The sequence below is a fragment of the Phyllobates terribilis genome, unplaced genomic scaffold (genome assembly GCF_046119375.1).
Source record: "Phyllobates terribilis strain yellow unplaced genomic scaffold, ASM4611937v1 Scaffold_3__8_contigs__length_932513732, whole genome shotgun sequence".
Taxonomy (NCBI): domain Eukaryota; kingdom Metazoa; phylum Chordata; class Amphibia; order Anura; family Dendrobatidae; genus Phyllobates; species Phyllobates terribilis.
The window spans coordinates 114,870,515-114,942,603 of NW_027362763.1; positions in this window are offsets into that span (position 1 = coordinate 114,870,515).

Below are 72,089 nucleotides of genomic sequence, written 5' to 3' on the forward strand. Positions count from 1 at the left end.
AATGTTGATCCAGAGGAAGGCAAAAAACCCATGGGGCAGAGATTAATAGCTCCATATTAGGGGAAAAATTCCTTTCCGATTCCATAAGACAATCAGACTAGCTCCCTGGATCAACGCCCCATCACAGAATCTAGTGCCCATATCATGTAATGTTATATTTCTGGAAATTGCAGTTGGAACCAGCTCAACACACCGGAGTAATTAAAAATTTGCAAACTCTTTATTGGAAATCCTTTAAAAATTAAATTGATAAAAAATTGGGCATCTTAGACAACAAAGAGGGGTGTAACAGGAATCAATCCATACGCGTTTCTAGCTACATGGCTCTTAAACACAGTGTTCAAGAGCCATGTAGCTCGAAATGTGTATGGATTGATTCCTGTTACACACACCACCCCTCTTTATTGCTTTGTTGTCTGAGATGCCCAATTTATTATCAATTTCATTCTTAAAGGATTTCCAATAAAGATTTTGTGAATTTTTAATTACTCCGGTGTGTTGATCTGGTTCCAACTCCAATTTCCTCAACTACCTCCAGCGCTGTGCAGCAGCGGGGACGCCGTGCTCCTCCCGGACTGGAACAGCATCTCAGGGGTGAGCTGAATTTTTTCTTATTTAATGTTATATTTCTCAAGAAAAGCATCCAGACTCTTCTTCAATTTTTGTAGTGAATCACTCATTACAAACATCATCTGGCAGAGAGTTCCACAGTCTCACTGCTCTTACAGTAAAGAATCCGCGTCTGTGGTAATGATTAAACCTTCTTTCCTCTAGACGTAGAGGATCCCCTTTTGTCCCCATCGCAGGCCTAAGTAAAAAAGCTCATTATACACATCTCTGTATTGTCCCCTCATATATTTGTACATTGCAGCAGGATCGCCCCTAAGCCTTCGTTTTTCCAAACCGAAAAACCCCAAGTTTGATAATCTGTCTTGGTATTGCAGTCCACCCATTCCCTTAATAACCTTGGTTGTTCTTCTCTGTACTCACTCTAGTTCAGTTATGTCCTTCTTATACACTGGAGACCAAAATTGTACAGAGTATTCTAAGTGGGGTAGCAATGGTGACTTGTATGGTGGCAAAACCAATGTTCTTGCCATGAGTGTCTATGCCTCTTTTAATGCATCCCATCATTTTCTTTGCCTTGACAGCAGCTGCCTGACACTGGTCACTAAAGCGAAGTTTGCCGTCCACCCATACACCCAAGTCTTACTCAGTGACTGTTTTACCCAGTGGTTTACGATTTAGTTCATAATTATTTATTTTATTTCCTCTGCTCAAGTGGAAAGTGGTGACTACCTGTTCTTTTTTATTAAATTAAAAATAATAATGCTCCCTCAGGCCTCTTTATAATAGTAATATTAATGCTAAAAATATTAGATGACCCCACACGGTTTAGGGAAAGTGTCACTGAATGCAGAAGCCGGGTCTAAGCTCCTAATAAACACTACCCACCTCCTGCCCTGCTGTGTTATTACAGGCTTTATTCCCCTTCAAGCCTAAGCAGCAGAATGCCGGTATCTCCTCTTCCTGCTCCATTTCACCTGTTGTCAGTAATGCAAAGTACCTGGGCCCTGTTTTAAAGCCTCTTGTTAACCCCCTCCCACCATGTATCTATAGCATCGGCGTCTCTGCCCCCTGCTGGCGTAGCGTACATGTACATACCGTATCATACGTGTACGTTACGGTAAGCTCGGACCAATGAGAGGAAGCATCCGGCGCTCAATCAGAGGAAGTATCCGGCACCCAATCAGAGGGACAGCTGTAACATCACGTGCCAACGTTAGCTGCTGGTCTGAGATTGGCTGGCGGCTGCTTCCTGTGATTGGGCGGAGCTTACAGTAATGTACGGGACGCTACATGTAGGGTACAGCAGCGGAGAGAGACCGGCGGTCGGGCGGAATCCAGCGTGGAGCCACAGAGCACCGATGAGTGTGTGTGTTCTGGCGGGTCTGGCAGTGGCATGGGGTTATTTGGTGGTGGCAGCGTGTTTGGTGGATCCAGCGGCGACCCCAGGAGCGGCTCTGACAACGGCGGCGTCTCTGGCGGTGTGTCCGGCTGTGCTTGGAGCAGCGTTTGCAGTGGCGGGTGCAGCCAGGGTGTCCTGTGCCATCTTGGGACACTCATGTGCTTCCTGCCGGGCACGGCCGCGGTGCCTTATGGGATTCGTTCACTTCGCAAACTGCCAATTATGTAAGTACATAGCCTCCCATTGCTTAGTGTTCTTGATTGTCTTTGTGGGCACACTCTCCTCCGTAGTGTAAAAACAAGGCAGCAGCGCAAGTGCGAATGCTCGCTGGGTTATGTCATCATCTTTGCCAGTGATGGTGCATCGGAGACCAGAGCTGTGGAGTCAAAGTCGGAGTCGTGGAGCCTGAGTCGGTGCCAATTTTGGTGGAGTCGGTATAAAAAGGACTGACTCAGACTCCAAAAATATATAATAAATTGGGTACGGTAGTGCAATGCAATATGTGCAAATTATTATGTTCTACATATCTTGATTATTATAGCAATGATTAAAAGGCTTATGTTCACATGATGCTACAATAAATGTATCACCTAAACATCAGCAATGTACAAAGGAGTCAGAGTCATGGAGTCGGAGTCAGGGAAATTGAGGAGTCAGTGGTTTGGCTTACCGACTCCACAGCCCTGGAGACAGCCAGGCAAGTGTCGCTGCTGCAGTTGTGTGTGCCTTTCCCAGAATTTCGCGCAGTATCCTAGATGCCAAATTGCCGCATCTGTATCCAGGATCGTGCATCTACCTAATAATGCATGTTGCAGCAGCCTCCAAGATGCATTATCAGTAGGAATAGATATATTCAGATGCTGAATATGGACAAATATTTTCAATTAACACTACCCCACCACTATACTAGAGAAGCAAACAAAACCATCTCAAACTTTTATTTAAAACATTTTATTTACTGGAAAAAGTAATGAGGCAGAGGGCAAAAACATTTAATACAAAAAAAAAATAAATTCATATATGTACTCTTTTAAAAACAAAGGAAAGAAATTCTGCATTAATGAGCCTTGTCATTTATTCATAACTCTGTCAATCTTGCACCAATGCCATCCAGACATGACATCCACATTTGGAAATCTCAATCCCCTTTTTTTGCCAAGAAACATCTAAAGGAGTTATTCAAGTCTCCAACGCTTGGTTACCTAAATAGAAAAAAATAAATAATATAATATATATATATATTAGATGGTGGCCCGCTTCTAACGCATCGGGTATTCTAGAATATATATGTAGGCTGCTGGAGTGTATATAGAGGCTGCTGCTGCTGGGCTGTATATAGAGGCTGCTGGGGTGTATATAGTGGCTACTGGGCTGTATATAGAGGCTGCTGCTGCTGGGGTGTACTGACCAGAAAATGTGACTGCCTCAGCCAATCACAGGCCATAGTTAACCGGATTTACCCAAAGTCCATTTTCCCTAATATGGGTAAATCCAGTTAATTTGTAGCATATAGCACAGTGGGTAACCGAAGTCCATTTTTCCCTAATCTGGTGAACAACTGCAGTATATGATACTACTTAACCGTTTTTACTCAAAATGAAGGGACTTTGTCGTTTTTTAGACCCTGGGTCACTGCCCCCCCGTGCTGGATCTGCCCCCGCAGTGTTCGCTTTCTACCCTCCATCCCACGTGCTGGCTCTTATGCAGCGGGTGAGAGCGGGCAGAGTAGGCGTGAGTGGGTAGAGCAGAGTGAGGGTAGTAGCAGAGAGCGGGACAGCGGGGGGACAGTGGGAGACAGGAGAACACAAAGGGAGACAGTAGAGCACAATGGGGTCAGTGGAACACAGCGGCGGAGAGCAGAGAAGGGGTCAGTGGAGCATAGCAAGCAAAGCAGGGTACAGCGGAGTACAGCAGGGGACATTAGAGCAGAGAAGGGGTCAGCGGAGCAGAGTGGGGGACAGCAAAACAGAGAAGGGTTCAGCAGAGCTCAGCGGGGGTTAGCAGAGAAGGGTCAGTGGAGCACAGCGGGGGACTGCAGAGCAGAGAAGGGGTAAGCAGAGCATAATGGGAGACAGCAGAGCACAGTGGGGGACAGCAGAGTAGAGAAGGGGTCAGTGGAGCACAGCGGGGAAAAAGCGGAGCAGAGAAGGGTCAGTGGAGCACAGCGGGGGACACCAGAGGGGTTAGCAGACCACAGAGGGGGACAGCGGAGCAGAAAAGGGGTCAGCGGAGCATAGCTGGGGACAGCGCAGCACAGTGGGGGATAGCGAAGCAGAGAAGGGTCAGTGGAGCACAGTAGGAACAGAGAAGGTCAGTAGAGCAGAGAAGGGGTGTGTGTGTGTGTATATACACATGCGGTGTGTGTATATGTGTTCCCTCGCCCGACATCGCCGCAGCGCTGCCTGCACCCACCTCCGTGTAGCCACAGCCTCTAGGAAAGACCGCGGCTTGCGGCCTGTGCACGGAGGTGGCTGCAGGCAGCGCAGTGGCGATGTCGGGCGAAGGGGAATGGGGGAAGGGTCCCAGCGACGGCGGGTCCAGGCGGCGGGTGGGTTCCACTTCCGGTGAGTGTGGTTCAATTCTCGCGGCAACTCGCGGCTGGACTGCGCCTGTCCCTGATTGGTTCTGGCCGGCCGGGATTGGTTCAGCGACGCGGGATTTCGGTTACGGAAGTGGAACCACAAGGCAATTATATAGTGAACACACATTTCACATACAGTGACAGAACTACCCAACTCTGAGACCTTATTGTTCCCACACAGCCTGTCCTTGGGTGGCTCCGTCTGAGATAAGGTGTTATATTCAGCTAGGATGCATTTTAAAAAGATTTCTCTCTCCAGTCAGGGTGATGAAGGACTGTATCCCTTATCTGCATTATACACCACAGGGAACCCTGGTTTTACAGATTTCTGCTGCCTTCACCATAGCCCATAGGAGACATAATATATTACCTTATTGTATGATTAGACACTAACATGTCCCTGTGGACATTACAGCTGTGTTAAAAAAACAAACAAAAAAATGAGATAAGGCGACACTCTCACCCTTCCTGGGGATGGATGGCACAGTGAGCACCATTTATGGCCTCCCTCCAGGCAGGAGCAGAACCTGCAGGGGGGGCGAGTATAGGAGCAGTGAAAAGAGAAAAAAAACATCACATGGACTGTGAATGCCAGTTTGAAAAAAGAAATATGAAGCATTTCCCACCTTTGGTCCCTAGAGGGAGGGCTTACAATGTTTCTAGTTTGAAAGAAAAAAAAATGTGATGCTTCTCCCCTTTTGGTCTTTAGAGGGGGGCTTGCAATGTTAAAAATTTATAGCACACCCCCTGTAACTGATGAACTATAAATTCAGTGGCCTGAACACAGAGCATTGTCAGAAGGTTCCGGTAAATCCAGGTAACTGCTAGCATAGTGCACAGCAAGGCAATCTGATAAACCACTATCCACTAGAGAATGAAATCCACCCAATGTACAGAGTCACTGCTGCCCCAAGAAAGATTGAAGAAAACAACCAGCGTGTATTTGTTGTTTTAGGAAATAGGCTGTGAGACTTTTTTTTTTTTTTTTACAGGCTAGGTTTTATTTTTACATGGTGTTTTTTAATACAGATCCCATGGTGTTGTGGATCCGCCGGCTGCTGGGCGTAAGTATGTACCTTACCTACCAGTGTCTTACATCTGCCAATATGTATAACATTTTTTATTCACTTCTGGGTGTCTATGGGTAAATTACCTTACTTGATGCAATACGCAGTCACACTGTGACAGTGATACCACATGGAACGGTGTGAAGTCTACCATTTTGTCATGTCTGCAGCTTTTTGAGCGCTTTATGAATGTGTAAGGCCGTATTCCCTTTGACAGTAGTTGCACGGTGCATCACCAGTCTTATACTGCTTTTTTTAGAACATATACCACGAGGACATACCTGACCTGCCCAGTTTGCTCTAAAGTATCAGAGCGACTGGACAAACATCTACACGGAGTGTGCATGACCCAGAATTCTGCCGAGGAGAGGAAAGCCGCTACTGCTGATGCAAGGGCCAGAGTTAGAAAAATCACATCCAAAGGGACAAGCATAGACGAGGAGGACATTATGTCTCTTCAAACATTGGCCAACGTAATCCCTTTCCTTGAGGATAGAGGGTTCCTCATAGTCCGGAAGCCAACTGCGGCCAGGTAGGCTCCACTTTTTCCTATCAATCTTTTGGCTATATCACATGACTTTGTATGTTTAATATATTAGTGTTGAATGATCTGATCGGCCCAACTTCAGGATGGATCAGGCGCTTTTTTGGCTGACTGGGTTTAAGGTTAGGGCCGATCACCGATTGTCGGTCAGATTGGGTCGATGCTTTTGACCCCATCTAACCCAGGATGGCTCATCACCATTTGATATGCATGTCCGTTAATCAGGTGGCTTTTTATAAATTTACAGTACTGTCCAATGTGAGGAGCAGACTGCAGGTGCCAGCAGCACTGCCCCTGCGCTGGAATATGAAGTGGTCCAGGAGAGCGAGATGTCCGAGAGTGTGTAAGTGTCTGCCAGTCAGCCAGTCTGCGTCAGTCAGTCTGTCTGTCTGTCTAACTCACACATAATGCTTTCTTTCCTCGCAGTGCCAGTGCCGTGCATCCCTCTGCTCAGTCAACTCAAGAATCTCCTTCAAGAGAAGAAGACTACCAGAGATCGCCTGTACAGTGAGTTTATTGCTTAGTCTTTTCATTAGGATACACCCAGCATTCAGTTATCCGGTGAACCACTGCACCATATGCTACTACTTAACCGGAATTACTCAAAATGAAGGGACTTTGTAGTTTTTTAGACCCAGGGTCACTCCCACTGTCAGAGGTGCGGGCATTCAGGTGTCTGATGCCCGTCCCAGCTGGCCAGGGGAGATACCACCACCAGCAGCCGCGTCCCAGCTGGCCAGGGGGGGGACACCACCACCAGCAGCCACGTCCCAGCTGGCCAGGGGAGATACCACCACCAGCAGCCGCGTCCCAGCTGGCCAGGGGGGACACCACCACCAGCAGCCGCGTCCCAGCTGGCCGGGGGGGAAACCACCACCAGCAGCCGCGTCCCAGTTGGCCATGGGGGGACACCACCACCAGCAGCCGCGTCCCAGCTGGCCAAGGGGGGGACGACACCACCACCAGCAGCCGAGTCCCAGCTGGCCAGTGGGGGACACCACCACCAGCAGCCACGTCCCAGCTGGCCAGGGGGGGACACCACCACCAGCAGCCGCGTCCCAGCTGGCTAGGGGGGGGGAACCATCACCAGCAGCCGCATCCCAGCTGGCCAGGGGGGGAAAACTACCACCAGCAGCCGCATCCCAGCTGGCCAGGGGGGGGAAACCACCACCAGCAGCCGCATCCCAGCTGGCCAGGGGGGGAAACCACCACCAGCAGCCGCGTCCCAGCTGGCCAGGGGGGGAAACCACCACCAGCAGCCGCATCCCAGCTGGCCAGGGGGGGACACCACCACCAGCAGCCGCATCCCAGCTGGCTAGGGGGGGAAACCACCACCAGCAGCCGCATCCCAGCTGGCCAGGGGGGGGAAACCACCACCAGCAGCCGCATCCCAGCTGGTCAGGGGGGGGAAACCACCACCAGCAGCCGCGTCCCAGCTGGCCAGGGGGGGACACCACCACCAGCAGCCGCGTCCCAGCTGGCCAGGGGGGGACACCACCACCAGCAGCCGCGTCCCAGCTGGCCAGGGGGGAGACGGCCTTTGCTGGCTCACGCCATACACACATATACATATATACTCAAACCAAGGAAGAAGAGGATAGCCGGGTTGCGTTATCATGGAGGCTGGAGAGCCGCGTCTCCACAATGCTTCATTATCTAACTGAAGAAAAAAAAAAAAGGGAAATTAATTTGCAATAATATAAATAAATATATAATATATTATGATACAATATATAATATATATATAAGACCACCAGCAGCCGCGTCCCAGCTGGCCAGGGGGGACACCACCACCAGCAGCCGCGTCCCAGCTGGCCGGGGGGGGGGGGGGGACACCACCACCAGCAGCCGCGTCCCAGCTGGCCAGTTGGGACATACACATAAAGAAACACACATACACAGGGAGTAAGGCACACAGGAGGAAGACAGCACACAAGGGGGAAGAGCTCCTATAGGAACGTCACCCCCCTCACGATGCGATAGCATCGGGCTTCCAACTAGTATAATATATATATATATACACACTAGATGGTTGACCAATTCTAACGCATCGGGTATTCTAGAATATGTATGCGGTACACCGGGCGCAATCAGCACAGCAGTTTTTACATTTGGCGCCAATATCGCTGATTGCTCCCGGCCGCGACCAATCAGCACAGAGGTTTTTAAATTTGGCGCCAATATAGCTGATTGGTCGCTGCCGACGGCCGCGGCGCTGCTTGTGCGGGTACTTCCGCTGCGAGCAGCTGGGAGATGACCGGCTGCTCGCAGCAGAAGCATCCCGAATGGTGGCGCCGCTGCCCGGTCCTCCCTTCACTCTTACAGTCGGGAGATCAGCGGTCCTAGCCGCTGATCTCCCAAAGGTAGCCGCATGGAGGTCAGCGGCGCCGCCGGTCGGGGTAGTTCTGCTGCGATCAGCCGGTCATCTCCCGGCTGCATAGCCGCTGACCTCCGTGCGGCAGATGAGCCGCTAACGGCCGCCATCTTTTTTCTGAAATCCCGCGTCGCTTATTGGCTGCGGCCGGACCAATCAGCGACGCGGGATTTCCTGGACAGACAATTATATATATTAGATTTTATTTATGAAGATTTAGGAATAATGCAATACATGCGGGCGGGCGTGCGGCGCTGTAGGTCTGCAGTGGTGTGTATGAGCGGCGGCTGTGTGCCCCGATGGCTGTGTCACCCTGTGGCTGTGTCACCTTGTGGCTTTGTACTCCTGTAGCTATGTCCTTCTGTCTCTGGCTGTCTCCCCCGTGTGCGCTCTCTGTCTGTGCCTGTCCCCCTGTCTCTGGCTGTCCCCCATGTCCCCCTGTCTCTGGCTGTCCCCCATGTCCCCCTGTCTCTGGCTGTCCCCCAGTGTATCTGGCTGTACCCCTGTCTCTGGCTGTCCTCCATGTCCCCCTGTCTCTGGCTGTCCCCCATGTCCGCCTGTCTCTGGCTGTCCCCCATGTCCCCCTGTCTCTGGCTGTCCCCCATGTCCCCCTGTCTCTGGCTGTCCCCCATGTCCCTCTGTCTCTGGCTGTCCCCCATGTCCCCCTGTCTCTCTGGCTGTCCCCCATGTCCCCCTGTCTCTCTGGCTGTCCCCCATGTCCCCCTGTCTCTGGCTGTCCCCCATGTCCCCCTGTCTCTGGCTGTCCTCCATGTCCCCCTGTGTCTCTGGCTGTCCCCCATATCCCCCTATATCTGGCTGTCCCCCATGTCCCCCTGTCTCTGGCTGTCCCCCTGTCTCTGGCTGTCCCCCATGTCCCCCTGTCTCTGGCTGTCCCCCATGTCCCCCTGTGTCTCTGGCTGTCCCCCATGTCCCCCTGTCTCTGGCTGTCCCCCATGTCCCCCTGTGTGTCCCTCTGTGGCTCTGCTGCAGGCACCACCCCCTGTCCTCTGCTCCTGTCCTGTGTGGCCCTGTGTCCCCCTGTTCTGGTCCTTTGCCCCAGTCCTGTTGGGACATAGGATCGTTGAGTGTACCTCAGTTAAGGATGACAGCAGCCGGCGGGCATCCTCTGCTCTTTGAAGAAAATGGCAGACACGGCACTAGAGACAGCCTCCGCCTCTCCGGGAAGGGAGAGTTCTGTTCTCCCGCGGAGGCTCTTGGGAGTTGTAGTTCTCCAGGCGCTGTCACTGCCTCTTCTGGCCTGGGCGTGGACTACATCTCCCAGCATGCTGTGCGGCTTCGGCCTCAGACAGACAGCTGGCTTCCCAACAGCGTCACGTCCCCCCGCCCCCCAGCCATTCACACAGGGACGGGGAAAGGAGGAAACAGAGCAGGCTGGAACATTGAGCCCGCGCCTCCCTCTCCCCCTCCCCCCACGGCCATTCTACATTGTGCTCCGGACGGGGCCACAAGCAGATCACCCTGTCCCTGCCTCTGATGCCACACTGTACACTGCCCCCCACATTGAGCCCGCAGCCCGTGCGCGTCCCCTACCGGCCGTTAACATTGTACATTGCACAATGAGTGACAAGCCAGCCGGCTCCGAGTCAAACACCCTGACTCCGCCCCCGCCGTGCAACATCCCCGTTTTACGCGATTTGAGGGTCTTTTGAAGTATTTTTTTTGCGGCGGCCATCATCCGGGGGAGGGGCTGATGATACCACACGCACTTAAAATTCAATCTGCAGCAAAAAAGTCACTGACCCCGTTTTTCACATGAAATTTGCAAAATAAAAATAAGCGTACGTGCGGACGCGCCTCCGTTCAGCGCAGCGTCCGTTATCACGCTCATCGCATGAATTACGGAAAAAAAACGTAAACTTTCTCTTTTTTTGGGTGCACTTTTTTTTCCACCCTATTGGGCTAGCTAAAGGCGAAACTGTCCATGGACAGCCCGCCACCTGCTGCTCGTTCACCGCATTGCATCTCCTAACCCAGATAATGGTGTTTGAGGGTTCCGTGGTCTGCTGCACCACCTGCCTGGGGTCGGCAGATCGCATGGCCCTAATCCGGTTAATTTGTGCACTTTGTGATTTTGGGGTGATCTTTTTCGTGCAAATAGGGCGTAGTCGCAGAGGCGCGGGAGAGGCGGCATATCGTTCGGCCGGTCTCGGCGGTGGGGCACGCACCGGTCTCGCGACCGCCAGGGCGACGGAACGGCCGCAGCGGCCCAAGAAGCGCCACGGCGAGGGGAAAAAAAAATCCGCAAAAGCGGAGATGCTGCCCTCCCGGGCGTCGCCCCAGGGCCCGGCGTACCGATTTTCGAGGCGATCCGCCAAAATTTCCGTTTTTCCTGAGTCAGGCTGTAACCCTTCAGGTGGGAATGCTGCACTCGGAGAGGATCTCCTTTCATGTGCTATCCGGACTCTCTCACTCCCTTTTGCTAGGTCTAGCCTGGCTACAGAGACATGAACCCATCCTGAATTGGGGATCTGGTGACGTGCTCCGTTGGGGACAGGATTGTCATGAGACTTGCCTGGTTCCGGTACGTCTGGCTCGACCTCCGTCTACTCCGGCTAATCTACCTGGTCTGCCAGCACACTACTGGTCCTATGCGGACGTCTTCGACAAGAAGGAAGCTGAGACACTACCACCTCATAGGCTGTATGATTGCCCTATCGACCTGGTACCCGTTGCTTCTCCTCCCCGCGGGCGTATCTACCCCTTGTCGCTGGCTGAGACCCGGGCCATGACTGAGTACATCGAGGAGAATCTTGCTAGGGGATTCATCCAGAAATCTACTTCCCCGGCTGGAGCAGGATTCTTCTTCATTAAAAAGAAAGACGGCTCGCTTCGGCCGTGTATTGAATACAGGGGTCTTAACCAGATTAACATCAAGAATATGTACCCCCTGCCTCTAATCTCGGAGCTGTTCGAGTGCCTTAAAGGCGCAAGGGTCATCACCAGGCTCGATCTTCGTGGGGCATACAATTTGGTCCGGATCCGCCAGGAAGACGAGTGGAAGACGGCATTCAACACCCGGGACGGTCACTATGAATACCGCGTGATGCCCTTTGGTCTCTGTAATGCCCCAGCCGTCTTCCAGGAGCTGGTTAACGACATCTTCCGTGATCTCTTGTATTCTTGCGTAGTGGTGTACCTGGATGATATCTTGGTCTTCTCTCCGGATCTGCCCACACACCGGAGGAATGTTCGTCAGGTTCTGCTAAGGCTCCGGCAGAATCGTCTCTACGCAAGACTTGAGAAATGTCTCTTCGAACAGACTTCCCTTCCGTTCCTGGGATATATTATCTCCGAGACTGGTCTTCGGATGGACCCCGAGAAGTTTTCTGCCGTCTTAAAATGGCCCCGACCGGAGGCGTTGAAGGCGATTCAGCGATTCCTGGGCTTCGCAAATTATTACCGCCTCTTCATCCCTCATTTCTCCTTTCGGACTGCTCCCATCTCCACGCTCACCCGTAAGGGAGCAAATCCCAAGGAATGGACTTCCGAAGCGGAGGAGGCCTTCGTCTCCCTAAAACAAGCTTTCTCCTCCGCCCCTGTGCTGCACCGTCCGGATTGCAACAAGCAGTTCTTCCTGGAGGTTGATGGTTCCTCCTCCGGAGCCGGAGCAGTGCTCACCCAGAAATCCCCATCCAGGAGAATGGTAACCTGTGGCTTCTTCTCCAAGCTCTTCTCCTCATCGAGCGCAACTACTCCATAGGAGATCGTGAGCTGCTTGCCATCAAATTGGCGCTGGAGGAGTGGCGCTACCTGCTGGAAGGGGCTCTGCACCCGGTGATCATCTACACAGATCACAAAAACCTGGCCTCTTTACAAAACGCCCAGAGACTCAATCCGCGTCAGGCCCGGTGGTCTCTGTTCTTTGCCAGTAAGTGTAGGGATAGTCCAGGCGGAAAGGAAAATAAAGTGGCAAATCTACTATATTACTGAAGCTAGAAACGGAGGGTGCTGTGCCTGATACTGCGTGTGCCAATCGGATGTCCTTGAACTGTCCAGTAAACTTTTGTTGGTTAAAATGAATTGGATGTGCACTGAGTTGTGTACGGCTGTTCCTAAATATGTATTTAGTGCCCCAAAGTCGTAGTCTATATGCCTTTAAGATGTAGCAGAGCCAGCAGCTGCCTGATTATGTTTGCACAATGTTAATATTTTAGTTTGCAGATAATGTACACGAGAATTCAGTACATACACACGTGGTCAAAATTGTTGATACTCCTCATTTAATGAAAGAAAAACCCACAATGGTCACAGAAATAACTTGAATCTGACAAAAATAATAATAAATTAAAAATCTATGAAAATGAACAAAATGAAAGTCAGTCATTGCTTTTTAACCCTGCTTCCACAGAATTTTAAAAAAAATGAAACTCATGAAATAGACCTGGATAGAAATGATGGTACCCCTGAAAATAATGTGACAAAAGGGACATGATAAATCAAGTTGTGTCCACTAATTAGCATCACATGTGTCTACAATCTTGTAATCAGTTAGTGGGCCTGTATATAGGGCTACAGATACTCACTGTGCTGTTTGGTGACATGGTGTGTACCACACTCAACATGGACCAGAGGAAGCAAAGGAAAGAGTTGTCTCAGGAGATTAGAAACAAAATTAGAGACAAGCATGTTAAGGGTAAAGGTTATAAGTAGAGATGAGCGGTGTTCGACTAGAACTGTTCGCCAATCTCAAATTCGAGCTGTTTTGGGCGGTGTTCGAGTTGTTCGACGAACCCGAACGATTTGCAAAAAATTCGGCTGTTCGAGGTTATGTTCGATAACTGTTCGTACACCAAAAGCGTGTCCTGCATGGATTGTCTGCCACTCACTGTAATGCCACAGCCATGGTGGTTGTGGCATTACAGTGATTGCCCAAATCGATGGGAACAGTGCTCACAGTGAAACATGAAAAGCCGGCAATTCATCAGCGGCATACACCGGTACCCGACAATTTAGAACCGAAAGAATAGAGCTTCACACATAGATTAGATAGATATAAACATGTCAGCCACATATATACGAAGTACAGTGAAAGTGCTGCTTACTGTACTTGTCATTTAGCGTAAAGGATTTATCAAAAAAAATAATAGTGTTTTCATGCACCGTCTCTTTAAGAAAGCCGGCCGGCAATTCAGCATCTGTACCCGACAATTTATAACAGACAGAATAGAGCTTCACACATAGATTAGATAGATAGAAACATGTCAGTCACATATATATGAAGTACAGTGATAGTGTTGGTTACTGTACTTGTCATTTAGTATTAAAATAAAGGATTTATTATTAAAAAAATTGGCGTGGGGTTCCCCTTAATTTTAGGCTCTAGCGGAGGTTAAGCAGACGGCTGGGGCAGATGTTTGAAGCCTGGGAAGGGGGTAATACCCACGGAGCTTCCCAGGCTACTAATATCAGCCCCCAGCTGAATACATAGCCTTTACTAGCTATTAAAATGGGGGACCCCCCAAAAAAAATGACGTGGGGTCCCCCCTAATTTAATAGCTAGCAAAGGCTAGGCAGACAGCTGGGGGCTGATATTAATAGCCCAGGAAGGGAGCCATGAATATTGGCCCCCTCCCAGGCTAGAAACACCAGCCGTCAGCCGCCCCAGAAATGGCGCATTCATAGGATGCGCCAATTCTGGCACTTAGCCTCGCTCTTCCACGCTGCCCTGGTGCGGTGGCAGGGGGTAATAGGGTTGGGGTTGATGTCAGCTTATAATGCCAGCTGACATCAAGCCCAGGTTAGTAATGGAGAGGCGTCTATAAGACACCCCCATTACTAACCCCATAGTCAAAGTTAAATAAAACACAAACACCCAGAATAAAGTCCTTTAATTGAAATAAAGACACAGTCCTTTATTGTTCTAAATTAAACCATACTTACCGTCACGCCCATTCCAGCTGAAGCCAACGATCTCCTGCAATAAAAGAAAAATAATAAAGCAACCTCATCCTTACCTTTCCATGGTTCCCACGACAGCTTCAGCTCTGCTACATCGAGATGACAGGCTGGACCGCAGCAGAACGCTGCCATCCAGCCTCTCATCCCGCAGACACTGAGAAGCGCAGGCTTGCTTGCGCTGCTCAGCGTCTCTCTGTGACGACATCCAGATGAGCCGAGTTCATGTCCAATGAACTCGGCTCACCTCATGCACGTCACTGACAGCGTGGGAAAATTCTCAAGCTGAAGCGCTGAGTGCAGGAGAATTTTCCCACGCTGTCAGTGACGTGCATAAGGTGAGCTCATGTCCAATGAACTCAGCTCACCTCCTGCACGTCACTGACAGCGTGGGAGAATTCTCCTGCACTCAGCGCTTCAGTGTGAGAATTCTCCCACGCTGAAGCGCTGAGTGCAGGAGAATTTTCCCACGCTGTCAGTGACGTGCATGAGGTGAGCCGAGTTCATTGGACATTAACTCGGCTCATCTGGATGCCCTCACAGAGAGACACTGTGGAGCGCAAGCAAGCCTGCGCTTCTCAGTGTCTGCGGGATGACAGACTGGATGGCAGCGTTCTGCTGCGGTCCAGCCTGTCATCTCGATGTAGCAGAGCTGAAGCTGTCATGGGAACCATGGAAAGGTAAGGATGATGTTGCTTTATTATTTTTCTTTTATTTCAGGAGATCGTTGGCTTCAGCTGGAATGGGCGTGATGGTAAGTATGGTTTAATTTAGAACAATAAAGAATTGTGTGTTTATTTCAATTAAAGGACTTTTTTCTGGGTGTTGTGTTTTTTTTAAATTCTTTACTAGAAATTCATGGTGGTCATGTCTAATATTGGCGTGACCCCATGAATTTCGGGCTTAGGGCCAGCTGATAATGCCAAGCTGGCCCTAACCCCTTTATTACCCAGTGAGCCACCGCATCAGGGCCCTGGATGAGTTGGGTACAGCGCCAGAAGATGGCGCTTCTATGAACGCGCCATTTTCCGGGGTGGCTGCGGACTGCAATTTGCAGCGGGGGTGGCCCAGAAAGCTTGGGCCTCCCTGCGCTGCGGATTCCAGCCCCCAGCTGCCTAGTTGTACCTGGCTGGACACAAAAACAGGGCGAAGCCCCACGTCAATTTTCTTTAAATTATTTCATGAAATAATTAAGAAAAAAGGGCTTCCCTATATTGTTGTGTCCGGCCAGGTACAAATAGGCAGCTGGTGGTTGGGGGCAGCCCGTTCCTGCCTGCTGTACCTGGCTGGACACAAATATAGTGCGAAGCCCCACATCAATTTTTTTTAAATTATTTCATGAATTTCCTGAAATAATTTAAAAAAATTTAAGTGGGGCTTCGCACTATATTTGTGTCCAGCCAGGTACAGCAGGCAGGAACGGGCTGCCCCCATCCACCAGCTGCCTATTTGTACCTGGCCGGACACAACAATATAGGGAAGCCCTTTTTTTCTTAATTATTTCATGAATTTCATGAAATAATTAAAAAAAATTGAAGTGGGGCTTCGCACAATATTTGTGTCCAGCCAGGTACAGCAGGCAGGAACGGGCTGCCCCCAACCACCAGCTGCCTATTTGTACCTGGCCGGACACAACAATATAGGGAAGGCCTTTTTTTCTTAATTATTTCATGAATTTCATGAAATAATTAAAAAAAAAGTACGTGGGGCTTCGCCCTATTTTTGTGTCCAGCCAGGTACAACTAGGCAGCTGGGGGCTGGAATCTGCAGCGCAGGGAGGCCCAAGCTTTCTGGGCCCCCCCCCGCTACAAATTGCAGTCCGCAGCCACCCCGGAAAATGGCGCGTTCATAGAAGCGCCATCTTCTGGCGCTGTACCCAACTCATCCAGGGCCCTGGTGCGGTGGCTCACTGGGTAATAAAGGGGTTAGGGCCAGCTTGGTATTATCAGCTGGCCCCAAGCCCAAAATTCATGGGGTCACGCCAGTATTAGACATGACCGCCATGAATTTCTAGTAAAGTATTTAAAAAAAACACAACACCCAGAATAAAGTCCTTTAATTGAAATAAAGACACAATTCTTTATTGTTCTAAATTAAACCATACTTACCATCACACCCATTCCAGCTGAAGCCAACGATCTCCTGCAATAAAAGAAAAATAATAAACCAACCTCATCCTTACCTTTCCATGGTTCCCACGACAGCTTCAGCTCTGCTACATCGAGATGACTGGCTGGACCGCAGCAGAACGCTGCCATCCAGTCTGTCATCCCGCAGACACTGAGAAGCGCAGGCATGCTTGCGCTCCTCACTGTCTCGCTGTGACGGCATCCAGATGAGCCGAGGTCATGTCCAATGAACTCGGCTCACCTCATGCACGTCACTGACAGCGTGGGAAAATTCTCACGCTGAAGTGCTGAGTGCAGGAGAATTCTCCCACGCTGTCAGTGATGTGCATGAGGTGAGCTCATGTCCAATGAACTCAGCTCACCTCCTGCACGTCACTGACAGCGTGGGAAAATTCTCCTGCAATCAGCGCTTCAGCGTGAGAATTTTCCCACGCTGTCAGTGACGTGAATGAGGTGAGCCGAGTTCATTGGACATGAACTCGGCTCATCTGGATGTCGTCACAGAGAGACGCTGAGCAGCGCAAGCAAGCCTGCGCTTCTCAGTGTCTGCGGGATGACAGGCTGGATGGCAGCGTTCTGCTGCGGTCCAGCCTGTCATCTCGATGTAGCAGAGCTGAAGCTGTCGTGGGAACCATGGAAAGGTAAGGATGAGGTTGCTTTATTATTTTTCTTTTATTGCAGGAGATCGTTGGCTTCAGCTGGAATGGGCGTGACGGTAAGTATGGTTTAATTTAGAACAATAAAGGACTGTGTCTTTATTTCAATTAAAGGACTTTATTCTGGGTGTTTGTGTTTTTTTTAACTTTGACTATGGGGTTAGTAATGGGGGTGTCTTATAGACGCCTCTCCATTACTAACCTGGGCTTGATGTCAGCTGGCATTATAAGCTGACATCAACCCCAACCCTATTACCCCCTGCCACCGCACCAGGGCAGCGTGGAAGAGCGAGGCTAAGTGCCAGAATTGGCGCATCCTATGAATGCGCCATTTCTGGGGCGGCTGACGGCTGGTGTTTCTAGCCTGGGAGGGGGCCAATATTCATGGCTCCCTTCCTGGGCTATTAATATCAGCCCCCAGCTGTCTGCCTAGCCTTTGCTAGCTATTAAATTAGGGGGGACCCCACGTCATTTTTTTGGGGGGGTCCCCCATTTTAATAGCTAGTAAAGGCTATGTATTCAGCTGGGGGCTGATATTAGTAGCCTGGGAAGCTCCGTGGGTATTACCCCCTTCCCAGGCTTCAAACATCTGCCCCAGCCGTCTGCTTAACCTCCGCTAGAGCCTAAAATTAAGGGGAACCCCACGCCAATTTTTTTAATAATAAATCCTTTATTTTAATACTAAATGACAAGTACAGTAACCAACACTATCACTGTACTTCATATATATGTGACTGACATGTTTCTATCTATCTAATCTATGTGTGATGCTCTATCTTTCTGTTCTAAATTGTCGGGTACCGCTGCTGAATTGCCGGCCGGCTTTTTTAAAGAGACAGTGCATGAAAACACTATTATTTTTTTAAATAAATCCTTTACACTAAATGACAAGTACAGTAAGCAACACTGTCACTGTACTTATTATATATGTGACTGACATGTTTCTATCTATCTAATCTATGTGTGAAGCTCTATTCTTTCTGTTCTAAATTGTCGGGTACAGATGCTGAATTGCCGGCCGGCTTTTTTAAAGAGACGGTGCATGAAAACACTAATATTTTTTTTAATAAATCCTTTACACTAAATGACAAGTGCAGTAACCAACACTGTCACTGTGCTTCTTATATGTGTGACTGACATGTTTCTATCTATCTAATCTATGTGTGATGCTCTATTCCTTCTTGTCTAAATTGTCGGGTACCGGTGTATGCCGCTGCTGAATTTGCCGGCCGGCTTTTTTAAAGAGAGTGTCTTCTGAGCAGTTTGTCAGCTTTTGGACACCTTTGCAGGTGTTTTCTATGTGTTTCTATGTGTTTTTGTTTGCCTGCCATTGGTTTTAACGGTGTTCGACGGTGTTCTAAGGTGTTCGACGAACAGTTCCACGAACAGTTCCTCGAACATCCCGGTGTTCGACGAACCGAACCGAACCCGAACACTACGGGGGTGGCTCAACACTAGTTATAAGACCATCTCCAAGCAGCTTGATGTTCCTGTGACTACAGTTGCACATATTATTCAGAAATGTAAGATCCATGGGAGTGTAGCCAACCTCCCTGGACATAGCCGCAGGAGGAAAATTGATGACAAATCAAAGAGACGGATAATACGAATGGTAACAAAAGAGCCCAGGATAACTTCTAAAGAGATTAAAGGTGAACTTCAAGCTCAAGGAACATCAGTGTCAGATCGCACCATCCGTCGTTGTTTGATCCAAAGTGGACTTCATGGGAGACGACCAAGGAGAACACCATTGTTGAAAAAAAGTCATAAAAAAGCCAGACTGGAATTTCCCAAACTACATGTTGTCAAGCCACAAAGCCTCTGGGAGAATGTCCTATGGAATGATGAGACAAAAATGGAAGTTTTTGGCAAGTTACATCAGCCATGTTCACAGACGGAAAAATGAAGCATATCAAGAAAAGAACACTGTCCCTACTGTGAAACATGGAGGAGGCTCTGTTATGTTCTGGGGATGGTTTGCTGCATTTGGCACAGGGTGTCTTGAATCTGTGCAGGGTACAATGAAATCTCAAGACTATCAAGGGATTCTAGAGAGAAATTTGCTGCTCAGTGTCAGAAAGCTTGGTCTCAGTCGCAGGTCATGGGTCTTACAACAGGATAATGACCCAAAACACACAGCTAAAAACACCCAAGAATGGCTAAGAGGAAAACATTGGACTATTCTGAAGTGGCCTTCTATGAGCCCTGACCTAAATCCTATTGAGCATCTTTGGAAAGAGCTGAAACACGCCGTCTGGAAAAGGCAACCTTCAAACACGAGACAACTGGAGCAGTTTGCTCATGAGGAGTGGGCCAAAATACCTGTCGAGAGGTACAGAAGTCTCATTGACAGTTACAGGAATCGTTTGATTGCAGTGATTGCCTCAAAAGGTTGTTCAACAAAATATTAAGTTAAGAAGAACCATCATTTCTGTCCAGGCCGATTTCATGAGTTTATTTTTTTTTAAATTCTGTGGAAGCAGAGTTGGAAAGCAATGTCTGACTTTCATTTGTTCATTTCAAAGATTTTAGTTTATTATTACTAATAACTGACTAATTTCAATCTGTCTTGGAGTTTCCTATAGCTTGTAACATGTCATAGATATAATTACATATATCTTTTCCTCCATGCACTTGCACTTTAGTCTATTTACATGTACGCACGTTCCATATACTTGTTGTGTATTACAGTATTTGGCATTATATGGATATACTATGTATACTGTATATCCATTTGATGTATCGTCACTCATTTTATTATTCCTGCACTTTCTTTACTTTTCTATCATTAATAAATAGGTTTTCCTATAATTCAGTCTCACTCCTGTGCACTTATTTTTTATTATACTTTATTTTTTATTAATTATTTTTTCACTTTCAATATGGGACTTCTAGCACTTATATATCAATATGGTGATCTAATATTTTTATTTGTGTATTCTTCTGAGTGTACATCCTCCTTTTTCCCCTCATTAATAGTATAATTGCCAGACCTGAAATACCAAGCACTTTCCACCTATTGTGTCCCCCATTTCCTTGTAGATTGTAAGCTTGCGAGCAGGGACCTCACTCCTGATGTAACTGTTTAAACTGTCTTACCTTGTATTGAATTTATTGTTTGTATATGTCCCCGCTTAATTGTAAAGTGCTGCGGAATATGTTGGCGCTATATAAATAAAAATTATTATTATTATTATTATGTCCACTTTATCACTGGGGTTCTGTTTATATAATATAACTTCTATTTTTTTATCCCCAGTTGGTTATTAATTATCTAATGATTTGCACTGTTTTCATTCTCATACACCTTTCTATGATTATATCAAGGGACGACCATCATGACACTTCCTTGCTTCCTTTATGACTGAAGTATTGATTAATGGCTCTATGCTGGGGAGATCTTATGATGTGCTTATCCTTACTTGGATTTGGTGCATCTCTTTCCATACTGCGATAAGCTTTCCCGTGGTGTGCGCTTTCGGTTGCAGGCCGAATTAGGTTGCCGTGATGACGTGTCCTCCAACGTCACTTCTCCTCTCCTCCCGGGCTGACGCGTCGGCCGGTGGGCGGGGCCTGGTGACATGGTACGCTGCTGCTGCGGCTTCTGGAAGCGCCGATGCAGCCACACGTGAGTACACTGAGCACGGCCCAATATAAGGGAGCTTCCCTGCCCCCTATGTATCCTTCCCCCCGAGGAAGCAGCACGTAAAACGCGCGTTGGGGTTGTCCTTTTTCTCACAGTCACCAGGTTGTATTGCTTCTTCCCTCCACTCCCTATATACCTGCCGTGTTATGATGTCTTATGTTTGCTTTATGCTGAATGGATCTCTCTTGACACTACAGTCTATATTGCATTTTAATCAGAACTCAGCTATATGTCTTCTCGTCATAACTCCTGGTCTTCCTAGGGTTTTTGTGGAAGTGTTACCATATTGAGTTTTAATTTTTTTTGCTTCAAGGTTATATACAGCACTATCTGTGGACTCTGTTTCCTCATATATATTGCATGCAACACTTTATAGCCTCTACTGATAGTTTATTCTCTTGACAGGTTTTCATACCGTTGAGTTTATTTGTGTGACTCTATACCTTGGGTCCTCACTATCACTAATTGCTATATTATTATTATTTTTTCTATTTCATGTGACACTTTACAGATTTTTTCTGATTGATTGGATAGGCCTTCTATGCCTTTATATTATCCTTGTATGTGCTGATACCTATTACCTCGCTCATACTCTCGGTCATACTCCCAACCTACAGACTGTGGGATCCTTCTATTTACTTCTCCTTTTTTAGTACTGTGTTTTTTACTGACTGTTTTAATGAATTGAAATAAATATTGATTTTATTGGCATCTATTCTTCATTTATTTTGATTGGATTGCTTTAAGACTGAAGTATTGCATTTAATAGGCCCCTTTACGCCTTTGGATTAAAATGTGATATGTTGCAGTTGTGCAAAGTACTTATGCAAAAGACATGTAAATTATACTTGTGACGAATGCAAACAGTAAATTTAGCACCGTGAACCTTATTTACCATTTTATATAGAAAAACTGAACTTTTTATTTATTTATTTATTTATTTTTTTAAATATATTTACATACAGTTTGATGTGACTAGTAATAGTTTACAGTTATATAAAGATTATTTTTTATGTGCAAAGGTGCAATATGCATGAATATTGCAATAAGGTCATGTAACATTTTTTGATACAATAAAAATTAAGTTTTGATTTCATTTTTCATTTGTTTATGAACAACCATGTTCACATACAGTATAATAATGCAACAGGTATTCAAATAAAACACTTAAATTAGCTAAAAATCAAGACTTTAATATGTCCGGTCAAAAATGACCGGAACATTATAAGTGTATAGTAGACCCGAACAGAACAGCAGGGTTAAGTCAAAACAATTTGAGCAACTCGGAATTTGTTTTACATTTTTTAGACTTTTTAAGTTTGTGGAAGCAGTGGCACAGAGAACGCGGACTCAGTGGTACAATAAAACAAGTTGTTTATTAACTATTTACAAAATTATTAAATTATATATCAATGACAATACAGACAGTGTAGAGCGATCTCTGCGCTCTCTCTCTGTCTCTTGCTTGTGGTCACCGTCTGGCCCTGTTTCTGGGCCTGTTTATCTGAACGATGCCCTATAAAATATCAAACGTAGCGCTACAGCACTAACAAGTATGACACCAATAGCTTAGCTGTCGACTAGATATCCTTGATTTTCCCTGACACAGGTAACCACTGTCTGTTACGCTCACTAAACCTTGCGTGGCTCAGTTATACTCCTACTGAGCTTCACACCAAGAACATGTGCTGAGTACAATTACCACTGTAACATCAATATTCACATAAAGTATATGCAACATACATCGTTGTACAGGGTCGGACTGGGGTGTCTGGGGCCCACAGGGAGAACTGACTCTAGGGGCCCACCTACAGCCATATGCAAATATCTGTTATCCGCTATCCCTGTTATAGTGGAGCATTGACTGGCGGCTCCTGCACATCTACTGTGTGACACTAACTGGGATGTAGAATTACGGTAGTTTGCATTAAAGGGGTTCTTTGGTTAAAACAAGTTATCACCGATCCATGGGATCCACAGGATCGGTGATCACTTATTGATCGTTTGGGTCCGAACATTGGAAAACGCGCCTATCAGAAGAATGGGGAAGTTTCATCCCTGACAGGACACTTATCCCCATTTTAAAATGCAGCTTCCAAAAAAGAGCAGCGCTCACAGTCACTGAGGGAAAGAATGGATCAGTGGTCACATCTCACCAGTGACATTATACACAGGAGCTCTGTATATAGTGCACAGGTAATACAGTGGTCACCAGTGACATTATACACAGGAGCTCTGTATATAGTGTACAGATAATACAGTGGTCACCAGTGACATTATACACAGGAGCTCTGTATATAGTGTACAGGTAATACAGTGGTCACCAGTGACATTATACACAGGAGCTCTGTATATAGTGTATAGTGTACAGGTAATACAGGGATCACCAGTGACATTATACACAGGAGCTCTGTATATAGTGTACAGTGTACAGGTAATACAGTGACCACCAGTGACATTATACACTGGAGCTCAGTATATAGTGTCAGTGTACAGGTAATACAGGGTTCACCAGTGACATTATACACAGGAGTTCCGTATATAGTGTCAGTGTACAGGTAATACAGTGATCACCAGTGACATTATACACTGGAGCTCTGTATTTAGTGTACAGGTATTACAGTGGTCACCAGTGACATTATACACAGGAGCTCTGTATATAGTGTACAAGTAATACAGTGGTCACCGGTGACATTATACACAGGAGCTCTGTATATAGTGTACAGGTAATACAGTGATCACCAGTGATATTATACACAGGAGCTCAGTATATAGTGTACAAGTAATACAGTGGTCACCAGTGACATTATACACAGGAGCTCTGTATATAGTGTACAGGTAATACAGTGGTCACCAGTGACATTATACACAAGAGCTCTGTATATAGTGTACAGATAATACAGTGGTCACCAGTGACATTATACACAGGAGCTCTGTATATAGTGTACAGGTAATACAGTGGTCACCAGTGACATTATGCACAGGAGCTCTGTACATAGTGTATAGTGTACAGGTAATACAGTTGTCACCAGTGACATTATACACAGGAGCTCTGTATATAGTGTACAGGTAATACAGTGGTCACCAGTGACATTATACACAGGAGCTCTGTACATAGTGTATAGTGTAAGGTAATACAGTGATCACCAGTGACATTATACACAGGAGCTCTGTATATAGTGCACAGGTAATACAGTGGTCACCAGTGACATTATACACAGGAGCTCTGTATATAGTGTACAGATAATACAGTGGTCACCAGTGACATTATACACAGGAGCTCTGTATATAGTGTACAGGTAATACAGTGGTCACCAGTGACATTATACACAGGAGCTCTGTATATAGTGTATAGTGTACAGGTAATACAGGGATCACCAGTGACATTATACACAGGAGCTCTGTATATAGTGTCAGTGTACAGGTAATACAGTGGTCACCAGTGACATACACAGAAGCTCTGTATATTGTGTATACATAATACAGTGATCACCAGTGACATACACAGGAGTTCTGTATATACTATACACACACGTGGTCAGAATTGTTGGTACCCCTCATTTAATGAAAGAAAAACCCACAATGGTCACAGAAATAACTTGAATCTGACAAAAGTAATAATAAATTAAAAATCTATGAAAATGAACAAATGAAAGTCAGACATTGCTTTTCTGCTTCCACTGAATTTAAAAAAAAATTAAACTCATGAAATAGGCCTGGACAGAAATGATGGTACCCCTGAAAATAATGTGACAAAAGGGACATGTTAAATCAAGTTGTGTCCACTAATTAGCATCACAGGTGTCTACAATCTTGTAATCAGTCAGTGGGCTTGTATATAGGGCTACAGATACTCACTGTGTTGTTTGGTGACATGGTGTGTACCACACTCAACATGGACCAGAGGAAGCAAAGGAAAGAGTTGTTTCAGGAGATTAGAAAGAAAATTATAGAAAAGCATGTTAAAAGGTAAAGGTTATAAGACCATCTCCAAGCAGCTTGATGTTCCTGTGACTACAGGTGCACATATTATTCAGAAATTTAAGATCCATGGGACTGTAGCCAACCTCCCTGGACGTGGCCGCAGGAGGAAAATTGATGACAAATCAAAGAGACGGATAATATGAATGGTAACAAAAGAGTCCAGGAAAACTTCTAAAGAGATTAAAGGTGAACTTCAAGCTCAAGGAACATCAGTGTCAGATCGTACTATCCACCGTTGTTTGATCCAAAGTGAACTTCATGTAAGACGACCAAGGAGAACACCATTGTTGAAAAAAAAAATAATAAAAAAGCCAGACTGGAATTTGCCAAACTACATGTTGACAAGCCACAAAGCTTCTGGGAGAATGTACTATGGACAGATGAGACAAAAATGGAAGTTTTTGGCAAGGCACATCAGCTCTATGTTCACAGATGGAAAAATGAAGCATATCAAGAAAAGAACACTGTCCCTACTGTGAAACATGGGGGAGGCTGTTATGTTCTGGGGCTGCTTTGCTGCATCTGGCACTATCAAAGGGATTCTAGAGAGAAATGTGCTGCCCAGTGTCAGAAAGCTTGGTCTCAGTCGCAGGTCATGGGTCTTGCAACAGGATAATGACCGAAAACACACAGCTAAAAACACCCAAGAATGGCTAAGAGGAAAACATTGGACTATTCTGAAGTGGCCTTCTATGAGCCCTGACCTAAATCCTATGGAGCATCTTTGGAAAGGGCTGAAACATGCCGTCTGGAGAAGGCAACCTTCACACACAAGACAACTGGAGCAGTTTGCTCATGAGGAGTGGGCCAAAATAGCTGTCGAGAGGTGCAGAAGTCTCATTGACAGTTACAGGAATGGTTTGATTGCAGTGATTGCCTCAAAAGGTTGTTCAACAAAATATTAAGTTAAGAAGAACCATCATTTCTGTCCAGGCCTATTTCATGAGGTTAATTTTTTTTTAAATTCTGTGGAAGCAGAAAAGCAATGTCTGACTTTGATTTGTTCATTTTCAAAAATTAGTAATTTATCAGATTCAAGTTATTTCTGTGACCATTGTGGGTTTTTCTTTCATTAAACGAGGGGTACCAACAATTTTGACCACGTGTGTAGTGTAAGTGTACATGTAATTCACTGACTCACCAGTGATGTCTCTAGGTGAAGTCCTTCATCTTCGCTTTTCTTCTTCATCTGGCACAGACAGCCATCACTTCTTCCAGCCAGGAATCATCTCTGCAGAAAATAACACACAGTTATCAATAACTGATCTCTTCTAGAGAATATTCCCACTTTTCCCCCCGACTTCTACACTACACCAGTTGAAGAAAAAAAGCAACATAGTGCCGTCCTGCACAGTAACAGGACCCCTCTTTTGTCCCATCCCATGGAAAACAATTTCCTAAAAAGTTAATTATATTACAGAAGTAATAATGTAATAATAATAATTGGAATCTAAAGTAATAATGTTCCCCACTGGTCACCATAAACTAATAAAGTATGTTCCTCAATCTGGCTCCCAAACAGTAATTAAGTCCCTTGTCTAGCCAGGCACCCCCATATGTCCCTTCTGGCCACCATTTGTCTAGTGTGACCCCTCCATATATTTATCCTAGCACACGTGTATCGAGCCTGCCCCCTCCTATATACCCATCCTAGCCCCCCCATGTGGCCAGTCTGCCCTCCCCACATATCCATCCTTGCCTCCATGTTTCCAGCCTGCGCCCCCATATATCCCACCCATATATCCTCCATGTGTCCAGCCTGCCCTCTACATACACATCCTGGCCTCCATGTGTCCAGCCTCCCCCCCTCATAAATCCATACTGCCCTTACCCCCTGCATATATCCATCCTGACACCCCCCATATATCCAGCGTGCCCCTCCATATATTTATGCTAGCCCATGTGTATCGAGCCCGCCCCCCCACGTATTCATCCTAGCCCCCCATGTGTCCAGTCTGTCCCCCCCCCATATATCCATCCTGGCCTCCATGTTTTCAGCCTGCCCCCCTATATATCCATCCTGGCCTCCATGAGTCCAGCCTGCCCCCCCATATATCCTTCCTGGCCTCCATGAGTCCAGCCTGCCCCCCCATATATCCATCCTGCCCCCCATATATCCATCCTGGCCTCCATGTGTCCAGCCTGCCCACCCCCCTTTGCCTGGGTCCAGCCAGGGTTCCCCCTTGTGTGTCCAGCCAGGGCCCCTCCTTGTGTGTCCAGCCAGGGCTCCCCCTTGTGTGTCCAGCCAGGGCTCCCCATTGTGTGTCCAGCCAGGGCTCCCCCCCTTGTGAGTCCAGCCAGGGCTCCCCCCCTTGTGTGTCCAGCCGGGCCCCCCCTTGCGTGTCCAGCCAGGGTTCCCCCTTGTGTGTCCAGCCAGGGACCCCGTTGCGTATCCAGCCAGGGCTCCCCCCTCCTGTGTCCAGCTTGGCCCCCCCCTCATGTGTCCAGCTTGGCCCCCCCTCGTGTGTCCAGCCAGGGTTCCCCCTTGTGTGTCCAGCCAAGGCCCCCCCTCGTGTGTCCAGCCAGGGTTCCCCCCTCTTGTGTCCCGCCAGGGTTCCCCCCTTGTGTGTCCCGCCAGGGTTCCCCCCTTGTGTGTCCCGCCAGGGTTCCCCCTTGTGTGTCCAGCCAGGGTTCCCCCCTTGTGTGTCCAGTCAGCTACCCCCTTGTGTGTCCAGCCAGGCTACCCCCTTGTGTGTCCAGCCAGGGTTCCCCCCTTGTGTGTCCATCCAGGACCACCGCTTTTGTGTCCAGTTGGCTCCCCCCTTGTGTGTCCAGCCAGCCTACCCCCTTGTATGTCCAGCTGGGCTCGCCTTGTGTGTCCAGCCAGGGTTGCCCCTTGTGTGTCCAGGGAGGGTTCCCCCCCTGTGTGTCCAGCCAGGCTACCCCCTTGTGTGTCTGTCCAGCTGGGCCCCCCCTTGTGTGTCTGTCCAGCTGGGCCCCCCCTTGTGTGTCTGTCCAGCTGGGCCCCCCCTTGTGTGTCCAGCTGGGCCCCCCCTTGTGTGTCCAGCTGACCCCCGCCTTGTGTGTCCAGCCAGTGGGTCCAGACCATTACACACACACACACACACACACACACCTCTTACCTTCCTGAGCTCCCGTGCGGTGTCCTCCTTCTCCTGAGTTGCGCGCCTCCTTCACAGCAGGCGCATGACGATGATGTCATACACCTACCGGCGAAGGGAGACACGCAGCTTCAGCTGCTTCACTGGGACGTGCGCCGCGGTGGTTCAGGTAATGAACGCTGCGTGCGCGCGTCCCTGCATACACTGTGCCTGCGCTTTTAAAGGGCCCGTGCCCCTTAAAACCGCAGGATTTTTTTTTGTTCTCTTCTCCCCCCTCTACTCTGCAGCAGGGGGCGGGGCCCACCGGGAAATTTCCCGGTATCCCGCCAGCCCAGACCGACCCTGTCGTTGTATGAATATTGGTATAAATGCACACTAATCTATAATAGTTAAAGATAGACTGGACTGTCAGCCAATGGTGTCTGGGTCGAATCAGTATGGGCCTCCGTCAACCTGCTCTATTTTCCCATGGCAGTCGCCGCCCCAGACCCTAACAGGAGCCCACACTACACTTTCCTGCAAGGATGAAAGTCTCACACTGTGGGCCATAGTCAATTTCTTCTACCACAGACCTTCTGTCCTTGCCTCCAATTTCCAGAGAGAGACAACTCATGCTCCCTTCTGCTCACATAACCGAATTTCTGTCCTTCCAATTGGGTCTACGCTCACACGACCGAATTTCCATTTCTGCAATCGGGTCTGTGCTATCTGCTATCTTTAGCCTCGACAATCAGGATCTCCTAGCCTCTGTAAGTGACTCGCCCAGGGTGATGGGGATGACTCGGTACCCAGGCCTTTCGCCTGACCTTCGGGATGTCACGGTGGTCGGCTCCCGGGCCCGTACTCTGGGGTCAGCTTTTAAAAAGGGATTGGTTTGTTTATTAGTTTTATTAAAGTTCGTGACGCCACCTGTGGTTTCTGGTGAGATTCACCAGCGCTGCGGCAGTCCACTGAGGCCGGTGATAAGGCAGCTTAGATGGTATCGCTTCCCACAGGTGGAGCAGGGCCTCAGGGCAGCGTAGGAGGGGGGATGCAGGGCAGGCGAGACAAATCCAGGTCAGAGCAAGAACAGGGACGGACACGATAGTCACTTCAGTACCTTTTACTGGTGGAAATTCAGACACATCCCAGAGCACTGTAGGGTGAAGGGTGCATATCAGAATCCTCCCCAATGAGCGGGTGTAGGGCCTCCTGTTTCTTGCCTCTGCGTAGTAAGTTTCTGACCTGCCTGGAGCTAGGCCTAACTTTGTCTCTGTCCTGCGCTGGGTGACCTTGTGGTAGGGCCTTTTCTTGGAATACACGCTCCCAGCTTACGGGGCCTATGTGTCTCCTGGCTCTGTTACGTATCAGCACTTTAGCGATCCTGGGACCTGTAGTTCTCCAGGGATTCCGGTTATACCTTACTGGGTCATAGAGATCCCGGTAAGCTCGGATCCGGTGTCCGGTAATGCTTCGGGGTGAGCTAGTTAAGCTCCTCTGCCCCCTATGTACTAACTTCTCCACTCGCCTTCTGCCTTCTCGGGCCCTCACTAGGCTATACACACTAACGGCAGCTTGCCGCGCTTCACCGATCTTATGGCGCCGGCACACCTAAGCTCACTATTCAGAGCTACAACTGAGTCTGGACTGTGCTCCACTGCAGGAACTCTCTCAACAGACTTGACTAGGCTGAGCTCAACTCTGTATTCAGGTCTGTACTTGCTGAACTCTCCAGAGGAACTGAACTGCCTGGCTCCACCTTCCCTTTTTATATCCCTAACGGGCTCCCTCTGCTGGTCTGAGGTGGAAGGTGGAGATGTGTGAATGTTTATGGGGGCCTCTTGTGGAGGATTCCATCAATGCACTCTTCCAGGATCTGTGATACCAAGCGCAGCTGGGCGTCACATAAGAACTCTGCACCCCTTGCTTAATCCACATCCAATATTGATCTTGTGTTTCTGGACACACTCATCACCTACGTCAGGCCTAGCTACCACAGGTGACTTGTTACAAGTCGGGGCGACGACTGACTTCCTGGCCTGACCCCTGTGGCTTTTGTATTTTTCTGCTGCAGATCACATGTCCCCTGTGTACCTAGCTCTGCTTTCCTCTCATTCAGCCTGCCTTCTGTCCTTTGGTTCCAATACCCTTTCAGGGTCCTACACCTATATTTCTGATCACTACAGGGCAGCATCTGCCCACAAATACCTTACAGCTCATTTCTATTATATGAATCACTCACTCTCCTTACATTCCTCCTCTCTTTAAGCTCATCAGTACTTGGATGAGAAAGGTTACTTATGCTCTAGATGCTCCTTGGCGGTGGTCTCAGAGTCACCAATATCCAAACACACTCCTGTGTCTGCTGTATTACATACTGCCATATGAAATCATCTTCCGCATACCTCCTGGGTGAAACACCAGTGTTGGTACATTCAGATCTGTGAGGTCCCTCCTGACCTGTCTCTTCTGGGACACTGAGGCCCTGAAACACTCTTCCTGTGATTTTGACCTCTACCCTACCCTCTAAGCTAGCCCCGGTCATTCTCTCTTCATCAGACACACATATCGGTAGCATGTAAGGGTGCCGCACTCTCTCTGGTGCGACGTCTTCTCCTTTCGGGGTGTACTCTCCTTGTCACTCGATGAGGAACAGCCTCCGATGCGTAGTCCAATTTTCCCCAAGGGTGCTTCACTTGAACCAAAACTCGATTCCCCAGCTGTAATGGTGCCTCCTGCACAGGAGTTACTACAGGATGCCTTTTCCCCTGGGGCTTCTGTACAATCTTAAGTCTCAGTGTTTCTAACCGATGTTGGTGTTCCCACACCAAAGTTGTGGTGTTTATCTACGTACTATCTTCCTCTGGATCAAGCTCTAGCTCAGTAACCTTACGGCTGTTACGTCCAAACAGCAACGTGTAAGGCGTGTACCCTGTCGTAGCATGAACCCGGTTACTGTACACCCAGACCAGTTCTGGTACACATTCAGGCCATTTCATTTTCCTGTGTCACGGTGTAGGGGAATGCTGGTGAGGAAATAGCAGATACGGGCTGGGTGAGCAGGGAAAACTAATCTGTCCCTAGACTGGGAACCCTGAATAGCCCTGACCCCAAAAGTATCTCTGATGGTGAGAAGGTTCGGGTCTCCACCCTAAGCCCTAACTCCTCCACAAGACCTGCGCTAATTCCCCAAACCTCCCTCCGCAGAACAAAGGTACAGCAATCTCAAAGGAAAGGACTTCAGCAGCACAAACGAACAGCACTGCACAGCACGGCTTCCAGGTATAGAGTGAAACTCTATCAGCTGCACCACCTGGTGGAAGGCGAGGCTACTTAAAGGCTAAGGGGAGGAGACACACAGAAACTCACATCCACCAGGACATGGCAATAGAATTGGCATGAACCCATGCAGTACAAGAGGGAATTTCACAGTTTAAGTTACAGCGGCATCTAGAATAGACCGCAGACACACAGCGCTAGACAGCGTGTGACATCCTGTCATCTTCCTGTTGTCCTCCACAATTCTCAGAATGTAGATAAAGTTCTGTTGAAACGTTCACAGTCCCCATTTCTCTATGGGTGGTAGGGTGTAGTTCTGGAATTCTCAATGTTGTACAGTTGGTGCAATTCATCCATGACTTTTCCATGAAAACAGGCTTCCATCTCAGAGTGAATTCTTTTTGGACACCCGTATACGCAGATGAAGTCATGACAGATGGCACAGGCTGCTGACTCGGCTTTTTGATTCCCGGTGGGAGTCATGACTGCTAACTTATTAAAATGATCCATCATCACCAGACAGTACAGACAACCATTATCGGAGTGGCTGATCTTGAGATAGTCCACCATCAGCACTTCCAAAGGGAAAGAAAACCTCTTCACCTATATAGATGCTCTGTGTTTAGGGGGTTTAGTCATCTCACCCTGATGGGATTTCCGGTAATCTTCTTTCACCACTCGATTTACTTGTGGCCAATACAGAAGCCGTTGTAGCCAGTGGAAAGTTCTCTCTGTTCTGAAATGGGTATCACTCTCATGGACTTCCTTCTTCACTATGGGCTTCATTCCTTGTGAAATCATTAGCAGATTACAATGAGGCAATCTGGGCTACCGCCTAGGGCCAAAGGCACCGGGGGTCCTTTGGCCATATTGTCCTCATTATAATGTTTTTTTTCACCACTGTCGGCAGTGGACATCTCCGGAGAGGGAGCTTTCCTAAAGCTCAGCTGCCAGCAACTCACAATGGTTTGCTGGCATCTACAAGGCTATGTGTGTATGTGCTCTTAGGAATAACAGAAGCTTTGGTCCTTTCCTCCACTTTTGGCTGAGATTTAGAGGATTAATCAGAGACATAGAACCGCTGTTCTCCACTTTGGAATCCAACCCTTCAGATATATGGTATATGATGTATAGTATTGATATACCAAAAATATCAGTAATAATCAATTAAATTCTAAAAGACATTAATCAATTTAAAATTTGTATTTATTTAGTTTAATTAAATCTGGCATGGAAGGATGAAGACGTGTTCTTGGAGAAGCCTTCAACTTTAGCAGGTGTTTCTTGCTGGTCAGGAGGCCACGAGTAGATGGTTCAAATCCTTCCATACAGGTACAGCATTGATGGTGGACATGCTGTAGTTTCTTCAGGGCGCTAGATGTGGGGGTTTTCTGTCCTCGAGATGTCTAAGGTGCCCTGGTGACAGCAGGCAAAAATGCAGCTTCCTCTGACAGTGCGAGCAGCCCTGGATAATCCACGCCGGCAGAATGATATCATCCGGCGGAAGATGGAACCTATGAGAAAAGATGTAAAACTAATGTAAGTAATGGGACTCCATATTAGAGGGTACTACTGTGGTGTCACTGTGGGAGAACATTAGAGGAATCTCATCACACAGAGGGCAGGGATCATTGTCAGTCATCATACATGTGACAATCCCACCACTGACAGATAACATCTGCTCCACATGACTTCTTCTCACTGACATCATACAACAGGGAGATTATTGTCACACTTACCTCGCCTACTTTCCCCCTTTTCTACTTTCTCTGTTTTTTCTTGTCTTCTCAGTTTTAGAAAATATTTTCTTTTCTTCTGAACTGGAGATTCTAATCAAAAAGTCAGAAAAAAATATTAATTATAAACTTCTAAAATATTTTCTTTGTATCTATATAGAGTTATGCAATTGATTAATATGCACCTGTAGCATTTCTGTGTGCCGCCATGTGGTGACTCCCCAAGGAAATATGTCCCCTTATTATCATGACATACTTGCAGCAAGCCACTGTGTTATCATATAATCAGTTAGATTAAACTTCAGTGTAACTTTCAAGAGCACCCATCACCAGATCAAAAGTTTCTGAGATTCACTCTTATCTTATGTCTGCTGCTCCCCTGAGTATTCTGATATTTGTTTTGCTAAAATCCACCCTATGGTTTTTACCATGAGGGTGTGGCTCACAATTTTATATTGCAGAGCAACCTAAAGACACGCCCCAGAGGATCCTGTGAGCACCGCCCTCTTGGAAAAGACCATAAACATTAGCACTAAATAAGACCCATAACTCAAAAAACTGAATACTCAGGGGAGCAACGGGAATAAAGTAAGTAATTTTTGAAGCCTTCATGTGCTGATTCACATTATAATTTTGGATTATAGGCTATAGTTGGATGGCCTATAAACCTGTACATACCTGACAATGAGGACGAGGATGACTCGTTGTTTTTAGCAGTGAAACACTGATTGTCTCCATTAGTTTTGGAAGAGGAAGACTCTTTCTGCCTGTTTGGTAGAAGAAAGACCAGTAAATTAAAAGTAAAAACAATAGAAAAAATGAAGAACACCTGTTTGTGAGGCCAATTAGGATAACATAGAGGGGATACCCTGCCCACGGCCTCAACTAGTAATATTGGCCTGTCATGAGCTGGAAATGAATGGCTGGTCACAATGATCAGCTGTTATTGCAGTGTTATCACAAGACAGACGCACAGAGATCAGCAATCATGGGGTGGTGGATGCTGGATTTAGATTTGTGTTACTCGTGTCTTGTATTTGGTTCTGAACATACATCAAAACTAAATCTCATAATAATAATAATCTACTCACATGTCTGAGTGTTTTTCACTGTTCTCTTGGGAACACTGTGGAGGTGACATAGGCTCTACATTGGTCATCATCCCGGTATTGGTGATATTTAGCTAAAACACACAGAGAAAAATAAATTGATTTATTTTTAAGCATTTTTGTAATTATAGGTTTTAGACATACTATTAGCCACATACTTACTTTACAAAACCTTTGATAAGATGATACAAAGTTTTTTATTTCTGACCAGTCATTGTCCTCTCTTGTGTCCGCCTCATCTGAATTCATGTGTCTGCTACAACGAGCTACAAAGTACAAGTGTTATCAGAGATAATTAGTATAAGACCCGGTCAGACATTCACCCTGTTATCACTAATAATGATGAGAACTTATCTTCACATAAAATGAAAGACAAGACACACAGCAGTTTTCTGCAGATGACGTCTCATTTTACTTACTGATAAAGTAGCGGGTGTCCTCATCTGACTTTAGCTCAGGAACGAACAGGGGCTTCTGACTTAGAAGGTTGTCAAAGTCTAAGTGATGCAGAAATGGATGCATTTTGATCTCATTTGCTCCTCCTGGAAAAGGAAGACAAGAAAGAATGTGATAGAGTCATTTTTAGAGAAACTGCTCCATATCGGTACAGTTTATGTTAACCTGAACTGAAGATGTAACAGCAGACATGAAGGAAATGTACTGAAAGTCACAGCATGAAAAATGGGGAATGGATAAGTAGGTAGATTACTGAACCTCATGGACACAACTATTTGTCTGGTCACAGACGTGTAATAAGTCATAATACTATTATAATATTACCTGTCCCAAGTCTATCTGCTGGATCTTTTCTGAGCAGCTGAGTGATGATGTCCCGAGCATCAGGTGGAGTAGAGTATTTATGATATGTCAAAATTAATTTATCTGTTATATAGAAACAAATATTACAGGAAATGAAACGTTTTCATTTATTTTTATAAAAAATGTCCTTAATAAGGCTAGAAATTGAACCAGAAAACCAATGAAACCAAATAACAGTGACATCACAAGCATTCAGATTATTTTACTTACCCTCAAGGACACTGCGTAAAATATCTCTTTTTAAAGCCCCTTTAAATGGTGTACATCCATAAAGAAATTTATGTAGAGTGATCCCTACTGACCACCAATCAACGGGCCTTCCATAGCCTTTCCTTTGGATAATTTCTGGGGCCATGTAACTAGGGGTGCCAAAAGTCTGGAAACCAACAGAAGAATGAGATGATAATCAATAAATATAATTGCGTCAAATAACATCAGTGCAAACGTTTTATAGAGAAATTGTCAGAGAAAGAGAAAGAGATGAAATCTGTAAAGTACAAGACCTTGTAAGTAAAGCCTACCTCTTCATCAAGGAACTCGCTGGTGATGTCCTCAGTTGAAGCCTTGTAGATATCTGAGCTTGGTCTCATGAGGCCGAGTTTTGAAACCCCAAAATCGGTGACCTTAATATGTCCTGTTGATGATATCAGGAGGCTGTGAAAGAAAGAAATGGTGTCAGACCCAAGTAATTACCCATAGACTGTATAAAAACTATAATTTTTTTTCCCCTTTATTATACTACTGGGGTCACTTACTTGCCAGGCTTCAGGTCTCTGTGCACCACACCATAACTGTGCAGGTATTCCACAGCAAGTACCGTTTCCGCAATGTACACACGGGCCAGGGGGACTGGTAAAGGACCCCTGCGCTTTATAAGACTGGCACAGTCTCCTCCTATCGGAGAAAGCAAATATGAGAGGTGAGGGTTTGTTTCAATGTAAATTACACATGATGAGGGTGAATATGAAATAAGTGGAAATATTGGGACAAGATGGCCTATATAGAGATATACTGTGTAATGTAGAGCGTATACTGTATACTATATGTTGCCATCCATGTGGGCACATTATGGTCATATATAGGTGCTAGGACTAAACAGACGTGGGCTGGATATAGATACAATGGATGTGTCCTACCTGGTACATACTCCATGACCATACACAGATGAAGTTTAGTAGGGAAAGAGCAGAACATGGAGGCCACAAAGGGACAATCAGCGAATGCTGAGATGTCCCTCTCCAGAAAGGCCAATTCAAGTCTCTTTGGCTTTTTCAGGTTCTCCTTGTCCATTGTCTTCATAGCACAAATCTGGTTTGTGTCTTTATGGCGCACTAAGTGGACGGCCCTGGAGAGGAAGAAAATCCATGATTTATTACAAATTCTTATTAACAGTCCATCTATAGACCTCATCAAATGATCTCCTGTACTAATGGTTAATACTAGATGTGAGGCCATCACTATAAATCCATGTCTAGAAATGCATAAAATAATACTCCATAAATGATTATCAATGGAGGGTCCACATCCACGTCACATCCTAACTGACCTGACAGATAGATGTGGACAGTGATGTGGTCTCCTAATTTCTCTATGGGAATATTACATGGGCAGGACACCGAGGCATCATCATAAGGAGCCCTGGGAAATAAATATTATACCAAAGTAAAGCTCACCCAAAGGCTCCACTGCTGATCAGTTTGATCTGTTTATAGTCGCTCTTACAAGGATTTCTCTCTGGGTTCAATGATCCGATCAAGGCCTAAAAAGGAATAAGAAATGACATTAAGACAGAAAATGCAGGAGAATAAAAGCTCAAGATGCAGGAACGTCTCCCTTCTATATTATGTCCCCACTGATTACACTGTAGAGAACGTAATACAAGCCGGACCCACCACAGACCCCATTATATTATAAAGGGAAATCCCCCATACACATAAATCAATACTGCAGGGAAGGATAAGGGACATCACACAGAGGGGGCAGGAAGAATAACGCCATTATCACACATAATATGTCTGATCTACATGACGAACAGTGATATCCCATTGTCATATGGGATATAATATGGGATGTATAATTCACACCCGTCATCTAATGATATACAGACGTCCCTCTGATACTTACACTGGCAGATTCCTGGATGATTTCTGGTGTCTCACATATTCCACCATCAGTATTTGCCGGCACAGTTATTCCTAAAATAATGAAGAAACGTTATTTATTAAATGTCTATATCAGCACTTAATAACCAAAAGAAAAGGAAGTAAAAAAGTCAAATATCAAAAAAAATAACAAATTTTATTGATTAATCAGAACAATTCATGATAAAAAAAATAATAAGAGAATGTCAGACACAGAGAACGCTCTCTCTTTCAAACCAAGAACAACTGATCAAAATCACTTCAAAACCTATTCATAATGGTATTCATACAAGTTTGTGTCTGTTTAGAATGTAGAAGATATAGGAACAATCTGTAGTCCTCAAAATTAATAAGACAAATAAAAAAGAGAAACCTGCACAGTCTGGGAGGGTGGGAAGCAAGACCCCGACATGTGTTTCGCATAGGCTTCTTCCAAGGGGTATTGAAGAAGTTTTGCGTAGGCTTCTTCCAGCGGGTGTGTAAGAAGCCTACATGAAACGCGCATCAGGGGCTCACTCCCCACCCTCCCAGACCATGCAGGTTTCTCCTATTTATTTGTTTATTTATTTATACAGAGGATGAAGAATAAATCAACATATTCTTTGCCGTTCTCAATAACGAAATATTTGAATGTAAAATATTAGATGATCGTCTTACCTTCTATCAGATCGGAGTTTGGCCCTGGCTGACTATTATCAGGGTCAGCAACATTTAGGTTTTGCCCCTCTGCGGAGTCGCCTTTTGATGTTTCCTGATGGATATAAGATATACAATTAATATAACATTTCTCAAACACTAGATTACCATATATATAAAGCAGGAAGGATTAAACCTGGACTTACTTGACAAGTTCAGTATTGGACGGACAATTCACGGCCGCTCTATCAAGTAAATTTACATTAATATTTAAGCGACTTGTATCTACAACTGTTCTCTAATAACTTCTATCAGAACTGCAGCATTTACAAGGAGGAAGATTGTGATGATGGAGTGAGACAGAGGTAGAAATACAAGCTCCGCACCGCTGAGTACAGACTGTCACCACATAGGATGGAGCCGCAGAGACAGGCTGCCATAAAATATCCTGTGTCTGCCTGGAGCGGAGAGAGGAAGGCCTCTACCATCATAAATCTGACCTTCTGCTATATGACTGGTAATCTGGAGAAGATCAGACAACAAGGACATGAGATGTAGAAGATGATGGATCCTTACCAGACGCTCCAGTGAGTAGGCCGGATACCCCAGTACAAGCAGGACATTTTGGGCCAGCTGTTTGAAAAAGGCCAATTCTCCACTTTGGGATTTTTCTTCAGCCTATAAAGATGAAAATAAACAAGAAATGAAAATAATCAATAAAATTCATAAACATATATGGTATTGCCACGTTTGTTAAAGTCTGATCTGTTAAGATAGGTGTTTATTAATTGTGTTAATTAATTCCCTAACACCGAGAAAAAAAATCAAAACGCTAGATTTACAGGTTTTTTTGCTCACCTCACTTCACTAAAAAAATGTAATAATAAGTAATTAAAGCACCGTATGTACACAAAAATGATATCATTAAAAACCTGAGTTCACTGCGCAAAAAAAGGCTTTACTTAGTCCTATCAACAGAAAAATTACAATGTTATGGGTCTCTGAATATAGTGACACAAAGAACCATTTCATCTCAATTGGAATTTTTTTCACCTTGTTTCAATACAATGTATGGTAAATAGGATGGAGCCATTGAAAGCTGCAATTCATCCCCAAAAAACAAGCCCTCACTTGTCTATGCCAATGGAGAAATAACAAAGTTATGGCTCTTGAAAGAAAGTGAGGAAAAAATGAGAGCAGAAAAATGAAAAATTCTGTGGTCCATAAAGGGTTAACCAATCCTATTCCCTCCTCCCCCCGCATCCAGGACCTTCCCACCCCTAATTCAACTAACCCTTTAGATCCCACCCTCTCCTTTGTCATGTAGCCTGATTGCCCTGTTTTGACTCCAGGCTATTCTTATCTGGGTATTTGGCACAGGTTAAACTTAAACTTGTATTCCATTATTATTTTCCATTATTATTATATATAATTTGTGCAGATTGTCTGCTACTTACCTGGTGTACTAATGTCCAGATGTTCTGCTGTAAATGCTCAAGATATTCTGAGCTTATACAACCTTGGTGGTATTTGGTCAGGCAATCTCTCACAAGCTCCATAACCAGCCGGTAAGTGAAGCTGAGGACGCCATCGGGTAGTGGTAGCACAAAGTCAGGGTCATAGGTGGTAAGAATCCCCTGGAGTAGTGCTAACACCTGAAGTCTGTCTGGAGGAATTCCAGACATTTCAAGTAATCCAAGCGCGGTTAGTATATGACTAGCTATATGGCTTATCACACCAACAGCAATGACACCGGAATGTCAAAGTGACAACAGGAGTGTAAACACTTGTAGAAGTAGTGATGGTTAATTGTGATGTCATAATGGAATCTTGTGTTCTAATCTTAAAGGGGCATCTTACCTTATAAGGAAGTTGCCTTGCAACCCTTAAGTAGGGAAAAATATAGGCTCAGCATCAGTATCTGTTATACACAATAAAAATTATAGCGTTTTGTATCAATAAGAAATTCCGATTCCAGCGCTAACAGAAATATCTTTCTGTGGGAACAGGGCATGTGGGGCTGGGGCTGCATCCAACCCTGGCATATGAAGCACGCTGGCCCATGTTGCTCTGCCACAACCACTTCCAAAGATGGGGGTCTTTATTACAAATATGACCCTGCCTACCAATGGAGAAAATCAAAATTTACTACTCCCAATAATTCCAGTTTTTAAAGTTGGCAAAATAGGTCTCTTTATAATATTAATAGTAACCTCTTGACCCTCCTTATAATAATAATAGCGCCCATCTGGTTCTCCTGATAATATTAAAGGGAATCTGACAGTGGCATCAACCCTCATAAGCCATCTATATGGGCATTTAGGTCATAGAACGTTGAAGAAACCGATACCTTGATATCTGCCATCTGATGTCTTATTCCACAGAAATCCACATTTTCTTTTATATGTAAATGAGCTGTTAAGATCTATGGGCCGGACATAGATCTCCCTGAGAATCTGCATCCAGAGATTATTTTCAATGGAACAGGTAGTTATCAGTGGGAGACATGTACATCTGGAGAGTAGACGGTCAGTCATTACATGTGTCACACTGGAAATGACTCTTTTCATTTATAATAAGCCCTGGATGCAGATTCTCAGGGAGATCTATGTCCGGCCCATAGATCTTAACAGCTCATTTACATATTAAGAAAAAAAGTAAATTTCTCTGGATTAAGACATTCATCAAATAGTGGCTATCAAGGCATCACTCTATTCAACTTTCTCTGACCTGCATCTTTATGTAGACGGCTTATGAGGGTTGATCTTACTGACAGTTTCCCTTTAATAGTGTGGCTCGGACCTCCTTATAATAATAGTGCCCCTTATGGGCCTCCTTATAATAATGATAATAATGGTGACTACCTGTTCTTTTTTATTAAATTAAAAATAATAATGCTCCGTCAGGCCTCTTTATAATAGTAATATTAATGATAAAAATATTAGATGACCCCACACGGTTTAGGGAAAGTGTCACTGAATGCAGAAGCCGGGTCTAAGCTCCTAATAAACACTACCCACCTCCTGCCCTGCTGTGTTATCACAGGCTTTATTCCCCTTCAAGCCTAAGCAGCAGAATGCCGGTATCTCCTCTTACTGCTCCATTTCACCTGCTGTCAGTAATGCAAAGTGCCTGAGCCCTGTTTTAAAGCCTCTTGCTAACCCCCTCCCACCATGTATCTAGTGGTAGACCCCATATTAATATAAGCCCCCTACATACCTTGAGCTGCCCTTCTCCAGCTGTCTTTTCTGGAGCTGATCCCAGCAGGTATGGCTGACAAGAGGCTGCAGCTGGAGGCCTTGTGCTTCAAGCAGCATTGTGGGGAGGAAGGATAGCTGTCCTGACTTCTGGCAAGGCTTGCAAGTCTCCTTCACGGCTGGACTGGGCATCTGGCAATTCTGTCAAATTCTGGCTTGGCCGGTCTGGCAGTGGGCTGCATCGATCCGCAACACTATTAACTGTTAACAATTATAGTGAAGCAGAGAGCCATCAGCTCCCTGCTCTGCCACTTAACTAAGGCAAGCCACAGATTGCTTCCGGCCACAGGCAGGGACTGCAAGGGATCGGTACCACGTAATGGACGTCAGGCAATGAGATGACATCAGAGACTGTAGTGAGGAGGAGCACATCACCACTCGGCATGGGAGTGTCGTGAGGAAAATATGAGTTTATTTCTATTTTTTTGCAGTCACTGCAGGGTACTAATATTATTACAAGATAAGATACCTAGGGGGGCACTAATGTCTCATAAAGAGGCCAAGGAGGGTGACATTGTTATTACAGGTTGTCCCATGGGGCTCTTTTATTATCACTATGGAGGAGGCCTAGAGGGGCTCTGTTATTATTATAAGGAAACCCGGGGATATTAATATTATTGTAAGAAATCCCGGGGCGCTATAAATATTATAAGGAAGCCCAGGGTCCATTATTATTATTATTATTATTATTTTAAGCAGGCCCAGGGGGTCTCTATTATTATTGGGGCAATATTATTGTAAGAAGCCCTGAGTGCACCATTATTATTAGGTACAGATGGGGGCATTATTACTCTGTAGTGGCACAGAGGGGACACTGTTACTGTGTGGGATACAAAAGCAGGAAGCTCTTTCTATGCAGGGTACAGAGGGGGCATTATTACTACGACAGGGGTGGGCAATTAATTTTCCAGAGAGGAAACAAGAGAGACTGTGACTGTTGTGGAGGGTCAAACCAATAGGCTGAATTTAATTCTGCTCATCATTAATATTACCAAAAATAATTACAATTATTATTTTATAATAATAGTATCACTTAATATTAAGTAGAATTAAGTATGCTGACATCCCCCTATATACCGTACGAGCCCGCAAACAGCCTCCAATATACAGTATGAGCCCCTACACAGCCCCTTACATACAGTATGAGCCCCCAAATAGCCCCTCTATATACAGTGAGCCCCCACATAGCCTCTCTGTATATAATATGAGCCCTCACATAGCCTCCTATATATAGTATGAGCCTTCACATATTTCCTATATACAGTATTTGCCCCATAAACAGTATTAGCCCCCCATAGCCCCTCTATATGCAGTGTGAACCTCACATGGCCTCCTATATACAGTATATATACTCCTATGTGAGCCCTCACAAAGTTTCATAGTTTTAAAGTTGAAGATAGACTTAACACCATCAAGTTCAACCTATAGTCTAAAATGTTGATCCAGAGGAAGGCAAAAAACCCCATGGGGCAGAGATTAATAGCTCCATATTAGGGGAAAAATTCCTTTCCGATTCCATAAGACAATCAGACTAGCTCCCTGGATCAACGCCCCATCACAGAATCTAGTGCCCATATCATGTAATGTTATATTTCTGGAAATTGCAGTTGGAACCAGCTCAACACGCCAGAGTAATTAAAAATTTGCAAACTCTTCATTGGAAATCCTTTAAAAATGAAATTGATAAAAAATTGGGCATCTTAGACAACAAAGAGGGGTGTAACAGGAATCAATCCATACGCGTTTCTAGCTACATGGCTCTTAAACACAGTGTTCAAGAGCCATGTAGCTCGAAATGTGTATGGATTGATTCCTGTTACACACACCACCCCTCTTTATTGCTTTGTTGTCTGAGATGCCCAATTTATTATCAATTTCATTTTTAAAGGATTTCCAATAAAGATTTTGTGAATTTTTAATTACTCCGGTGTGTTGATCTGGTTCCAACTCCAATTTCCTCAACTACCTCCAGCGCTGTGCAGCAGCGGGGACGCCGTGCTCCTCCCGGACTGGAACAGCATCTCAGGGGTGAGCTGAATTTTTTCTTATTTAATGTTATATTTCTCAAGAAAAGCATCCAGACTCTTCTTCAATTTTTGTAGTGAATCACTCATTACAAACATCATCTGGCAGAGAGTTCCACAGTCTCACTGCTCTTACAGTAAAGAATCCGCGTCTGTGGTAATGATTAAACCTTCTTTCCTCTAGACGTAGAGGATCCCCTTTTGTCCCCATCGCAGGCCTAAGTAAAAAAAGCTCATTATACACATCTCTGTATTGTCCCCTCATATATTTGTACATTGCAGCAGGATCGCCCCTAAGCCTTCGTTTTTCCAAACCGAAAAACCCCAAGTTTGATAATCTGTCTTGGTATTGCAGTCCACCCATTCCCTTAATAACCTTGGTTGTTCTTCTCTGTACTCACTCTAGTTCAGTTATGTCCTTCTTATACACTGGAGACCAAAATTGTACAGAGTATTCTAAGTGGGGTAGCAATGGTGACTTGTATGGTGGCAAAACCAATGTTCTTGCCATGAGTGTCTATGCCTCTTTTAATGCATCCCATCATTTTCTTTGCCTTGACAGCAGCTGCCTGACACTGGTCACTAAAGTGAAGTTTGCCGTCCACCCATACACCCAAGTCTTACTCAGTGACTGTTTTACCCAGTGTTTTACGATTTAGTTCATAATTATTTATTTTATTTCCTCTGCTCAAGTGGAAAGTGGTGACTACCTGTTCTTTTTTATTAAATTAAAAATAATAATGCTCCCTCAGGCCTCTTTATAATAGTAATATTAATGATAAAAATATTAGATGACCCCACACGGTTTAGGGAAAGTGTCACTGAATGCAGAAGCCGGGTCTAAGCTCCTAATAAACACTACCCACCTCCTGCCCTGCTGTGTTATTACAGGCTTTATTCCCCTTCAAGCCTAAGCAGCAGAATGCCGGTATCTCCTCTTCCTGCTCCATTTCACCTGCTGTCAGTAATGCAAAGTACCTGGGCCCTGTTTTAAAGCCTCTTGTTAACCCCCTCCCACCATGTATCTATAGCATCGGCGTCTCTGCCCCCTGCTGGCGTAGCGTACATGTACATACCGTATCATACGTGTACGTTACGGTAAGCTCGGACCAATGAGAGGAAGCATCCGGCGCTCAATCAGAGGAAGTATCCGGCGCCCAATCAGAGGGACAGCTGTAACATCACGTGCCAACGTTAGCTGCTGGTCTGAGATTGGCTGGCGGCTGCTTCCTGTGATTGGGCGGAGCTTACAGTAATGTACGGGACGCTACATGTAGGGTACAGCAGCGGAGAGAGACCGGCGGTCGGGCGGAATCCAGCGTGGAGCCACAGAGCACCGATGAGTGTGTGTTCTGGCAGTGGCATGGGGTTATTTGGTGGTGGCAGGGTGTTTGGAGGATCCAGCGGCGACCCCAGGAGCGGCTCTGACAACGGCGGCGTCTCTGGCGGTGTGTCCGGCTGTGCTTGGAGCAGCGTTTGCAGTGGCGGGTGCAGCCAGGGTGTCCTGTGCCATCTTCGGACACTCATGTGCTTCCTGCCGGGCACGGCCGCGGTGCCTTATGGGATTCGTTCACTTCGCAAACTGCCAATTATGTAAGTACATAGCCTCCCATTGCTTAGTGTTCTTGATTGTCTTTGTGGGCACACTCTCCTCCGTAGTGTAAAAACAAGGCAGCAGCGCAAGTGCGAATGCTCGCTGGGTTATGTCATCATCTTTGCCAGTGATGGTGCATCGGAGACCAGAGCTGTGGAGTCAAAGTCGGAGTCGTGGAGCCTGAGTCGGTGCCAATTTTGGTGGAGTCGGTATAAAAAGGACTGACTCAGACTCCAAAAATATATAATAAATTGGGTACGGTAGTGCAATGCAATATTTGCAAATTATTATGTTCTACATAACTTGATTATTATAGCAATGATTAAAAGGCTTATGTTCACATGATGCTACAATAAATGTATCACCTAAACATCAGCAATGTACGAAGGAGTCAGAGTCATGGAGTCGGAGTCAGGGAAATTGAGGAGTCAGTGGTTTGGCTTACCGACTCCACAGCCCTGGAGACAGCCAGGCAAGTGTCGCTGCTGCAGTTGTGTGTGCCTTTCCCAGAATTTCGCGCAGTATCCTAGATGCCAAATTGCAGCATCTGTATCCAGGATCGTGCATCTACCTAATAATGCATGTTGCAGCAGCCTCCAAGATGCATTATCAGTAGGAATAGATATATTCAGATGCTGAATATGGACAAATATTTTCAATTAACACTACCCCACCACTATACTAGAGAAGCAAACAAAACCATCTCAAACTTTTATTTAAAACATTTTATTTACTGGAAAAAGTAATGAGGCAGAGGGCAAAAACATTTAATACAAAAAAAAATAAATTCATATATGTACTCTTTTAAAAACAAAGGAAAGAAATTCTGCATTAATGAGCCTTGTCATTTATTCATAACTCTGTCAATCTTGCACCAATGCCATCCAGACATGACATCCACATTTGGAAATCTCAATCCCCTTTTTTTGCCAAGAAACATCTAAAGGAGTTATTCAAGTCTCCAACGCTTGGTTACCTAAATAGAAAAAAATAAATAATATAATATATATATATATATTAGATGGTGGCCCGCTTCTAACGCATCGGGTATTCTAGAATATATATGTAGGCTGCTGGGGTGTATATAGAGGCTGCTGGAGTATATATAGAGGCGGCTGCTGCTGGGCTGTATATAGAGGCTGCTGGGGTGTATATAGCGGCTGCTGGGCTGTATATAGAGGCTGCTGCTGCTGGGGTGTACTGACCAGAAAATGTGACTGCCTCAGCCAATCACAGGCCATGGTTAACCGGATTTACCCAAAGTCCATTTTCCCTAATATGGGTAAATCCAGTTAATTTGTAGCATATAGCACAGTGGGTAACCGAAGTCCATTTTTCCCTAATCTGGTGAACAACTGCAGTATATGATACTACTTAACCGTTTTTACTCAAAATGAAGGGACTTTGTCGTTTTTTAGACCCTGGGTCACTGCCCCCCCGTGCTGGATCTGCCCCCGCAGTGTTCGCTTTCTACCCTCCATCCCACGTGCTGGCTCTTATGCAGCGGGTGAGAGCGGGCAGAGTAGGCGTGAGTGGGTAGAGCAGAGTGAGGGTAGTAGCAGAGAGCGGGGGGACAGTGGGAGACAGGAGAACACAAAGGGGGACAGTAGAGCACAATGGGGTCAGTGGAACACAGCGGCGGAGAGCAAAGAAGGGGTCAGTGGAGCATAGCAAGCAAAGCAGGGTACAGCGGAGTACAGCAGGGGACATTAGAGCAGAGAAGGGGTCAGCGGAGCAGAGTGGGGGACAGCAAAACAGAGAAGGGTTCAGCAGAGCTCAGCGGGGGTTAGCAGAGAAGGGTCAGTGGAGCACAGCGGGGGACTGCAGAGCAGAGAAGGGGTAAGCAGAGCATAATGGGAGACAGCAGAGCACAGTGGGGGACAGCAGAGTAGAGAAGGGGTCAGTGGAGCACAGCGGGGAAAAAGCGGAGCAGAGAAGGGTCAGTGGAGCACAGCGGGGGACACCAGAGGAGGGGTTAGCAGACCACAGAGGGGGACAGCGGAGCAGAAAAGGGGTCAGCGGAGCATAGCTGGGGACAGCGCAGCACAGTGGGGGATAGCGAAGCAGAGAAGGGTCAGTGGAGCACAGTAGGAACAGAGAAGGTCAGTAGAGCAGAGAAGGGGTGTGTGTGTGTGTATATACACATGCGGTGTGTGTATATGTGTTCCCTCGCCCGACATCGCCGCAGCGCTGCCTGCACCCACCTCCGTGTAGCCACAGCCTCTAGGAAAGACCGCGGCTTGCGGCCTGTGCACGGAGGTGGCTGCAGGCAGCGCAGTGGCGATGTCGGGCGAAGGGGAATGGGGGAAGGGTCCCAGCGACGGCGGGTCCAGGCGGCGGGTGGGTTCCACTTCCGGTGAGCGTGGTTCAATTCTCGCGGCAACTCGCGGCTGGACTGCGCCTGTCCCTGATTGGTTCTGGCCGGCCGGGATTGGTTCAGCGACGCGGGATTGCGGTTACGGAAGTGGAACCACAAGGCAATTATATAGTGAACACACATTTCACATACAGTGACAGAACTACCCAACTCTGAGACCTTATTGTTCCCACACAGCCTGTCCTTGGGTGGCTCCGTCTGAGATAAGGTGTTATATTCAGCTAGGATGCATTTTAAAAAGATTTCTCTCTCCAGTCAGGGTGATGAAGGACTGTATCCCTTATCTGCATTATACACCACAGGGAACCCTGGTTTTACAGATTTCTGCTGCCTTCACCATAGCCCATAGGAGACATAATATATTACCTTATTGTATGATTAGACACTAACATGTCCCTGTGGACATTACAGCTGTGTTAAAAAAACAAACAAAAAAATGAGATAAGGCGACACTCTCACCCTTCCTGGGGATGGATGGCACAGTGAGCACCATTTATGGCCTCCCTCCAGGCAGGAGCAGAACCTGCAGGGGGGGCGAGTATAGGAGCAGTGAAAAGAGAAAAAAAACATCACATGGACTGTGAATGCCAGTTTGAAAAAAGAAATATGAAGCATTTCCCACCTTTGGTCCCTAGAGGGAGGGCTTACAATGTTTCTAGTTTGAAAGAAAAAAAAATGTGATGCTTCTCCCCTTTTGGTCTTTAGAGGGGGGCTTGCAATGTTAAAAATTTATAGCACACCCCCTGTAACTGATGAACTATAAATTCAGTGGCCTGAACACAGAGCATTGTCAGAAGGTTCCGGTAAATCCAGGTAACTGCTAGCATAGTGCACAGCAAGGCAATCTGATAAACCACTATCCACTAGAGAATGAAATCCACCCAATGTACAGAGTCACTGCTGCCCCAAGAAAGATTGAAGAAAACAACCAGCGTCTATTTGTTGTTTTAGGAAATAGGCTGTGAGACTTTTTTTTTTTTTTTTTTTTTACAGGCTAGGTTTTATTTTTACATGGTGTTTTTTAATACAGATCCCATGGTGTTGTGGATCCGCCGGCTGCTGGGCGTAAGTATGTACCTTACCTACCAGTGTCTTACATCTGCCAATATGTATAACATTTTTTATTCACTTCTGGGTGTCTATGGGTAAATTACTTTACTTGATGCAATACGCAGTCACACTGTGACAGTGATACCACATGGAACGGTGTGAAGTCTACCATTTTGTCATGTCTGCAGCTTTTTGAGCGCTTTATGAATGTGTAAGGCCGAATTCCCTTTGACAGTAGTTGCACGGTGCATCACCAGTCTTATACTGCTTTTTTTAGAACATATACCACGAGGACATACCTGACCTGCCCAGTTTGCTCTAAAGTATCAGAGCGACTGGACAAACATCTACACGGAGTGTGCATGACCCAGAATTCTGCCGAGGAGAGGAAAGCCGCTACTGCTGATGCAAGGGCCAGAGTTAGAAAATCACATCCAAAGGGACAAGCATAGACGAGGAGGACATTATGTCTCTTCAAACATTGGCCAACGTAATCCCTTTCCTTGAGGATAGAGGGTTCCTCATAGTCCGGAAGCCAACTGCGGCCAGGTAGGCTCCACTTTTTCCTATCAATCTTTTGGCTCTATCACATGACTTTGTATGTTTAATATATTAGTGTTGAATGATCTGATCGGCCCAACTTCAGGATGGATCAGGCGCTTTTTTGGCTGACTGGGTTTAAGGTTAGGGCCGATCACCGATTGTCGGTCAGATTGGGTCGATGCTTTTGACCCCATCTAACCCAGGATGGCTCATCACCATTTGATATGCATGTCCGTTAATCAGGTGGCTTTTTATAAATTTACAGTACTGTCCAATGTGAGGAGCAGACTGCAGGTGCCAGCAGCACTGCCCCTGCGGTGGAATATGAAGTGGTCCAGGAGAGCGAGATGTCCGAGAGTGTGTAAGTGTCTGCCAGTCAGCCAGTCTGTGTCAGTCAGTCTGCGTCAGTCAGTCTGTCTAACTCACACATAATGCTTTCTTTCCTCGCAGTGCCAGTGCCGTGCATCCCTCTGCTCAGTCAACTCAAGAATCTCCTTCAAGAGAAGAAGACTACCAGAGATCGCCTGTACAGTGAGTTTATTGCTTAGTCTTTTCATTAGGATACACCCAGCATTCAGTTATCCGGTGAACCACTGCACCATATGCTACTACTTAACCGGAATTACTCAAAATGAAGGGACTTTGTCGTTTTTTAGACCCAGGGTCACTCCCACTGTCAGAGGTGCGGGCATTCAGGTGTCTGATGCCCGTCCCAGCTGGCCAGGGAAGATACCACCACCAGCAGCCGCGTCCCAGCTGGCCAGGGGGGGGACACCACCACCAGCAGCCGCGTCCCAGCTGGTCAGGGGAGATACCACCACCAGCAGCCGCGTCCCAGCTGGCCAGGGGGGACACCACCACCAGCAGCCGCGTCCCAGCTGGCCGGGGGGGAAACCACCACCAGCAGCCGCGTCCCAGTTGGCCATGGGGGGACACCACCACCAGCAGCCGCGTCCCAGCTGGCCAGGGGTGGGGGACACCACCACCAGCAGCCGAGTCCCAGCTGGCCAGTGGGGGACACCACCACCAGCAGCCGAGTCCCAGCTGGCCAGGGGGGGACACCACCACCAGCAGCCGCGTCCCAGCTGGCCAGGGGGGGACACCACCACCAGCAGCCGCGTCCCAGCTGGCCACGGGAGGGAAACCACCACCAGCAGCCGCATCCCAGCTGGCCAGGGGGGGGAACCACCACCAGCAGCCGCGTCCCAGCTGGCCAGGGGGTAAACCACCACCAGCAGCCGCATCCCAGCTGGCCAGGGGGGGAAACCACCACCAGCAGCCGCGTCCCAGCTGGCCAGGGGGGGAAACCACCACCAGCAGCTGCATCCCAGCTGGCCAGGGGGGGACACCACCACCAGCAGCCGCATCCCAGCTGGCCAGGGGGGGAAACCACCACCAGCAGCCGCATCCCAGCTGGCCAGGGGGGGGGAACCACCACCAGCAGCCGCATCCCAGCTGGCCAGGGGGGGACACCACCACCAGCAGCCGCGTCCCAGCTGGCAAGGGAGGGACACCACCACCAGCAGCCGCGTCCCAGCTGGCCAGGGGGGAGACGGCCTTTGCTGGCTCACGCCATACACACATATACATATATACTCAAACCAAGGAAGAAGAGGATAGCCGGGTTGCGTTATCATGGAGGCTGGAGAGCCGCGTCTTCACAATGCTTCATTATCTAACTGAAGAAAAAAAAAAAAGGGGAAATTAATTTGCAATAATATAAATAAATATATAATATATTATGATCTTATATATATATATATATATATATATATATATATAAGACCACCAGCAGCCGCGTCCCAGCTGGCCAGGGGGGACACCACCACCAGCAGCCGCGTCCCTGCTGGCCAGGGGGGACACCACCACCAGCAGCCGCGTCCCAGCTGGCCAGGGGGGGGGGGGGGGGGGACACCACCACCAGCAGCCGCGTCCCAGCTGGCCAGTTGGGACATACACATAAAGAAACACACATACACAGGGAGTAAGGCACACAGGAGGAAGACAGCACACAAGGGGGAAGAGCTCCTATCGGAACGTCACCCCCCTCCCGATGCGATAGCATCGGGCTTCCAACTAGTATAATATATATATATATATATACACACTAGATGGTTGACCGATTCTAACGCATCGGGTATTCTAGAATATGTATGCGGTACACCGGGCGCAATCAGCACAGCAGTTTTTACATTTGGCGCCAATATCGCTGATTGCTCCCGGCCGCGACCAATCAGCACAGAGGTTTTTAAATTTGGCGCCAATATAGCTGATTGGTCGCTGCCGACGGCCGCGGCACAGCTTGTGCGGGTACTTCCGCTGCGAGCAGCTGGGAGATGACCGGCTGCTCGCAGCAGAAGCATCCCGAATGGTGGCGCCGCTGCCCGGTCCTCCCTTCACTCTTACAGTCGGGAGATCAGCGGTCCTAGCCGCTGATCTCCCAACGGTAGCCGCATGGAGGTCAGCGGCGCCGCCGGTCGGGGTAGTTCTGCTGCGATCAGCCGGTCATCTCCCGGCCGCATAGCCGCTGACCTCCGTGCGGCAGATGAGCCGCTAACGGCCGCCATCTTTTTTCTGAAATCCCGCGTCGCTTATTGGCTGCGGCCGGACCAATCAGCGACGCGGGATTTCCTGGACAGACAATTATATATATTAGATTTTATTTATGAAGATTTAGGAATAATGCAATACATGCGGGCGGGCGTGCGGCGGTGTAGGTGTGCAGTGGTGTGTATGAGCGGTGGCTGTGTGCCCCGATGGCTGTGTCACCCTGTGGCTGTGTCACCTTGTGGCTTTGTACTCCTGTAGCTATGTCCTTCTGTCTCTGGCTGTCTCCCCCGTGTGCGCTCTCTGTCTCTGGCTGTCCCCCTGTCTCTGGCTGTCCCCCATGTCCCCATGTCCCCCTGTCTCTGGCTGTCCCCCTGTCTCTGGCTGTCCCCCATGTCCCCCTGTGTCTCTGGCTGTCTCCCATGTCCCCCTGTGTCTCTGGCTGTCCCCCATGTCCCCCTGTGTCTCTGGCTGTCCCCCATGTCCCCCTGTGTCTCTGGCTGTCCCCCATGTCCCCCTGTCTCTGGCTGTCCTCCATGTCCCCCTGTGTCTCTGGCTGTCCCCCATGTCCCCCTGTGTCTCTGGCTGTCCCCCATGTCCCCCTGTGTCTCTGGCTGTCCCCCATGTCCCCCTGTGTCTCTGGCTGTCCTCCATGTCCCCCTGTCTCTGGCTGTCCCCCATGTCCCCCTGTGTCTCTGGCTGTCCCCCTGTGTCTCTGGCTGTCCCCCATGTCCCCCTGTGTCTCTGGCTGTCCCCCATGTCCCCCTGTGTCTCTGGCTGTCCCCCATGTCCCCCTGTGTCTCTGGCTGTCCTCCATGTCCCCCTGTCTCTGGCTGTCCCCCATGTCCCCCTGTGTCTCTGGCTGTCCCCCTGTGTCTCTGGCTGTCCCCCATGTCCCCCTGTGTCTCTGGCTGTCCCCCATGTCCCCCTGTCTCTGGCTGTCCCCCATGTCCCCCTGTCTCTGGCTGTCCCCCATGTCCCCCTGTCTCTGGCTGTCCCCCTGTGTGTCCCCCTGTCTCTGGCTGTCCCCCTGTGTGTCCCCCTGTGGCTCTGCTGCAGGCACCACCCCCTGTCCTCTGCTCCTGTCCTGTGTGGCCCTGTGTCCCCCTGTTCTGGTCTTTTGCCCCAGTCCTGTTGGGACATAGGATCGTTGAGTGTACCTCAGTTAAGGATGACAGCAGCCGGCGAGCATCCTCTGCTCTTTGAAGAAAATGGCAGACACGGCACTAGAGACAGCCTCCGCCTCTCCGGGAAGGGAGAGTTCTGTTCTCCCGCGGAGGCTCTTGGGAGTTGTAGTTCTCCAGGCGCTGTCACTGCCTCTTCTGGCATGGGCGTGGACTACATCTCCCAGCATGCTGTGCGGCTTCGGCCTCAGACAGACAGCTGGCTTCCCAGTAGCGTCACGTCCCCCCGCCCCCCAGCCATTCACACAGGGACGGGGAAAGGAGGAAACAGAGCAGGCTGGAACATTGAGCCCGCGCCTCCCTCTCCCCCTCCCCCCACGGCCATTCTACATTGTGCTGCGGACGGGGCCACAAGCAGATCGCCCTGTCCCTGCCTCTGATGCCACACTGTACACTGCCCCCCACATTGAGCCCGCAGCCCGTGCGCGTCCCCTACCGGCCGTTAACATTCTACATTGCACAATGAGTGACAAGCCAGCCGGCTCCGAGTCAAACACCCTGACTCCGCCCCCGCCGTGCAACATCCCCGTTTTACGCGATTTGAGGGTCTTTTGAAGTATTTTTTTTGCGGCGGCCATCATCCGGGGGAGGGGCTGATGATACCACACGCACTTAAAATTCAATCTGCAACAAAAAAGTCACTGACCCCGTTTTTCACATGAAATTTGCAAAATAAAAATAAGCGTACGTGCGGAGGCGCCTCCGTTCAGCGCAGCGTCCGTTATCACGCTCATCGCATGAATTACGGAAAAAAAACGTAAACTTTCTCTTTTTTTGGGCGCACTTTTTTTTCCACCCTATTGGGCTAGCTAAAGGCGAAACTGTCCATGGACAGCCCGCCACCTGCTGCTCGTTCACCGCATTGCATCTCCTAACCCAGATAATGGTGTTTGAGGGTTCCGTGGTCTGCTGCACCACCTGCCTGGGGTCGGCAGATCGCATGGCCCTAATCCGGTTAATTTGTGCACTTTGTGATTTTGGGGTGATCTTTTTCGTGCAAATAGGGCGTAGTCGCAGAGGCGCGGGAGAGGCGGCATATCGTTCGGCCGGTCTCGGCGGTGGGGCACGCACCGGTCTCGCGACCGCCGGGGCGACGGAACGGCCGCAGCGGCCCAAAGAAGCGCCACGGCGAGGGGGAAAAAAAATCCGCAAAAGCGGAGATGCTGCCCTCCGGGGCGTCGCCCCAGGGCCCGGCGTACCGATTTTCGAGGCAATCCGCCAAAATTTCCGTTTTTCCAGAGTCAGGCTGTAACCCTTCAGGTGGGAATGCTGCACTCGGAGAGGATCTCCTTTCATGTGCTATCCGGACTCTCTCACTCCCTTTTGCTAGGTCTTGCCTGGCTACAGAGACATGAACCCATCCTGAATTGGTGATCTGGTGAGGTGCTCCGTTGGGGGCAGGATTGTCATGAGACTTGCCTGGTTCCGGTTCGTCTGGCTCGACCTCCGTCTACTCCGGCTAATCTACCTGGTCTGCCGGCACACTACTGGTCCTATGCGGACGTCTTCGACAAGAAGGAAGCTGAGACACTACCACCTCATAGGCTGTATGATTCCCCTATCGACCTGGTACCCGTTGCTTCTCCTCCCCGCGGGCGTATCTACCCCTTGTCGCTGGCTGAGACCCGGGCCATGACTGAGTACATCGAGGAGAATCTTGCTAGGGGATTCATCCAGAAATCTACTTCCCCGGCTGGAGCAGGATTCTTCTTCATTAAAAAGAAAGACGGCTCGCTTCGGCCGTGTATTGAATACAGGGGTCTTAACCAGATTAACATCAAGAATATGTACCCCCTGCCTCTAATCTCGGAGCTGTTCGAGTGCCTTAAAGGCGCAAGGGTCATCACCAGGCTCGATCTTCGTGGGGCATACAATTTGGTCCGGATCCGCCAGGAAGACGAGTGGAAGACGGCATTCAACACCCGGGACGGTCACTATGAATACCGCGTGATGTCCTTTGGTCTCTGTAATGCCCCAGCCGTCTTCCAGGAGCTGGTTAACGACATCTTCCGTGATCTCTTGTATTCTTGCGTAGTGGTGTACCTGGATGATATCTTGGTCTTCTCTCCGGATCTGCCCACACACCGGAGGAATGTTCGTCAGGTTCTGCTAAGGCTCCGGCAGAATCGTCTCTACGCAAGACTTGAGAAATGTCTCTTCGAACAGACTTCCCTTCCGTTCCTGGGATATATTATCTCCGAGACTGGTCTTCGGATGGACCCCGAGAAGTTTTCTGCCGTCTTAAAATGGCCCCGACCGGAGGCGTTGAAGGCGATTCAGCGATTCCTGGGCTTTGCAAATTATTACCGCCTCTTCATCCCTCATTTCTCCTTTCGGACTGCTCCCATCTCCACGCTCACCCGTAAGGGAGCAAATCCCAAGGAATGGACTTCCGAAGCGGAGGAGGCCTTCGTCTCCCTAAAACAAGCTTTCTCCTCCGCCCCTGTGCTGCACCGTCCGGATTGCAACAAGCAGTTCTTCCTGGAGGTTGATGGTTCCTCCTCCGGAGCCGGAGCGGTGCTCACCCAGAAATCCCCATCCGGGAGAATGGTAACCTGTGGCTTCTTCTCCAAGCTCTTCTCCTCATCGAGCGCAACTACTCCATAGGAGATCGTGAGCTGCTTGCCATCAAATTGGCGCTGGAGGAGTGGCGCTACCTGCTGGAAGGGGCTCTGCACCCGGTGATCATCTACACAGATCACAAAAACCTGGCCTCTTTACAAAACGCCCAGAGACTCAATCCGCGTCAGGCCCGGTGGTCTCTGTTCTTTGCCAGTAAGTGTAGGGATAGTCCAGGCGGAAAGGAAAATAAAGTGGCAAATCTACTGTATTACTGAAGCTAGAAACGGAGGGTGCTGTGCCTGATACTGCGTGTGCCAATCGGATGTCCTTGAACTGTCCAGTAAACTTTTGTTGGTTAAAATGAATTGGATGTGCACTGAGTTGTGTACGGCTGTTCCTAAATATGTATTTAGTGCCCCAAAGTCGTAGTCTATATGCCTTTAAGATGTAGCAGAGCCAGCAGCTGCCTGATTATGTTTGCACAATGTTAATATTTTAGTTTGCAGATAATGTACACGAGAATTCAGTACATACACACGTGGTCAAAATTGTTGATACTCCTCATTTAATGAAAGAAAAACCCACAATGGTCACAGAAATAACTTGAATCTGACAAAAATAATAATAAATTAAAAATCTATGAAAATGAACAAAATGAAAGTCAGTCATTGCTTTTTCACCCTGCTTCCACAGAATTTAAAAAAAAATGAAACTCATGAAATAGACCTGGACAGAAATGATGGTACCCCTGAAAATAATGTGACAAAAGGGACATGATAAATCAAGTTGTGTCCACTAATTAGCATCACATGTGTCTACAATCTTGTAATCAGTTAGTGGGCCTGTATATAGGGCTACAGATACTCACTGTGCTGTTTGGTGACATGGTGTGTACCACACTCAACATGGACCAGAGGAAGCAAAGGAAAGAGTTGTCTCAGGAGATTAGAAACAAAATTAGAGACAAGCATGTTAAGGGTAAAGGTTATAAGACCATCTCCAAGCAGCTTGATGTTCCTGTGACTACAGTTGCACATATTATTCAGAAATGTAAGATCCATGGGAGTGTAGCCAACCTCCCTGGACTTAGCCGCAGGAGGAAAATTGATGACAAATCAAAGAGACGGATAATACGAATGGTAACAAAAGAGCCCAGGATAACTTCTAAAGAGATTAAAGGTGAACTTCAAGCTCAAGGAACATCAGTGTCAGATCGCACCATCCGTCGTTGTTTGATCCAAAGTGGACTTCATGGGAGACGACCAAGGAGAACACCATTGTTGAAAAAATGTCATAAAAAAGCCAGACTGGAATTTCCCAAACTACATGTTGTCAAGCCACAAAGCCTCTGGGAGAATGTCCTATGGAATGATGAGACAAAAATGGAAGTTTTTGGCAAGGCACATCAGCCATGTTCACAGACGGAAAAATGAAGCATATCAAGAAAAGAACACTGTCCCTACTGTGAAACATGGAGGAGGCTCTGTTATGTTCTGGGGATGGTTTGCTGCATTTGGCACAGGGTGTCTTGAATCTGTGCAGGGTACAATGAAATCTCAAGACTATCAAGGGATTCTAGAGAGAAATTTGCTGCTCAGTGTCAGAAAGCTTGGTCTCAGTCGCAGGTCATGGGTCTTACAACAGGATAATGACCCAAAACACACAGCTAAAAACACCCAAGAATGGCTAAGAGGAAAACATTGGACTATTCTGAAGTGGCCTTCTATGAGCCCTGACCTAAATCCTATTGAGCATCTTTGGAAAGAGCTGAAACACGCCGTCTGGAAAAGGCAACCTTCAAACACGAGACAACTGGAGCAGTTTGCTCATGAGGAGTGGGCCAAAATACCTGTCGAGAGGTACAGAAGTCTCATTGACAGTTACAGGAATCGTTTGATTGCAGTGATTGCCTCAAAAGGTTGTTCAACAAAATATTAAGTTAAGAAGAACCATCATTTCTGTCCAGGCCGATTTCATGAGGTTAATTTTTTTTTAAATTCTGTGGAAGCAGAGTTGGAAAGCAATGTCTGACTTTCATTTGTTCATTTCAAAGATTTTAGTTTATTATTACTAATAACTGACTAATTTCAATCTGTCTTGGAGTTTCCTATAGCTTGTAACATGTCATAGATATAATTACATATATCTTTTCCCCCATGCACTTGCACTTTAGTCTATTTACATGTACGCACGTTCCATATACTTGTTGTGTATTACAGTATTTGGCATTATATGGATATACTATGTATACTGTATATCCATTTGATGTATCGTCACTCATTTTATTATTCCTGCACTTTCTTTACTTTTCTATCATTAATAAATAGGTTTTCCTATAATTCAGTCTCACTCCTGTGCACTTATTTTTTATTATACTTTATTTTTTATTAATTATTTTTTCACTTTCAATATGGGACTTCTAGCACTTATATATCAATATGGTGATCTAATATTTTTATTTGTGTATTCTTCTGAGTGTACATCCTCCTTTTTCCCCTCATTAATAGTATAATTGCCAGACCTGAAATACCAAGCACTTTCCACCTATTGTGTCCCCCATTTCCTTGTAGATTGTAAGCTTGCGAGCAGGGACCTCACTCCTGATGTAACTGTTTAAACTGTCTTACCTTGTATTGAATTTATTGTTTGTATATGTCCCCGCTTAATTGTAAAGTGCTGCGGAATATGTTGGCGCTATATAAATAAAAATTATTATTATTATTATTATTATGTCCACTTTATCACTGGGGTTCTGTTTATATAATATAACTTCTATTTTTTTATCCCCAGTTGGTTATTAATTATCTAATGATTTGCACTGTTTTCATTCTCATACACCTCTCTATGATTATATCAAGGGACGACCATCATGACACTTCCTTGCTTCCTTTATGACTGAAGTATTGATTAATGGCTCTATGCTGGGGAGATCTTATGATGTGCTTATCCTTACTTGGATTTGGTGCATCTCTTTCCATACTGCGATAAGCTTTCCCGTGGTGTGCGCTTTCGGTTGCAGGCCGAATTAGGTTGCCGTGATGACGTGTCCTCCAACGTCACTTCTTCCCTCCTCCCGGGCTGACGCGTCGGCCGGTGGGCGGGGCCTGGTGACATGGTACGCTGCTGCTGCGGCTTCTGGAAGCGCCGATGCAGCCACACGTGAGTACACTGAGCACGGCCCAATATAAGGGAGCTTCCCTGCCCCCTATGTATCCTTCCCCCCGAGGAAGCGGCACGTAAAACGCACGTTGGGGTTGTCCTTTTTCTCACAGTCACCAGGTTGTATTGCTTCTTCCCTCCACTCCCTATATACCTGCCGTGTTATGATGTCTTATGTTTGCTTTATGCTGAATGGATCTCTCTTGACACTACAGTCTATATTGCATTTTAATCAGAACTCAGCTATATGTCTTCTCGTCATAACTCCTGGTCTTCCTAGGGTTTTTGTGGAAGTGTTACCATATTGAGTTTTAATTTTTTTTGCTTCAAGGTTATATACAGCACTATCTGTGGACTCTGTTTCCTCATATATATTGCATGCAACACTTTATAGCCTCTACTGATAGTTTATTCTCTTGACAGGTTTTCATACCGTTGAGTTTATTTGTGTGACTCTATACCTTGGGTCCTCACTATCACTAATTGCTATATTATTATTATTTTTTCTATTTCATGTGACACTTTACAGATTTTTTCTGATTGATTGGATAGGCCTTCTATGCCTTTATATTATCCTTGTATGTGCTGATACCTATTACCTCGCTCATACTCTCGGTCATACTCCCAACCTACAGACTGTGGGATCCTTCTATTTACTTCTCCTTTTTTAGTACTGTGTTTTTTACTGACTGTTTTAATGAATTGAAATAAATATTGATTTTATTGGCATCTATTCTTCATTTATTTTGATTGGATTGCTTTAAGACTGAAGTATTGCATTTAATAGGCCCCTTTACGCCTTTGGATTAAAATGTGATATGTTGCAGTTGTGCAAAGTACTTATGCAAAAGACATGTAAATTATACTTGTGACGAATGCAAACAGTAAATTTAGCACCGTGAACCTTATTTACCATTTTATATAGAAAAACTGAACTTTTTATTTATTTATTTATTTATTTTTTTTAAATATATTTACATACAGTTTGATGTGACTAGTAATAGTTTACAGTTATATAAAGATTATTTTTTATGTGCAAAGGTGCAATATGCATGAATATTGCAATAAGGTCATGTAACATTTTTTGATACAATAAAAATTAAGTTTTGATTTCATTTTTCATTTGTTTATGAACAACCATGTTCACATACAGTATAATAATGCAACAGGTATTCAAATAAAACACTTAAATTAGCTAAAAATCAAGACTTTAATATGTCCGGTCAAAAATGACCGGAACATTATAAGTGTATAGTAGACCCGAACAGAACAGCAGGGTTAAGTCAAAACAATTTGAGCAACTCGGAATTTGTTTTACATTTTTTAGACTTTTTAAGTTTGTGGAAGCAGTGGCACAGAGAACGCGGACTCAGTGGTACAATAAAACAAGTGGTTTATTAACTATTTACAAAATTATTAAATTATATATCAATGACAATACAGACAGTGTAGAGCGATCTCTGCGCTCTCTCTCTGTCTCTTGCTTGTGGTCACCGTCTGGCCCTGTTTCTGGGCCTGTTTATCTGAACGATGCCCTATAAAATATCAAACGTAGCGCTACAGCACTAACAAGTATGACACCAATAGCTTAGCTGTCGACTAGATATCCTTGATTTTCCCTGACACAGGTAACCACTGTCTGTTACGCTCACTAAACCTTGCGTGGCTCAGTTATACTCCTACTGAGCTTCACACCAAGAACATGTGCTGAGTACAATTACCACTGTAACATCAATATTCACATAAAGTATATGCAACATACATCGTTGTACAGGGTCGGACTGGGGTGTCTGGGGCCCACAGGGAGAACTGACTCTAGGGGCCCACCTACAGCCATATGCAAATATCTGTTATCCGCTATCCCTGTTATAGTGGAGCATTGACTGGCGGCTCCTGCACATCTACTGTGCGACACTAACTGGGATGTAGAATTACGGTAGTTTGCATTAAAGGGGTTCTTTGGTTAAAACAAGTTATCACCGATCCATGGGATCCACAGGATCGGTGATCACTTATTGATCGTTTGGGTCCGAACATTGGAAAACGCGCCTATCAGAAGAATGGGGAAGTTTCATCCCTGACAGGACACTTATCCCCATTTTAAAATGCAGCTTCCAAAAAAGAGCAGCGCTCACAGTCACTGAGGGAAAGAATGGATCAGTGGTCACATCTCACCAGTGACATTATACACAGGAGCTCTGTATATAGTGCACAGGTAATACAGTGGTCACCAGTGACATTATACACAGGAGCTCTGTATATAGTGTACAGATAATACAGTGGTCACCAGTGACATTATACACAGGAGCTCTGTATATAGTGTACAGGTAATACAGTGGTCACCAGTGACATTATACACAGGAGCTCTGTATATAGTGTATAGTGTACAGGTAATACAGGGATCACCAGTGACATTATACACAGGAGCTCTGTATATAGTGTACAGTGTACAGGTAATACAGTGACCACCAGTGACATTATACACTGGAGCTCAGTATATAGTGTCAGTGTACAGGTAATACAGGGTTCACCAGTGACATTATACACAGGAGTTCCGTATATAGTGTCAGTGTACAGGTAATACAGTGATCACCAGTGACATTATACACTGGAGCTCTGTATTTAGTGTACAGGTATTACAGTGGTCACCAGTGACATTATACACAGGAGCTCTGTATATAGTGTACAAGTAATACAGTGGTCACCGGTGACATTATACACAGGAGCTCTGTATATAGTGTACAGGTAATACAGTGATCACCAGTGATATTATACACAGGAGCTCAGTATATAGTGTACAAGTAATACAGTGGTCACCAGTGACATTATACACAGGAGCTCTGTATATAGTGTACAGGTAATACAGTGGTCACCAGTGACATTATACACAGGAGCTCTGTATATAGTGTACAGATAATACAGTGGTCACCAGTGACATTATACACAGGAGCTCTGTATATAGTGTACAGGTAATACAGTGGTCACCAGTGACATTATGCACAGGAGCTCTGTACATAGTGTATAGTGTACAGGTAATACAGTTGTCACCAGTGACATTATACACAGGAGCTCTGTATATAGTGTACAGGTAATACAGTGGTCACCAGTGACATTATACACAAGAGCTCTGTACATAGTGTATAGTGTAAGGTAATACAGTGATCACCAGTGACATTATACACAGGAGCTCTGTATATAGTGCACAGGTAATACAGTGGTCACCAGTGACATTATACACAGGAGCTCTGTATATAGTGTACAGATAATACAGTGGTCACCAGTGACATTATACACAGGAGCTCTGTATATAGTGTACAGGTAATACAGTGGTCACCAGTGACATTATACACAGGAGCTCTGTATATAGTGTATAGTGTACAGGTAATACAGGGATCACCAGTGACATTATACACAGGAGCTCTGTATATAGTGTCAGTGTACAGGTAATACAGTGGTCACCAGTGACATACACAGAAGCTCTGTATATTGTGTATACATAATACAGTGATCACCAGTGACAGGAGTTCTGTATATACTATACACACACGTGGTCAGAATTGTTGGTACCCCTCATTTAATGAAAGAAAAACCCACAATGGTCACAGAAATAACTTGAATCTGACAAAAGTAATAATAAATTAAAAATCTATGAAAATGAACAAATGAAAGTCAGACATTGCTTTTCTGCTTCCACTGAATTTTAAAAAAAATTAAACTCATGAAATAGGCCTGGACAGAAATGATGGTACCCCTGAAAATAATGTGACAAAAGGGACATGTTAAATCAAGTTGTGTCCACTAATTAGCATCACAGGTGTCTACAATCTTGTAATCAGTCAGTGGGCTTGTATATAGGGCTACAGATACTCACTGTGTTGTTTGGTGACATGGTGTGTACCACACTCAACATGGACCAGAGGAAGCAAAGGAAAGAGTTGTTTCAGGAGATTAGAAAGAAAATTATAGAACAGCACGTTAAAAGGTAAAGGTTATAAGACCATCTCCAAGCAGCTTGATGTTCCTGTGACTACAGGTGCACATATTATTCAGAAATTTAAGATCCATGGGACTGTAGCCAACCTCCCTGGACGTGGCCGCAGGAGGAAAATTGATGACAAATCAAAGAGACGGATAATATGAATGGTAACAAAAGAGTCCAGGAAAACTTCTAAAGAGATTAAAGGTGAACTTCAAGCTCAAGGAACATCAGTGTCAGATCGTACTATCCACCGTTGTTTGATCCAAAGTGAACTTCATGTAAGACGACCAAGGAGAACACCATTGTTGAAAAAAAAAATAATAAAAAAGCCAGACTGGAATTTGCCAAACTACATGTTGACAAGCCACAAAGCTTCTGGGAGAATGTACTATGGACAGATGAGACAAAAATGGAAGTTTTTGGCAAGGCACATCAGCTCTATGTTCACAGATGGAAAAATGAAGCATATCAAGAAAAGAACACTGTCCCTACTGTGAAACATGGGGGAGGCTGTTATGTTCTGGGGCTGCTTTGCTGCATCTGGCACTACCAAAGGGATTCTATAGAGAAATGTGCTGCCCAGTGTCAGAAAGCTTGGTCTCAGTCGCAGGTCATGGGTCTTGCAACAGGATAATGACCCAAAACACACAGCTAAAAACACCCAAGAATGGCTAAGAGGAAAACATTGGACTATTCTGAAGTGGCCTTCTATGAGCCCTGACCTAAATCCTATGGAGCATCTTTGGAAAGAGCTGAAACATGCCGTCTGGAGAAGGCAACCTTCACACACAAGACAACTGGAGCAGTTTGCTCATGAGGAGTGGGCCAAAATAGCTGTCGAGAGGTGCAGAAGTCTCATTGACAGTTACAGGAATGGTTTGATTGCAGTGATTGCCTCAAAAGGTTGTTCAACAAAATATTAAGTTAAGAAGAACCATCATTTCTGTCCAGGCCTATTTCATGAGGTTAATTTTTTTTTAAATTCTGTGGAAGCAGAAAAGCAATGTCTGACTTTGATTTGTTCATTTTCAAAAATTAGTAATTTATCAGATTCAAGTTATTTCTGTGACCATTGTGGGTTTTTCTTTCATTAAACGAGGGGTACCAACAATTTTGACCACGTGTGTAGTGTAAGTGTACATGTAATACACTGACTCACCAGTGATGTCTCTAGGTGAAGTCCTTCATCTTCGCTTTTCTTCTTCATCTGGCACAGACAGCCATCACTTCTTCCAGCCAGGAATCATCTCTGCAGAAAATAACACACAGTTATCAATAACTGATCTCTTCTAGAGAATATTCCCACTTTTCCCCCCGACTTCTACACTACACCAGTTGAAGAAAAAAAGCAACATAGTGCCGTCCTGCACAGTAACAGGACCCCTCTTTTGTCCCATCCCATGGAAAACAATTTCCTAAAAAGTTAATTATATTACAGAAGTAATAATGTAATAATAATAATTGGAATCTAAAGTAATAATGTTCCCCACTGGTCACCATAAACTAATAAAGTATGTTCCTCAATCTGGCTCCCAAACAGTAATTAAGTCCCTCGTCTAGCCAGGCACCCCCATATGTCCCTTCTGGCCACCATTTGTCTAGTGTGACCCCTCCATATATTTATCCTAGCACACGTGTATCGAGCCTGCCCCCTCCTATATACCCATCCTAGCCCCCCCATGTGGCCAGTCTGCCCTCCCCACATATCCATCCTTGCCTCCATGTTTCCAGCCTGCGCCCTCATATATCCCACCCATATATCCTCCATGTGTCCAGCCTGCCCTCTACATACACATCCTGGCCTCCATGTGTCCAGCCTCCCTCCCTCATAAATCCATACTGCCCTTACCCCCTGCATATATCCATCCTGACACCCCCCATATATCCAGCGTGCCCCTCCATATATTTTTGCTAGCCCATGTGTATCGAGCCCGCCCCCCCCACGTATTCATCCTAGCCCCCCATGTGTCCAGTCTGTCCCCCCCCCATATATCCATCCTGGCCTCCATGTTTTCAGCCTGCCCCCCCATATATCCATCCTGGCCTCCATGAGTCCAGCCTGCCCCCCCATATATCCTTCCTGGCCTTCATGAGTCCAGCCTGCCCCCCATATATCCATCCTGCCCCCCATATATCCATCCTGGCCTCCATGTGTCCAGCCTGCCCACCCCCCTTTGCCTGGGTCCAGCCAGGGTTCCCCCTTGTGTGTCCAGCCAGAGCCCCCCCTTGTGTGTCCAGCCAGGGCTCCCCCTTGTGTGTCCAGCCAGGGCTCCCCCTTGTGTGTCCAGCCAGGGCTACCCCCTTGTGAGTCCAGCCAGGGCTCCCCCCCTTGTGTGTCCAGCCGGGCCCCCCCTTGCGTGTCCAGCCAGGGTTCCCCCTTGTGTGTCCAGCCAGGGACCCCGTTGCGTATCCAACCAGGGCTCCCCCCTCCTGTGTCCAGCTTGGCCCCCCCCTCATGTGTCCAGCTTGGCCCCCCCTCGTGTGTCCAGCCAGGGTTCCCCCTTGTGTGTCCAGCCAGGGTTCCCCCCTTGTGTGTCCAGTCAGCTACCCCCTTGTGTGTCCAGCCAGGCTACCCCCTTGTGTGTCCAGCCAGGGTTCCCCCCTTGTGTGTCCATCCAGGACCAACGCTTTTGTGTCCATTTGGCTCCCCCCTTGTGTGTCCAGCCAGCCTACCCCCTTGTATGTCCAGCTGGGCTCGCCTTGTGTGTCCAGCCAGGGTTGCCCCTTGTGTGTCCAGGGAGGGTTCCCCCCTGTGTGTCCAGCCAGGCTACCCCCTTGTGTGTCTGTCCAGCTGGGCCCCCCCTTGTGTGTCTGTCCAGCTGGGCCCCCCCTTGTGTGTCTGTCCAGCTGGGCCCCCCCTTGTGTGTCCAGCTGGGCCCTCCTTGTGTGTCCAGCTGGCCCCCGCCTTGTGTGTCCAGCCAGTGGGTCCAGACCATTACACACACACACACACACACACACCTCTTACCTTCCTGAGCTCCCGTGCGGTGTCCTCCTTCTCCTGAGTTGCGCGCCTCCTTCACAGCAGGCGCATGACGATGACGTCATACACCTACCGGCGAAGGGAGACACGCAGCTTCAGCTGCTTTACTGGGACGTGCGCCGCGGTCGTTCAGGTAATGAACGCTGCGTGCGCGCGTCCCTGCATACACTGTGCCTGCGCTTTTAAAGGGCCCATGCCCCTTAAAACCGCAGGATTTTTTTTTGTTCTCTTCTCCCCCCTCTACTCTGCAGCAGGGGGCGGGGCCCACCGGGAAATTTCCCGGTATCCCGCCAGCCCAGACCGACCCTGTCGTTGTATGAATATTGGTATAAATGCACACTAATCTATAATAGTTATAGATAGACTGGACTGTCAGCCAATGGTGTCTGGGTCGAATCAGTATGGGCCTCCGTCAACCTGCTCTATTTTCCCATGGCAGTCGCCGCCCCAGACCCTAACAGGAGCCCACACTACACTTTCCTGCAAGGATGAAAGTCTCACACTGTGGGCCATAGTCAATTTCTTCTACCACAGACCTTCTGTCCTTGCCTCCAATTTCCAGAGAGAGACAACTCATGCTCCCTGTTATGTTCTGCTACCAGAGCGAAGGAAAGAGAGGAGATCTGTCCCTACGATAGAACTCAGCTGAATCCCTACGATGTAACAGGGAACCTGATCCTGCGATCAGACCTGCTAAAGTCCTAAGCTAGTCTGTACGGAGACCTATAGATGTGGGGAAGGAATCCCTACAAGTACTAAGGACTGGGAGGAATATGGGACACCTCCTAACAGAAATAGTAGCAGACAGACGAACAAACAAAATATATAGAACATAGAGGTCCGTAGACCAAGCAAACTAACAGAGTTAGATACAGAGCACAGGCTAGCTAGAAAGTAGTTATACAATGAAGTCCAGCAAAGCCAGAAGGGCGGAGCAGGCTTAAATAGGCCAACAAGGTCATGTGACCAGCAAAGGAAAAAAAACCTAAGAGCAAGGTTCTAACAGAACCCCCCCATCTAAGAGGATCCTCCGGATCCCCTAGGACCAGGCTTATCAGGAAATCTCCTGTGAAACGCTCTGATAAGTCTGGACGCGGAAACATCATCCGACCTCACCCAAGAGTTATCCTCGGGTCCGAAACTTTTCCAGGCCACAAGATACTGCAAACTACCTCTATACAGTCTAGAGTTAAGGATGCGAGAAATTTCATATTCCCCGTCCTCCACCACCGGAGGAACAGAGGCAGAGGCGTCACAATCCGATACAACAGCTTTTTTCAACAGAGAGACATGAAATACCGGATTAATTCTCCAGGAGGTAGGAACCTCCAACCTAACAGCAGATTGGTTGACAACCTGAAGCACCTTAAAGGGCCCTACAAACTTGGGACCCAATTTCTTAGAAGGAATCCTCAACCGCAGATTCCTAGAGGACAACCAAACCATGTCACCAGCAGCGAACAAAAGCTCCTGTCGTTTCCTATCAAAGTAGTCCTTAGATTTTCTGTTGGCCTCCTGAAGATTACCACGCACATCCGTCCAAACTCTCTCCAAATCACCGGAAAAATTCTCCTCCTCAGGCACGGCAGATCCCAACTTGGAGAACGACCCAAACGACGGATGTCTCCCAGAACAACAAAAAAAAGGCGAACAACCAGCAGAAGAAGATGTATGATTGTTCAGAGCAAATTCAGCAAGTGGCAGAAACTCAGACCACCCCTCTTGATTGTCTGCCACAAAACAACGCAAGAACTGCTCAACATCCTGGTTTTTCCTTTCTGTCTGGCCATTAGATTCAGGATGATATCCGGACGAGAACGATAAATGAACTCCCAACCTGTCACAAAAGGCACGCCAAAAACGAGCCACGAACTGAGGACCCCTATCAGAAACAATGTCAGTAGGAACGCCATGAAGTCTGACAATTTCCTTGACAAAGGCCTTAGCGAGAGTTTTAGCGCAGGGCAGTTTGACAAAGGGAACCAAGTGACACATCTTGCTAAAACGGTCCACGACCACCCAGATGACAGTAAAACCCTCAGAGGGGGGAAGATCAGTTATAAAGTCCATAGCCAAATGTGTCCAAGGAGCACTGGGAACCTCCAAAGGACAAAGCAACACCGCAGCAGGAGTATGTGAGGACTTAGATCTAGCACATATAGTACATTGACGCACCCACTTAATGACTTCCTTCTGCCATCCAGGCCACCAAAAACTCCGACCCACCAGTCTCTTGGTCTCAGAGATTCCGGGATGACCTGCCAACCGAGATTCGTGACACTCAACAAATAAATCTCTCCTAAAGGTCCCAGGCACAAACAACCTCCCATGGGGAGTGTTAGATGGGGCATTCTCCTGTGCTTTAAGAATCTCATCTTCCAAAACGGAGTCCAAAGCAGCTATCACAACACCTTCTTGTAAAATGTTCTCCTCTTTCTCAGCACCGACTATGGGAGAAAAACTGCGAGACAAGGCATCCGCCTTAACATTCTTAGTACCAGGGATGTAAGTAACGGAGAAATTAAACCGCGAGAAAAACAGTGCCCACCTAGCCTGACGGGCATTCAGGCGTTTGGCAGCATCAAGATATATCAGATTTTTATGATCCGTAAGAACCTGAACGGGAAATTCCACACCTTCCAAGAAGTGACGCCGGTGTTCAAATGCGAGTTTAATAGCCAATAATTCCCGATTACCAATATCGTAATTCAGTTCAGTCTCCGAAAAATTTTTTGAAAAAAAGGCACAGGGATGTAATCCATCCCCGTTATCCTGAGACAATACTGCGCCAACCCCCACAGAGGAAGCATCAACCTCAACCAAAAACGGCTTAGTCACATCAGGCTGCATAAGGATGGGAGCAGAGGTGAACCTCTCCTTGAGATACACAAAAGCTTCAATGGCCTCAGAAGACCACTGAACCGCATCAGCACCTTTCCTGGTGAGATCGGTCAGAGGTTTGACAATACTAGAAAAATTTTTTATGAATTTTCTGTAATAATTGGCGAAACCTAAAAACCTCTGTATCGATTTCAAACCAATAGGCCTAGGCCATTCCTGTACAGCTTGAACTTTAACCGGGTCCATCTCAAAACCTTCGCTGGAGATAATGTAACCCAAAAAACTAATTCTCTGTACAGCGAACTCACATTTCTCCAGCTTAGCAAAAAGCGAATTGTCCATTAACAACTGTAATACCTCACGTACGCTCCGCCAATGAGACTCCAGATCCGGCGAATAAATCAAAATGTCATCCAAATACACAACCACATTTTTGCCGATCAAAGGTCTCAGGATGTCATTAATAAGATTCTGAAAAAATGCAGGAGCATTAGTAAGACCAATAGGCATAACCAGATTCTCAAAATGACCCACAGGAGTGTTAAAAGCAGTCTTCCATTCATCACCCTCCTTCATGCGCAACAGATTGTATGCCCCCTTAAGGTCAATTTTAGAGAACCACTTGGCCCCCATTAACTGGTTAAACAGATCAGGAATCAATGGCAGTGGGTAAGGATTGCGTACAGTAATTTTGTTAATCTCACGAAAATCCAGACAAGGACGTAAACCGCCGTCCTTTTTTTTTACAAAAAAAAATCCAACCGCCACAGTAGACTTAGAGGGCCTAATGTGACCGGCGGCCAAACTTGTCTGTATGTATTCCTCCAAAGCCTTCCTCTCAGGAATAGTAAGGTTAAATAAACGACTTTTAGGAAGAGTCGCTCCAGGGACAAATTCAATAGAACAATCATAGTCTCTATGGGGAGGCAAAACCTGCGATTCCTTCTCAGAAAAAACTCTCCAAAAATCCTGAATAGGAACAGGCAATTCTCCCCTATCCAAAGCTGCAATACGCCCGTTACAACACTTGTCATAACATTTATGGCTCCAGGATTTAATTTCATTGGTAGACCAATCCTGTACAGGATTGTGAAATTTTAACCAGGGCAATCCCAATATTACTGGAGAAGGCAAGTTATTCAAAACTAACAAATCCAATTTCTCATGGTGAACACCATTAATAGTGAGAGGAAATTCACAGACCTTGAGAGTAATATTCTTCAAAGGGGAACCATCCACAGAAACCACAGCAATGGGGGATGATAAAGGTTCGGGTTTTAAATTGAGTCTTTCCAAGAATCCCCCATCAATTACATTCAGAGTAGACCCACAATCAACAAACACCCGAAATTCCATTAATTTTTCCTGAGCAATCGTGGAAGCAGCTAAAAATACACCCTTGGAATTTAAACAGGCAATACGGGCATGACTGACCATTTTTTTTTCTTTCTTCATACGAAGCTCACAGCCTTTAATCAAATGACCAGATTTTCCGCAATAGAAACACAAGCCTTCAGAAAATCGACGGTCTTTTTCTTGAGAGCGAGGTGCCACCGATCCAATCTCCATCGGTTCACCACTGTTAGTACACACATTCTCATAACCAGAAACTGACATAGCAGAGGATTTGCTCTCATTAACCATTGCACGCAGTCTCCTATCCACCCGTATAGCTAATTGCATAGCCTGTTGCAAATCTTCAGGTGTAGGATAAGCAATTAGCAGGTCTTTAACCCTTTCACTGAGCCCAGCAAGAAATAGACTTTTCAGAGCAGAATCGTTCCACCCTATTTGAGTAGACCAACGATGGAAATGAGTACAATATTTTTCCACATTACCTGATCCCTGTTTCAAACGTCTCACCTCAGTCTCAGCTGATGCAACACGGTCAGGATCATCATATAATAGTCCCAAAGCAGAAAAAAAACTATCCACTGATCTGAAGCATGTATCACTAGGTTGCAAAGAAAAGGCCCACTCCTGAGGCTCTTTGCGCAAAAGTGACATTATGAACCCTATGCGCTGGGATTCATCCCCAGAGGACTTGGGTCTCAAACGAAAATACAATAAGCAAGCATTTTTAAATGAAAAAAATTCTCGATGTTCACCAAAAAATAAATCCGGCAAACATACCTTAGGCTCCAAGAAATGTGCTCCAGGACAGTTACTCACGTGCTGACGGAGCTCGGCCACCTCCAGAGAGAGTCCCTGCAGGCGATGAGCCAAATCCTGAACCGACACCATGATGGAACAGAAAAATCTTTCCTTAGAGAATTTGCAGGCTGGACTTACTGTTATGTTCTGCTACCAGAGCTAAGGAAAGAGAGGAGATCTGTCCCTACGATAGAACTCAGCTGAATCCCTACGATGTAACAGGGAACCTGATCCTGCGATCAGACCTGCTAAAGTCCTAAGCTAGTCTGTACGGAGACCTATAGATGTGGGGAAGGAATCCCTACAAGTACTAAGGACTGGGAGGAATATGGGACACCTCCTAACAGAAATAGTAGCAGACAGACGAACAAACAAAATATATAGAACATAGAGGTCCGTAGACCAAGCAAACTAACAGAGTTAGATACAGAGCACAGGCTAGCTAGAAAGTAGTTATACAATGAAGTCCAGCAAAGCCAGAAGGGCGGAGCAGGCTTAAATAGGCCAACAAGGTCATGTGACCAGCAAAGGAAAAAAAACCTAAGAGCAAGGTTCTAACACTCCCTTCTGCTCACATAACCGAATTTCTGTCCTTCCAATTGGGTCTACGCTCACACGACCGAATTTCCATTTCTGCAATCGGGTCTGTGCTATCTGCTATCTTTAGCCTCGACAATCAGGATCTCCTAGCCTCTGTAAGTGACTCGCCCAGGGTGATGGGGATGACTCGGTACCCGGGCCTTTCGCCTGACCTTCGGGATGTCACGGTGGTCGGCTCCCGGGCCCGTACTCTCGGGTCAGCTTTTAAAAAGGGATTGGTTTGTTTATTAGTTTTATTAAAGTTCGTGACGCCACCTGTGATTTCTGGTGAGATTCACCAGCGCTGCGGCAGTCCACTGAGGCCGGTGATAAGGCAGCTTAGATGGTATCGCTTCCCACAGGTGGAGCAGGGCCTCAGGGCAGCGTAGGAGGGGGGATGCAGGGCAGGCGAGACAAATCCAGGTCAGAGCAAGAACAGGGACGGACACGATAGTCACTTCAGTACCTTTTACTGGTGGAAATTCAGACACATCCCAGAGCACTGTAGGGTGAAGGGTGCATATCAGAATCCTCCCCAATGAGCGGGTGTAGGGCCTCCTGTTTCTTGCCTCTGCGTAGTAAGTTTCTGACCTGCCTGGAGCTAGGCCTAACTTTGTCTCTGTCCTGTGCTGGCTGACCTTGTGGTAGGGCCTTTTCTTGGAATACACGCTCCCAGCTTACGGGGCCTATGTGTCTCCTGGCTCTGTTACGTATCAGCACTTTAGCGATCCTGGGACCTGTAGTTCTCCAGGGATTCCGGTTATACCTTACTGGGTCATAGAGATCCCGGTAAGCTCGGATCCGGTGTCCGGTAATGCTTCGGGGTGAGCTAGTTAATCTCCTTTGCCCCCTATGTACTAACTTCTCCACTTGCCTTCGGCCTTCTCAGGCCCTCACTAGGCTATACACACTAACGGCAGCTTGCCACGCTTCACCGATCTTATGGCGCCGGCACACCTAAGCTCACTATTCAGAGCTACAACTGAGTCTGGACTGTGCTCCACTGCAGGAACTCTCTCAACAGACTTGACTAGGCTGAGCTCAACTCTGTATTCAGGTCTGTGCTTGCTGAACTCTCCAGAGGAACTGAACTGCCTGGCTTACCCCTTCCCTTTTTATATCCGTAACGGGCTCCCTCTGCTGGTCTGAGGTGGAAGGTGGAGATGTGTGAATGTTTATGGGGGCCTCTTGTGGAGGATTCCATCAATGCACTCTTCCAGGATCTGTGATACCAAGCGCAGCTGGGCGTCACATTCCCCCCTAGCAAAGCTTAGCACTCCCGGTACATTTTATAACAATAAGAAACATTAACAATCTTCCCTTTATGGGAGGCACCAAGCTTAAACGTTGCATAATAATATCAACAAATACAAAGTGTCCTCAGAATTCAAGTCTCTTGTGGTGAGGTTCCCAAACAGGATGTCCATCTCACAGAGTAGAGTACTTGGTGGTTTGAGGGACCTGTCCCAAACCCTCAACGTAGGCCCTGGGGTGGCTGCAGGGCATGGAGATCCCGAGTTGGACCTCCAATAGAGCCACTCCAGACAGGTTTTCCTTCGGTGGTCACCAAAAGGGAGACTCCTGGGAGCGCAATTATATACAATAAATAGTTTTTGGGCTGCACACAGT